Below are 71168 nucleotides of genomic sequence, written 5' to 3'. Positions count from 1 at the left end.
AGCTATCTCTCTCAAATAACCTTTTGTAGTGTGAGCTATGATGTATAAACCTGATAATTAAAGGTTGTGCATATTGACAATGTGTTTTCTGTAACTGTAACAGGGTTGAATTCTTCCATTTTGTTTCAATTGTCTGAGTTTACATTTGTGCTGGAATCCAAATGCATGCAAAAACAAAAAAGAAGAGTCATCTGTATGCCAACAAAAAGGTGGTGAATTATGTTTCTAAGAAAAAAAAAATCTAAATGTGATATGAAGTTAACACACATTTGATATAGCTTAATATATGTGAAACAGTGCTATTGTGACAAGTGAAAATAGAGAGATGCTAAAATGTAGCAGTGTTGGTGTAACATCTTGCTGTGAGGTGTCCCCTGATCTGACTTGACATTTATCACCTGAATCTTTTCCATAACCAAAAATCAAAATGAAAACATAATCATATCATGTATTTTCTCAAGATGTACTGTATTTTATGGCATAGTTTATTTTTTTACTCATCAAATATGATGCTGATGCAAAAAATGGAATATTGCTGAAAATAAAACACAACATTCACAAATCATTTACTTGTCTTGTTGTGAAACGTATATGTTTTATTTGTTTTTATTCAGTATTCTTTCCATCACAGAAAAAAAAGTGCTACAATGCTGTTAAAAGCTTTTTTTTGTCCCATATAGATTTCCTCTGTTTTTGCTTTCTCATCTCTATATATGTTTCAGTTTATAATATTGGCATGTGCTCCAATCAAAACCCACATTTATATATAAAACATTACCTTTAGTGAATTTTTGAAAACATACAAACATAAAAACCATTAAAACATGCAATTAATGCAATCTATTCATTTAAGATTGAATGTTTACAAATAAGTCAGCCTGGGATGTATGCATGGTTTTTTATTTTTAGATTTTAAAAAAAAAATAATATATTTTTATTTTAAAGCTGTTTCTTTACACCTATAACAGCAATGAATCTCGACAAGTTGAGGGCTCGGGACACATTGAAAAACCTCAATGAATATTTTCTTTATCATGTTACCGGCATTTTGTTTCCATTATCGCTGTGCTATGCTGATTAATGCCCTTGAGGATTTTATGAGCACAAAAAATCTGTTTTAAAGACAAACTACTCAATTAATGTAATTAGTATTTTTTAAATAATAGATCAGTAATTGCTTTTAATAACTCATGATAAAATACATTTACAACATCCTACTCAACCACGGATTCTAAATTTTGATTATCTAACATTTGTGTTGAAAAAGCAAAAGTCATATTGATCATAAAAATGTATTCTTACACGTCAAGAATATTGATATTTTCGGCATGTCGCTTCAGAAATACGTCACTGTGCTATTTTTACTCTCAGAGTTACATAAATCGGGCAGAATTGTGCTTAAACCGAGTGGGAGCCGCAGAAACTGCACGTTAATTATTTATTCATACCTCCGTGTTTGCTGTCACGGGCGAGGGAACACGATTCCCTTCAGTCAACGCACGTCTGTGCGTGCCGTGCCGACCGAGAGTGACGTCAACACGCGTTTTGCCGTATCCTGTCGCGTCCTTTGACCATATTTGGATGACTGCAGTTGTTTTGTTTCCATGGCGACGGGTGTCATATTTCAGCACTGGCTCTGTAGAAAAGATCCAAACAACAGCCGTACTTTTCTCATCAATTATACAAGTCTCCCTCAACGTGAATTACGGTAATTGGTCCAACTGGCAAATTGACAGTTTCTCGGAACCGCAAACTGGAAACATTACTGGCAATAATTAATCCTGCTTAACTCCCTTTTTCTGCACAAACAGCTATTTAAACGGCGTTTGCTGATGATTGTAATTCAACGAGCTAGTAAAATTTTATTACTGCATTAGCCTAATATCACAGTGAATCTGGTACATTTTAATTTAATGTACATACACTGCAGATCATTAAAAATTTGGGACACCGACTGAGGCGCAGTTTTATCATCCGTCAGCAGGGGTCACTAAAAGCAAACAGCCACTGATGCTCTCTTTTCCTTATTCCTTCATGGCTAGACCTTCACGTTATAATAGTCTTTATCATATAAAACTAAAATTCACTGATATTTAAACATTACATTCAAAAAATGAATGTGGAGAGGGTTTGTTAGTGTGAGCATGGTTTCGGCAGTGTGTTGAAATTCATAGATTGCAGCTCTTTTTTTTCTCACTCAATCCACACTGGTGTCTCTCCGGCAGTCATTGGGCAAGAGGCAGGGTACAACCTGGACAGGTTGCAACATAGACAAATAACTATACACACACACACACACACACCTCTACAGGAAATTAACCTTACATGGGTTTACTCTGGCTTTCACCGAGAGAACATTCTTCAGAACATGTCAAATAAATTTTTTTTGTTTGCTTTGACTGAGAGATTTATATCGTAGTACCTTGTTAATAATTAATGGCAAAAATACACCTTCTGAAATATCTATTAGCTATATTTTATCAACCTACAATTATTGTCATAACATTGTTCTCAGAATGGCCATTTCTAGGCTATTTTTTAGTTAGTGTCATGCTGAGAAATTATTGATAACCAGTGGCGTTATCAATACGCCACTGGTATTGATAACGCCAGTGACGTATTCAATACCAGGAGTTTTAGGGGTTTTAGCACCCCTAAAACCTCTACAATTTTAGAAACTGTATCTCAGCACCCCTGAATCAGGTTGCCACTCTTCCCGTAAAATACGGAATCATCCCATATTTGGCGTCCAACACAAAAAATGTGCGTCCCGTATTGAACCGATACATAACTGTATGTATCGGTTCGCCTATCTTACACACATCAACACTACGTTTAACAATAATGACCAAAATAAAACACAGGAAATATTAAGGTCAGCTAAATTGTCGTGGCGGGAACTAAAGAACCCCGCTACGGACCGACAGAAATCAGCGTCTCTTCATCCTCAATCATCTCCTGAGGCTGACATGGTACAGAACATTTAGTTATGATTGATTAAGTTTCTTATTGTGATTTTAGCTGACTATTGTGGTTTGATTTTTTTTGCTTAGGATGTTGAGTCTGGATGATATTTAATAAGTAATAGCAATAGCCAAAATAAGTGGCCATTTAAAGAACAAATCATACGAATAGATTAACAGTAAATACATAAATATTTCCTACATTACATTACTTTCTGTGTGTTTTATTCAAAAATGTTGATATATTTTATGAATAATTGTCCAGTGGTCATTTAATGTATTATTTCACTAATATTTTATTAATGTGATTTACCAGTTTGGATAATCTGACTTCCTGTCAATGAAGAAAAAACATGCTAAACCAAAGTGCACCAGACCCAGACCTGCAGGCCAGGGCCGGTTCTAGACAGGGGCTAAGAGGGGTTCTAAAGAAATTATACTAAATAAATGTCTTTTTTAAATATTCAGTGGTAGATATTTTTTCTTCACAATTTTCTTTTTAAGGTATTATTAAAAATACATTAAAATTATTTTTAATAAAAATTAATTTAATGAATTAAAAATTATGGTACTGCTCTTTTAACTGCTGTATGGTATGGAAGAGGATTAGGGCCACTGAAAAAAAAAAAAAAAGAATTCTGACTTTACAGTCAGAATTCTGACTTTACAGTCAGAATTCTGAGATTAAAGTCAGAATTCTGAGTTTAAAGTCAGAATTCTTTTTTTTTTTTTTTCGGTGGCCCTAATCCTCTTCCGTAGTATGGAGATAGGATCACACTTTCCATCTACTAGATCAGAGATCTGCAACCTGAATCTCTGGAGACACAAGTGGCTCTTTGGCTCACATTATTAAATGATGAAATATTGCTCTGTTTTGTTTAATTCTTTTTTTTAAGTGTCTCCATAAAAACACTGTCTGCACGGGCCCCTGTGGTAAATTTGGTCTAGAACCAGCCTCTAAAGAAAACAGTAAAGACCATTTTATATTTTTTTTAACCAGCTATAAGGGGGCAAACTTGTATCATCAGCACCTTAATTCAGATGACAATTTGCAATGCAAAATATTATGCTTAGTGATTTTTTGCAATGGGCAATGCAGTACTTAATTCATTTAGAATTATTTTTATATTTATGAATGAAATTGTATACAGCATTGGCTTTATTTATTTGAAGAGTATTTTATAGTTCTGTACAAAATGTTGTATGTGTGCAAAATATTTGGATAAATAATGGGTTAGTCTGATCCTGGTCCTTAGCCTTGTTAATTACTCTTATTGGTCTTTTTTGAAGTTTGATTAGTGACTGTTGTGTTGTTTTGAAATTAATTTCCCAAATCTCTCTGGAGTCACTTAAATAAGGTAAAACTAAAGAACAGCACAGACTGTTAGGCTGTTTCTTTGTGAATTGAAAGGTGTTTGGTACTTAAACTGTGACAGGCCCACTTCATGAACTGTGAACTGAAATAGTAAAAGCCTGACTCATCATGTTTACTTTTCCATAGATGAACATTCATTCTTGTTTAAAGAAAAAAGGCCAACAGCCGCATAACGTTCAGATAAAAACAAATATTTCCTGTTATTTTTGAGGGGATTTATATGTGCTGCAATGAAGTGAAAAGTAAAGTTTTGACATGCTGACCTTAATTAATAAGATCTAAATTATGGAAACACTTAACGGCTTTTGCAATTAATTTACTTCTTATCCTCACTGTGTGAGATAGTTAACGTTGCCTGCTTGAATACAGACCGTTAGCTTTCTATTTTTTCCTCCGTTGTTCACGGTTTCCTGGTGTGTTGTCTCACACACCTCCTGACCACTCTGTCTCCCGCTTGCTGTAATATTCCAGAGGAAGTGCTATATTTACAGGGATAAATCAATTCGGAAAGGTTGGGCTTCTTAACATGAGTAATTCTGGGAGTGAGCAACCTTGCACTGCTGTCTAACAGAGAGATACGTGCATGAACTCACTGCCTTTTCAGGAGAGTTTTGCAGTCACATTTTCACATTTTGCCACATTAGAATCGCAAACTTCCTTATGTTTCATTCAGATTTTATGCATGAGTTTTTATGTGAGAGACACTCAAGATGGCCACGATATCTCTGGAGGAGCGGCAGATTTCCACAGCAGCTGTGGGTTGATTACAGCTTTGTTGTCTCCCACATGTTGATGTGAATCTGAGCAAAGCATATAAAGCCGGGTTGCCTACCAATGTTTGCACACTTTCACACAATGATCTGCGTCGGTGTGTGAGAACAGCTGGGTGAATGTGGCACCATTTAGAGTCTGCAAAGAGACTGGGACAGAGACTCACAGTCCAGACTTAAATCCAATTGAGAACTTGTGACAAAACATGAAAATGAATGTGCATAGTCAGTGACTGAGCACTAGAAACTTGCAGCTGTAGTAATAGATTCTAAAACCTATTGACTCAGGGGAGATTTAGATGTTTTTATTGCCATTTGTCTTCCCTTTCACCATAATGCACTCCTTGGTGTTGATCTATACAATATGCTGAAGGTTGGGATTGGATGTTTCAAAACGAGGTAAAATTGAAGATGTATGCATAGTTATGCAAGGGACTGCATTTTGTAAAACAGTAACGCATTATTTAGGTCTGTTTTTAAGATAGTCTGCCTAATTCTCTCACAATGTAACCATAAAATGATAAATATTTTAGTTAAAAGTGAAACATTAAATGCTGAATTGATATCTTGAGGAAGAAAACACTACAAAGTTTAACTCAACTGAAAATAGGATCACTCAGCTCTTTAAACTAGCTGTTTTTAGAGAGAGGAATATATAAAATAGATGACATATCAAATATTCTGTATATATAGGATGGAAAATAAGTATTTAGTTGTAAAATATTTGTTTCACTTGACTGATTCTGACAGAATGATCCCAGAATATCCAAAAATACATAAAACTTAAGTCAGTTTTTCTCAGCGTCACAGAAATCAGAAACTGTCACTCTGCAAAAACACATTAGTCCCAAATTTGACATTGATTTTCAATGCGGGGCTTTCCACCTTAACAGATATTTTCTGTTGCAGTTTACAACTGTCTGAAAATATTGGGAAAGAAGAACAAAAGGAAGGAAGGAAGTTAAATAGAGCAGCGATGAAAATAAACTTTGTGTATTATGTCTGCAGTGATATGGATGGTGAGTCAAGTTTGTGTCTGGAAGCGTCTGGTTCTTTGGGTATTTCCCAAAAACTTGATGTTGGTTAATAATACAAGACAAAACAGTTCCCTTTGAGCTATTCTTATCAATTTAATCAGAACATAAGAAAACTGATTTGTTTGCACATTGGTTATCTATTTTGGCTTAAATCAAGTCAAAACAAAGAGTCACCTGCAGGCCTTTTACACTGAGTTTGCGTGCAAGCATTTGGTGACAGTGGTGAGAAAAAAACCTCCAGCAGATCCAGGTTGATGAGGGGAGCCATCTGCCTCTCCTAGTGAAAATTACAGAGAAAACCAAAACAAGCTCTAAACGTCTGTCACAAAGAGCACAAAGTTAATATGCAACATTTCAGGACAAAAGGTAGCTGAGTCAAATTATTTATTTATTTATTTATTTATTTTAAGGATTTTATAGCTTTTATAACAAATATTGACTATTCTCAACCACAAATTCATGTTATTTGTAAATGTTTAAACTTCCCTTTATTATATGACATTAATATGGAAGAGGATTAGGGCCACCAAAAAGAAAAAAAAAGAATTAGAAAAATTGAAAAAGAATAAAAGAACTTTCTTACTTTCAACTCAGAATTCTGACTTTGATCTCAGAATTCTGACTTTCAACTCAGAATTCTGACTTTAATCTCAGAATTCTGACTTTAATCTCACAATTCTGACTTTCAGCTCAGAATTCTGAGTTGAAAGTCAGAATTCTTTTTTCTTTTTTTTCGGTGGCCCTAATCCTCTTCCGTACCTTAATATAGGTTATTAAAGTTGTTATTTTAGTTTTTATTAACATTCAAAGCATTGCATCTTTACTGATTTGTCATGGTTTCATCAGATCAGAAACAAAGGCTTTTGACAAAAAAGGCTCAGCACCAGTTTGTTGTGCTATGGGCGATGCTTGCAAAAGTGGAAAGAGAAAGAACTGGTGCTATGCAAGCACCAGCAGCAATTTAGTACTGGGAGAGTTCTGTGTATGAAAAGACTACGAGAACTGCTATTTCCTTGTTTCCACAACTGGGGTTTATCTGTCAAAATGTTTCAGAGACAACTTTGCTCCAGCAGCATCTTTTTCTTAGCTTCATTTTTCTTTGACACATTGTGCCCTGACCACTTCCAGGTCACATTTTGTTAAGATCAGACTTTAGATCACTGTTATTTAAAAATGCTTGCACCAAGTTGGATTTCCGCTGCAAAGAGCACAAAAATCTAACTTTACCTTGAAATTTAATTTAAGCTTTACATGCAACATTTAACCAGATGTGATGTATTTATTAAGGGTTATTCTTAGGATTCTGTCACTCGTGATGTTTTCTTTAATTTTCTTAATTACATTACTGTATTTTACCATTTGGTATACCTCCTGCGAATGCCAGCATATAAAACTATTAGTTTTATCAAAACAGTTTAAAATAACAAACGCTTGCTTACATTCAAAATGCAGTTCGTTTGCTTTTCACCTTGGAGTCCACAAAGCCAGACCTGTGCTGGAGTAAGGCAAAGCTGCAAAACCACAAACTGAATTCTGTCTCCATTCATCATTCTGGCAGGTGTTGGAAAGTTCGCCGCAGATCATGTTTTTATGCAAAGCCCTCTGGAGGATCATACCAGATGAAAATCCTGACTGTACAGTATGTTGACACTTGGTTTAAAATGTTAAATCAGTAAAGTGCATTCTTTAAAGACGCCCCACTATGGATTTCTCTCAGTTTGTGCTTAATGATAGTGTTTATGATCTTGTCTGTGCATTGGCTCATGGTTACAGCACTCCATTAGATAAAATGCACCACATGCTCCCTCTGTGTAACAAACAGCTTATTGTTTTTGGCAGGGACCGCTTTCTCTGAAAGGATCTAAGTGCCAAATGAGTCCAAGCCATGTGTTTTCATGTGCTGAGTGACATCTGTGGCTGCCTTCCCGCCTGCAGCAAATACTTCAGCTGGAAGTTCAGACCTGCAGTGGAGGGACAACCTCTGCACTGTCTGAGCCACTCACATCCAGGACCCTCCAGCCTTATGAAATCCGTCTGTTTGCCGGCTCAGTTCTGCTTTATTAACTCCAAATGTCTCCCCTAAAATTTGTCATCTATGTTAGGAGCGACTGTGACGCACAGTCCGCCCCGACCTCCGCTCAGATGCGCGGCATAAATCACCGTGGAACCAAATTAGAATCTAAAATAAGGAACAGAGGGGGATATTTCGGTGAGCCTCTAATAACTCAGCTGCTTGTTCTAGGTGGAACAGTTGAGCTGGCATCCTGTTAAACCCAACAGAGCCCCAGATAATGGTGTGGATAAAATCTGACATGTATTAAAAGGAACAATGAAAAATGGCTCCCCTGATCACTTGTTCCGCTGTGATATATTAAAATTTTATCGCAATATTAAAAGTAGAGAGCAGCAAAGAGTTGAAGAATATTTCGGGTTTCACAAAGCAGCTTCTGCTCTCTTCTCCTCACTAAAATTAAGATGCATTAAGGAAGCTTGATTAACATTATGTATTTTCTACAATATCTTAATGCAGTAAAGACTTTCACTGAAGATAAAATGAGGTCTAATCTGTGGGTTAAGCAGACTTTACATCTAGCGGAGGCCTTCTTCAATCTTGTGGACCCTGAGAAAACTTAAATTCACCCAGAAAAGGTTTATAAATGCACCATTACTATTATGGGAAGAGTTAGAACCTAAAACCAGTATCTTTATCATCTGTATGCATATTTACAAATCATATTTTATTATAATAAAAATAAATAACATGCTGCTGATTGAGTTTTAAATTCTGCCAATTGTTTTAGGTGATTAATGCAATCTTACTTCTGGGTATTTGTTTTATTTGCCAAAGCTCAAGTCTATCACCAGTTTGAAGCTGCTGTAATACCAGTTACATTGTCCACATAAAGCCAGTTAAACGTGGCTGAGAAGATGGCAAACAGGATTATAGAAGCACCTGCTACAAATTCCACTGCTACAAGCTCTGCTGAAATCTCCAGATGTCTGCAAAGACAAAAATAATTTCTGAAAAATATCAACCTGTTGTGTCACAATAACCATAGTTACAGTTGGAGGAAGCACACTAAGGATTTCAAACATTGCATGGTGGTGGTCACGTCATGCATCATGCTAGGGGTCTGTTTTGCGGGCTTCTGGATTGCCCAGTACCTCAACCCCATTAAAAGTTAATTTGCTAAGCCTATATGTTTGATTTGTGGCAGGTAACCAATCAACCAAATTAGCTCTGCCATATCTGATAAAAATTAAAAAAATAGCAGCCATAATTATGCCATTAACTTGCTGATGGCTGCAAAAAGCATGCAATTTCTCTGTTAAGGATCCAAATATTATTTTAATTTCACTTCTCTGCTCCCTTCTCTTCACCTTAGCAACAGAAATAAGGAGAAAACACTCAACACTGTGTTCACAGAAGATAAATACTACCATACCTCAAAAATTATTTGCATATTCATATCTATTAGAAGCTTCAGAAAATTAATAAGGAGATTAAACATAGAACAAATAAAACTGCTTGAAATGAGCAACTCATTCTTAATGCGTTTTATTTATTAATAAATAATTTCCCTGTTTGACTGTCCATCAGAGCACATTCTGTCATATCAGTTCAATTCATTGTTGGATCAGTAATCGGTTCTTTAGAGTAAAGAAAGCAAAAATGATCAGGCCTGGACCATTTGAAACCTAAATGTAATTCTGCTTAGGAGGCCATAACCTTGGACCACTACTGGATAATATGAAATTAAAAGATTTACTGTTCAAACACAACAAGTTTTAGTTGCCAGTAGTGGTAAAAAAAAAAAAAAAGAAGCAATTGAGTGAGTCATTTTAAAGTTTTTCAGCAATGTTCTGAGAGATAAATAAATAGTAATAATAATAAAAAAATCATGCGTTTCAAGTTTCTCTTACTGATTCAAGCTACAATAAAAGCTGAGGAGAAATGAAATGGACATGAGCTGTATCTGAAACTATGATGGTTTCTTTTGCAGCTAACGCACTTGCAAAATGATCTGAAGCGCCTCTGTTGTATCATTCAATCTGGAAATAAGATCAGTACTTTTTCACATTCTCACCTATGATCCTGATGACTTAACTACAGTATAATACAAAAGAGGTTAACTGTGTAAATATTTTTTAGCGGAAAGCTTTGAAACAGAAAACTCTTTCCAAATAACTGGCACGATCAGTCTGAACAAGCATCTAGAAAAAGTGTGAACTGTCGCCACAAAAGCTGCGAACACAAAGACTACAAAACATCTGACTCACTGCCAAAACCTTTGGCCGTGACTCTACTAGATCCACAAGAGGGCTCTCTTTGAGAGTTGAAAAAAAAAGAAGAAAAAAGCTAAAAAATTGTGTTTTTTTCCCTTTTCTTGCATTAATAACTGAGCTACCAGATTAATTTAACTCAGATAATTTATCAATAGATTATTTATTTTTGTGAGCTGTTAATTGGCATGTTCAGTTTCTTAAACTTAATTATACATAATAAAAGCTTAAAGAAACAAACATTTTGTAATCTGACTTTAAACCACATTCTTCCAACCGTTGGAAATAACGCAATCATGTTAAATACTCCACACCAGAAAATAATTATGTAGTGGTGTCACATGCTACGGAGCACATTGAAGGAAATAATTTGAAATACTTAAATTGATCTATATTTATTTGTTAGGAGAACATATTAAAATATTTCCAGGGCCGACCCAATGTTGTACATGGCCTTGAGCAGAATGTTCCTCTGCGAGCCCCCCACAGATAAGACGTGGGCCTGGCTGAATCAAAATCCAAAGAAAGAAATTAACCACAGTATGCTGCATAATGGTAATTCTCAGAAAACATGTAAATTTTCAATGTCAAATCAATTTTCATAATATGTTGATTGGCTTAAATGAAAAATATAATAATTTTTAGATTTGATGTTTGGAACAATGGAGCAAAGATCAATGCATTGTTTAATCAAAACTACATTTATAAAAATGTCAGCATAATCAAATAAATAATGCTTAATGGTAAAAACTGAAAAAGAAAAAAAATATATAGAACAAATAGCAATAATAATAAAAAACTGATTATAAATTATTCAATTCAGCTAGAAACAGTTTCTTCTAAACAACAAAACAATTTCTGTGTGAATAATTAAGGCTCCTGAGGATTCCTTAATGGCATGGGGGCATTAAGCAGCAGCTTGGTTCGCTTATTTTTTGGGCCGGTTCTAGATAATCACAATAAGAGAAATGACACAATGATCTCAAAACAAACTTTTACTCTTTTGGCATGTAATTGAGTCCAAGTACTTTGACTGTGTTTTTAATCAACTGGTTTAGAAGTTAACATGCTTTAATAGTTTGATTATTCTTCTGGTCCCAGCTGTTGATGCTGCATAAATGTATTATATTCTTGATTAATTAATTTAATTAGCTGATGTTTATCTCATTGATTACCAATTACGTCTTAATAGCTCTTATATTAAGTCAGCTTTTTAACATAAAGTCTACTTTTAATTCATTTAGAAATTACATACAATACTACTTTCGCGTCGTTTTTCTGTTTGTTTGTATTAATTTTTGTGCTAATGAAGAGCCGGGTGAGACTTGTTTCAGATTTGGCCTCCAGCTCCTGTCAAATGATAAACACTGCGTTGGATCGTTTCTACATTCCGTCTCTTTATTTATAGACCCGTTTGCAGCGGCGGCCATGTGTTGATGGGTTTATGCACCAGTCTGAACTCGGCTGCAGGTCTCTGTTTCTGTTTCAGTCCGTCCTACTGTCTGTTTCTGTGTGTTTTCTGGTTGCTATGGGTGGAGCCAGCACAGCACCGCGCCTCTGGGGCCTCCTCTCGCATTATTTTCATCCATGCTTACGTCTGGGAGCCGTGTGTTCCGCATTCCTGAGCCTCTCACTCGGTACTTAAACGGGCTGATGCAACGACCTCCGCTCAGTCCTTAAAGCTGCCTGACTCCTGACTGCCTCAGCGTGACGTTTATTCTCACATTGCGGGATTTTTTTTTTTTTTTTACTGATTTGGACGCAAAACAGGCAAGTGTGTGTTTTACAGTCTGCTTTTAAGCTAGCGCGCAGCCACCTTTTTTCCTCTTCTTTGGTTCAATATTTGCATATTGTTTTTCGCACTTTTTTTCCACCGCGTCGTAAGGGATTTATAACGCTATTAGTTCAGCTTGACATGAGGGCTTGTGCGACATTATTGATGAGTTATTTGCACATATTTAGGTGCGGTTTCTTACTCATTTTTAGTGCTCGGCGTTTGAACGGCTGTAAAGTTTTCCGTCCGCCGCTGCCACAAACGGAGCCGTTAGGGACGTTGTTGTTCCGACTGTTGTGGCAACTGTCGTTTTTCCAGCTCGATATCTGGCCTCTGTCTGGAGATATTTTCATCTTCCATCATCCGTAATGCCCGTCAGCCTGTTGAAGATGGTTATGTAACGCTACTACACACACACACACTCTCTCTCTCACACACACACACAGAGCAGGTTGTACAGAAGTTGCCCGCTAGCTTAGCCGAGCGCTGCAGCAGTTAGACGCCCAGTAGCAGAGACGGTTTTGAGGCACTGTGGGGCCCCGGGCACTGCTTTCTAATAAGGGCCCCTACAAAAACAGCCCCCTGCTGAAATTGACAGAATAGCACCATAAATAATAAAGGATTGTTTAGGTTTTTTTTTAGTCTTTAATGCATCCATTTGTGTTAATTTTTCTTTTGTTTTATACATTTTATTGTGGCCTACTGAGCAACAGACCAAATTTTAACACGATAAGATTTAGACTTTTGGCAATTATAAGTGGACCTGGTTTCGACATATATTCATCTTGTTCTGAGATCTGGAACCTGTGATTCTAGAGTGGCTCCTACTAACTTTGACCAATAATCATTTTGAATTTAGTCATATTTTGATATATAAATGGAATAGAAAAAGTTTTGTGAAGTATCTGCAAATGGATTTTCCACAGCCTTCCATATTTATAGGAAACAGTGATGCTTTTCTTTCTTTTGAAACTCCAAATAGATAATACAATTGTGGCTCTTTAATATCACCACTAAGCAAGCAATTTATATATAGTAGTTATTGTTAAAACATTAAAATCTCTGCTCATTTTTTCCCCAAAAGGTTAGGTAGGTTTTGCAAGTGTACTTGATATTAATTTAGGAAAATGTAGATTTAAAATGGTTCTTTGGATTGTAAAGGTTTCTGACCCCTGATCTGGCTTTACAGCAAGCAAATAGTGCCTGGTGTAAAATTGGTCTCAGATTAGATTTAAAATTAAAAAATCATATGGGCCTCAAAGAAGGATGTAAAACATACAAAAATGCTGTCAAATGACAGATTAATTTGATGCAGTATGAATTAGAAATGCAGAATGTGTTTAATGACAATCATTAAACACATTCTTACACTCTTGTACTATAGAGTTAGTCATAACTGTCATCTAGAAAAACAATTGTAATTTCTACAACTTGTTTCTACTGTATGTTTAGTCTGATAATGTTAACTGAAATAGTGATCTCTCTCAGTTAACATTAACAGAGCCACTTTACCTTCAACATTCATCCAACAAACTGAATATCTTATTGAGATTCAGAATGTGATTCATCACAATTTGAAATAATAACCCAACAAATATTACATTCGAAACAATCTTATGAATGCACACGCTCAGATGATGATACGTTGCGCAGCTCTTACTTAGAAAAGGTGTATTAATACAAATCAAAATTGTTGTCGCAATCTTCAGCAAAGATATTGCAATCACTTATTTTCATGAACTTGTGCAGCCTTAGTGGGCACACAGAAAGAGCTAGTCAAAGAGAGAAATAATGGTAGCTGCCATAAAAATAAAGTGAGCTTTTCTACTAATGCGTTTAATTTCTTCCCTTCTAGCTTCAGTTATGCGCCCATAAACAATCCATTTCCTCCTCATGCACTTAAACTATTCCATATTACTATGCGTTTTCATAAATCATGAATGACCAGTAGTCCTCTCGTATATTTCATTCTAATAATTTACTGTTTTCGGAAAACTGTATTTCACCTGTTTCCACTGACTGCAGTTGCAGTTGAGTGAGCGGTTATACAAGATGACTACGAATTCAAAGAATGCTTAAAAATAAACAGGTTGTCAAGGCAGATCCAACATGTTCCTGCGACAGAGTTGATGTATGAGACGTTCTGTTGCGTGCGCCTCGGTTTTGTACCTGACTTTCTTGGGAGCAGTACGACAGGAAATGATTGTGGTCCCCAACTGATTTCTCAGTGCATTTCTGGCTGATGCCGTTATATATTTTTTTTACGTGGGATTTAATTTATTGCTCATTTGTTTCGTTTTTGTTTGTTTCTTTTTTTTTTTTTTTTTAAATATACATTTGATTTGTTAGCATGCAAATTCCGAATTGTGACAAATGTCTTCTTTACTCCTGCAGGGCGTCCAAACACGGTTCATCATTGACAGAAGACGACTGACTAGTTCCCTCTGAGTAAGTATGAAGCATATCAAATCTATTCAGTTTGCTTTGTCTCTAATTGAGATGCTCCCTTGAGTTCCAACTTCTGCTCCACTGCACACAGACACAAAGACAAATCATGTCTTGGCTCATTCAACTTGAAACATGAGTGATGTAAATGAAGTGTGAAGTTTCAGCTGAGTGCTGTGAGCTCACACCGCCTTGCTCTTCTTTGCTTTGGCTTGTCACGTGAACAAGTTTGAATCGGCCGAACGCTAAATGAGGAAGGAGACACGTTTTGTGTCTTGGCCAGCATCTCTGCACTCAGTGACCTGAAGGTTAAAGGTCATGTGTGTAACATTAAAGAGGATTTGTTGTGGTGGCTTGTGTTTGTGGCTTTGTGTTGGTTTCATCCCTTACAAGTTCAAAGGTTCACCCTGCAGGCAAGCCCCATCACCTGGTGCAGTTGCATGCTTGTACAAATATACACGCCTCACTGGGGAAACTATTTGCACACTTTATAAATATATATGCGTATATATATATATATATATATATATATATATATATATATATATATATATATATTTCCTTTGTGTCTGAGTGTGTGTGTTGTGGAGGGTTTAAATGCCCCAGCTCCTGCCCGGACACATCCATGAGATGGTTTCCGCATAAGTGGAACACTGCGGTGGATTAATGGGAAAGGGCTGGCGAGCCGACGAGCAGCGCGGGCACCGACGGTTGTGGTGGTGGGGGGGCCTCGGAGGCTGGACGCGGGCGCACAGAGTTTATTTTAAGTAGAAATGCCTTCCAGCGCGTCTCCGGAGAGGTAGGATTGCCGGGCTGCGCTCCAGCTCGCTGAATAGACAGCAGACGCATTGCAGGCGAGCGAGCCAACTATTCAACAGCTCAGTGGTACTAATACTACTGCTGGGAGAGCAGCTATTCACTGCTCTGGGTATCACATTATCAGTATTACCCGCTCATAAGCCTTTCCACATGGTTTATGAAAACAGTGCTCGACATGAACGCCCAAAAAGGTGTAACCCTGAAAGAAAAATGTATTTTTTTTTCATAGATATGACTTCCAGAGTTCTTGAATGCCATTTTGGGACAGCAGCCAGTTTTTCTTTTTTCTTTTTTCTATTTAGACAAAAAGCACCCCTGTCAGAAAATATTGACCCAAAACCCTGATCTTTTGCTCCTGGTTTCGAAGACACTGAACCTTGTTTGATCACTCCAGCAGCGCCTGCACTGTGCAAGTGTGTGCTTGACACGCTGCAGATGAGGAAACATCCGAGGACAAAGTATGAAAAGAGCGCCGAAGTGACAAGCGGCCGTTGTGCAACGTCTGGTGATTGCTTCAGCAGGCTGGATTAAATCAAATTGTCTGAATGTGCTTGTCAGGGATTGCTCACAGCTTGCCTTAGATTTGTCACAGAAGCCATCTCTACATGGTGTAAAGAGCTTTTGTCTGCATTTTGTATATTTTGATTAATTTAATTCCCGTCTGAGCCAAGCTCAAACTCGCTGCCGTGCGGTCTACTCTTGACTTACAACATGGGGGGAACAAAAGAAGAAAAAATAACAAATGCTAACATTATAATAAGTCAACCAGGACCACCCAGATGCACGGTGAAGATGTGTGTTTGAACGGGATGAAGCAAGCCAAGGACTCCTCCAGACAATGATCATACAGTGGGGGGGGGAAAATAAAACGAAAACAAAAATTTTTAGGCTCAGTTCTGCAGAAGTGCTTCATGCATGTATTTCAGCATCATCAACAAAGACAACAGATTAAATGTAAACAGAATAGCTCTTCACAATAGTCCCATCTATCTGTGGAAAGAATATCTAAAGAAATAAAAGCTGAAATGAAATGTGCTTTGATCACAACTTCCACTTTCGATCCCAGCCGAGTTTTAGTTCACGGTCTGCATCTGGCCTCCACGCTCCAGTGAAAATGGAACAAAGGGCTGCAGACGCATTGATACCATATATTTGGAGTTTTAAGTGTCCTGTCCTCGAGGAGAGTCTCTGCCAAACTCCCCGGTTTTCCCCCCCGGAGGATTGCAAAATGCTGTAACTTAGCACAAGCCCGAAGGCCCGGCTGAGTGCAGACGATAATTATGATCGCCAAGGCCTTGGCCTGGAGATTGAGAGAGTGCGCCTTGGCTGCAGATTCTCTTTTCTCTGCTCTTATTCCTGTAAATTCTGTGCTTTTGTGGGGTAGAAACTCTTAAAGTTATAAAGCTTTCTTTTTATTAAGTAAAAGCTTGTAAGAGTTGAGCAGCCTTGGGAAACCTGCGCCCTTTCTCAGGCTTTTCACACAGTTTGGAAAAGTATGTAAGGGAATATAGTTTGACACTTTATTCCCTAATTCTATTATCTAAATTTCCATCCATCCCCTGGTTTTTTTGTGTGATGTAAGAGCTGCCCCAAATTTGTAACTTTTGCATTTATACTTTGACCACTGGATAAAGTACAAACTTTTAACTTAATTTAAAAATGTACCAGAACCCTACAGCACCGCTCCCCGCCCCTCCTGTGCTGAACCTTTAAATTGAATAAGGATATCGGGCCCCTGGCCGTGCCTCTGCCTGCAGGTAGGAGCCCGAATTCCTCGGCCCCGCTAATTGCGTTCAGGAAACGGACATGTTTAGTAAAGCTGAAGATGGATAAATTATGCGAGCAGACAAAACCGGTGAACTGCACCACCTGCCCGGTCAAACCCCCCCCCCCCCCCGCCCCCCCCCGCCCCCGCTCTCTTCACACATCCCTGCCTCCTGCTAACTCAGATCACACAGATATTTCTCTTGGGATGAATGCCAGAGAATGAAGAGAGTCGGCTTCCATTTCTCCGTGCGTAGTAGTTGGCATTTCCACTCCCGGCTCCTGCACCCACGCTCACTGGTTTAGTTTTGTAGGTGATGGCCCGGAACGATGCGGCAGTAGCTCGTTCTGCTCCACTGCTGAAACGCAGTTGCATCGTCCAGACACTGACCGCTAATCGTTGGCTGCAAGCTGCTGCTCGAAGGGTAGGAAAAAACACACACACAGAAATACCCTCCTTTTCAAAAATATAGAATTCACTTTGACTCATCCTTTAGTGTTGTAATTATGCCCTGCAAGGCACGCATCAGCAAACTGCCCCCCCCCCGTGTCGCACAGACGGGGCTTCTGAAGAGTTTCATGTCTTGAGCTCGGATGGCTGTCGAGTTTGCGAGGGGGATTTTCACACTGAGACGAAGGTTAAAAGCAGCGTCGTCTTTGCTCAGACTTTCCAAGAATAGAACAATACGAACTTTTCTGGAAAAGCTTGCAGCTTGAAACTCTTCTTTGTTTTTTGGCTGCTGGCAAATCTGGCTCTAGTTCGCTTTGTTTTATCTGATTTGACTCCACGCAGACAAGTAGTGCTGCTTATGTTTACATGCTGAACAAATGTGGTGGCTTTTAACTGCAAGTTTGGACAAGCTAGACTACAAAGTAATAAGGTCTTTCCATTCAGAATATTTCTCAAGGACACGTTGTTGCATTAAATCATGCCTAAGTAATTTTAAAACTGATTACTCTGAAATAGTTATTTTATTTTACAGATAATGAATTTTTCATTTGGCGACCATTTAAAATGCTGCTTCTGTTTGTCTCTGATCAGTCCTGTCTGTGTTTGAGTTAGTTTAGATTGCCTCTTATTTTAATTGCGTCACACTTAATTAAACAAATGTACACCAGAGCTGCAAGAGGACTCAAATTGAGCTATTTTTAAGTATCGGTGGAGACGTTTAAAAATGGAATAAAAACATTTCTATAACTTCTCACCAGGATGTCTGAGGTTTGTTCTGGCTGAGAGCTGGATTTGCATTGTCATTGCTGTAAACTCAGTTTTATAGTGACTGTGCTCTCACACATCTTGTGACATCATCTTTGTTTAAGATAAATAATATCCTCTCAGGGCAAGTAAGTTAATTACAAATATCTTCTATTACACTTCTTTATGTGAAATTGATATCAGCAAATGAAAAGTATTACAAAAACCTCTTATCGGAAGTTTTCCACAACAAATTCAGAGAATGTGTACATCTGTACCTATCAGTAAGAAATGAGCACAAACACACCTAAACCCTCAGTGATCTCTTGAGATCTTGGTTTTGCCTGCATCTGATGTAGTGGATCTCTCCCGATCAGTTCCCCTTGTTCTTTGACATCCTGTCTGCAAAATGAGAAATCCTTGAACACGCCGCCTAGTCTCTCCTGGGACTGTCACAGGGTGGGGAGCAAGACATTTTTTTTCTCTCTTTATGTCTTATTCCTCTTCTCTGCAGTAAAAGTAAACGCTGGCTGCCAAGTAGTGTAACTTTGAACAATGTACAGTGGAAGAGACAGAGTAGGGAAAGGCTGCGAGGACTAAGGTAGTAAAAGTGAATCATGAGCTGCTGGCTCCATTTTCTAGAGTAACAGAAATGTCATGAAGGACAATTAAGAGATATTTAATATATAATATTATATATAAAGATGAAGCCAATCACAGGGAATTTCAAAGTTCTCCAAGGTTTGTTTACGATGTATTTACTTTTTGTGCAACGCTCAATGACATCTACACTAGAGCCTGAAATCCTTCCAGTATTGATTCACTTGTTTGGTCTCCATCATGCATTACAGTCTCAACTGTGAAACCAGACTTAGTGCATAAGCAGGGTGGAGCTCATCAGAGCCGAGTTACATAACCCCGCGTTTTATGACCTCCTTTACTGCCTTTGTAATAGACTTGAGTTTTTAAACTATACTGGGGGGGATAAAAAGAGGACCAAAGAGAAATAGTCTAACTTTCAATCCAGCCATTGAGGCTGTCGGATAGTAAACCCACCAGCAGAGTCAGCTGTTTTCGCAGCTCCTCACAATACGCGTCTTTGTTGGTTCCATATGAGAGGGGCTTTGTTCGGTCGGAGGCGAACCTGTGGAGGTTCAGCTGCAGCTGAAAGCTCAGGAAGCGAATGTGAATAAAGCTATTAATCTCAAACTTCCAGTGCTATCATGTGCCTCCTTTGACGCTCGGCGTAGCCCCGGGGTTTTCTTGCTGATCTCCGTCTATTGTCAACTCGAGCCTCGGGTTGATCAGGCTTCAGGTGTGAAGGTGTTTTTGTGGAAAAATTATTTGCTTCTGCCGGTTTCTTTAGCCTCTCTTCTTTCTCCTCTCAGATCGCAGGGCTGGGCAGGGTAGAGTCTGTTCTCATCTGGTTTTTATTTGACCATCAGAGGTTTTCCAACTCAACTCAACCTCAAAGCAATTAGAGCAACGTCTTAATTCCCCAGCCTCTTCCTTTTTATTCCTGCCCCACCGTGTCCCTAATTCCTCCCTGATTGCGTTAAAGATGGCTGTGGTCAGACTCTGTAGAACTGCCCTAAATTATTGGAAGAAGGGCGGTGATTGAATGCACCAGCTTGGCTTTGATCTGCTGTGATTCCCTCCTAAAAAAAAAAAAAAAAGAAAAAAGAAATGGACACAGACGTCCAAAAGCAATAAAGTGATTGGAGCCATTGCCGCTTTGTTTACGCGATCAGAGCGAAGGCTGCCCAGGCTTCCCTTTGCATGCGAAACTACAACAATGCGTGTGTAACTGCTGACGGTGATGAGTTTTTTTCTTTTTTACCAGCAGCTGACTAAAAAGATAACACGACTTTCAAAGCTGTCGACTTTCGATTGCATTCTTAGAACTGGTAACCTATATTTAAAGACTTCTGATGACACAGACAGATTTTTTTTTCTTTTTCAGAAGATGTGCATTTGATCATTTTCAACAGGATGGGCGTTCCTCTTTCTTTTTCTGTACATTTAGTCAGTCGCACCTCTTAGCCGGCAGTTTACAACCGTTTAAATACTGGATTGCTGCAGCTTGACTGTGAACGTCCCCCGCTAATCTTTCCCTGTTCCCTTTTTCTTTTCTCTCGCAAACCACAGCGACGGCTTTGGCCGGGTTGGACATGATGCCGGGACAGATACCTGACCCTTCGCTGGCGGCAGGCTCCCTGCCCAGCCTCGGCCCGCTGGCGGGCATCTCGGCCACCACCCTCACCGACCAGCTGAAGCTGGCAGACTTTCACCAGCTGGGCACCATGCTGTCGCCGCTGCATTTCCTGGGGAGGCTGGGGAAGAGGCCACTGGCCATCAAGACGGAGGTGAGGAAATATGCGACGCAAACAAGATGGATGGGAGAAACGGAGCTCAGGTCAGCATATACGGAACACACAGGGAGTGACTGTCCCTACATGATTATTTGCAGATGGACGAAGATGAAGAAAGAAGGAAACGAAGACGAGAGAAAAACAAAGTAGCGGCAGCGAGGTGCCGAAACAAAAAGAAGGAACGCACCGACTTCCTCCAAAGGGTGGGTTCATGACTCAGCCATATGTACCAAGTAGCAGCAGAGAAGTTGGGGTCAAGACTAAACTGACTTTGTTTCACTAAGTTTCAGAAATAGCTTAATGCAGCACTACACCATTAACCCTCCTGTTGTCCTCAGGCCAAAATGACCCGCCACTGTGTTAAAACCCCCCCAAAAATCCACTAAATGTTATTTTTTTAACTTGAGATTTTAAGACTTTTCCTAGATTGGCCAAAACAATAGAAAAAGTTAAATGTTGCTTTTATTCACATTTCCATGTAAGCTGTACAAAAGGAAGGTACAAAGATGGTCTTCGGGTCAAAATGACCCATGAGGCAAATAGAGTTGAAATCAAGGTCACAGAGTTATTTACAAACCACAGAATGTTACAAAGTTTTAGATGTGTCTCAGATCAATCAGTAGCAGAAGTAAACAAGGCAAATCAGGTGGTGTTCTCGCAGACTTCAGAAGACCACCTGTTATTTCCAGAGGTTATAAAGGTCCTGCATAACAGGACCCTGAATTGTGTCTGTGCTGAAGCCATGAGTGTGCGTTACAACGCTGAAGAGGCTTTAGAGGTGATTTTCTCACATGTCCAGCAAGACAACTCTGATTCAGAAGAGGAAGTAGAGGATGTATCTGAAGAAGAAGATGGAGAGGAATACAACCCAGAGCATGATGAATCATCTTCAGAAGAAGAAGAAAACCCTGAAGCTGAAAGTGAGACTTTCCTTTCAAAAAATGGCAAAATAACATGGTCCTCAGCGGCATATGACCAACACGGCAGGCATGCAGAACACAACATTATAAAGATGACATTATAAAGGTCTTCTCCTCAAAGTTTGCCTTCACGCCCACCACCACTCTAGTTTCCTACCTCCCAAAGAAAAACAAGAATGTAGTTCTTCTGAGCACACTGCGCAAAAACGGCGACATTAGTGATCGTGAGGACAGGAAGCCAATCATCATCCTGGAATACAACCACAACAAAGGAGATGTGGACAACCTAGATAAGGTGATTGGAACATATAGCTCCAGAAGAATGACTGCCCGCTGGCCCCTGGTCATCTTCCACAACATCATTGATGTGTCCTCCTACAATGCCTTTGTGATTTGGAGAGAGATCAACCCAACCTGGATGCCTCATAAGCATAACAAAAGGAGAGTGTTCCTGGAGCACTTAGGAAAGGCAATCGGAACTCCACTCATTGAAAGAAGGAAGCACATTCCCCGCACAGAAGCCTCAGCAGCAGTTGTGAAAACTATTCAGAGTGCAGCAGCTCCTGATCAACCTGAGGATCCATCTACCACAGCCACTTCCCCAGCTAGGGCAAGTAAGAGGAAGAGATGTCAGTTCTGCCCTCAAAAGAAGGACTGTAAAACACGTACTGTGTGCTGCAGGTGTAAGAAATATATCTGCAAAGGCTGTGCGCTTGCATACTGCCCTACATGTGCTAATTAGTTGAATGGGTTATTTTTCAAATTTTTGTATTGTACATTCTCTTAAATTGTTCACTGGAGAAAAGTAAAAGAAAATGAGTCATTGAGATGAATAAAAATGCATTCGAAACTCCTTTTTGCACATTTTTTTCTTTTCTTAAGCTATAGAAATTCAAGTGGAAAGGGAAAACTCAAGTATTCACACATTTTGTGGTGAATTACAATATACAAGATGAAATTTGGTGTTTAAAATTCAATTAAGCTGCTTATATTGGGGGTTTAGCGAAGACGGGTCATTTTGACCCAGAGGACACAGGGTGTATACAGAAAATGAGGTCAACACGAGGGTTAAAATGACCACTACGGCGTCTGGTTAAGTTTCATTTAACTACTTTGATTTCAAGATTCACATACAAACGTTCGTCCCATAAATACAAATTCAGGAACAATTAGGTAACAGAACTCCATGAGTAAAGCGAGAGTAGGAAGAGAAAAGATATCTTATATAGTCTTGTTTCTACTCGTATTACAAAAACAGGCGACCATCTTTTTTGGGGTTAAAAAAAAAACTGCCTACAGCATCTTTTTCATAAACAGTACTATAAAATAAATTTGTAATATTATTTTTTCTTCATAGGGTCTGTCAGATTGCATAACACAACCTCCCCTTCATCACAGATTTTGAAATATTTGTATAAATTTTAAGAACCTAGGGCGCAACACGAAACCTTATGGCACTCCTCATCTCTGAACACAGTGATTTTCTCATTATCTCATCAAACCACATTTGTGTTCAAACCTTTTTCAAGCACTTTAGCAACAACATTTGTCTATATTTATCAAAGTAATACTTATCACCATTTTTAAAGATGGAATTGGCAGTTAAGTTTTTTTCTGGATATGCACTACATTCAGAAGAATAGATTACTTGCAAAATTGAATGGTTTTTGATTAGGAAGTCATTAAAAACATAAAAAACCCACATTTTTTACCAAAGTCAGTACTGTTTCACTCTGCAAGAAACATCAGTGTGTTAAGTTTACTACTTTCGCCGCCTCTATGTGTCTAATAGTTCCACGTCTTTCTTCAGGAATCAGAGCGCCTGGAAACGGTGAACTCGGAGCTGAAGGCCCAGATCGAGGAGCTTCGTCTGGAGAGGCAGCAGCTGATGGTGATGCTCAACCTCCACAGGCCCACCTGCATAGTGCGGACCGACAGCGTGAAAACACCCGAGAGCGAGGCCAACCCGCTGCTGGAGCAGCTGTCCGCCGAAACCAAGTGAGACCCCGGGAGAAGAGGGGACTCAAAAGTCCTGCAAGCTGAACTTTGACTGCCGAGGCAGACATCTGAACAACAACAACAAAAAAACATACCTGGCAAAATTATTCTGAATGAGCACTTGAGCTCCAGGCTGGAGACTTTTGCCCAAAGATCTGAGGTTGTGGGGCTTCCTCAGTACTGCTACGTGGAGCTGGCTCTGTCCATTGGGAGACTGGAAACACCCACTGTGCCTGTCATGTTGTTACTTCATCCATCTTTTCCTTAAAGGGACCAATGGAAGTAGACGATCCAGCTGGAGAACGCCCAGAGGATTGACACTAACAGCAACATGGTGCTCTGTTACCAAAGCCCTGCGTAGATTGACTTAGGAGTTCTGCAGTCTTCCTACGTATTCTAGTCATATTACACAGGTGTCGAGCTTTTAGGTTACAGCACACAGTACAAAAATACACCATTGGGAGAACACTTGTTTTTTTTATTTAGTATTTTATACCCTGCCTCGACGATGGCAGGTACCGGTTGATCCGAGTAGTGGTGGCGCTGGCGTCATGAGAAGCACATATTCACAAATTGTTTACACACTTATTTTTTAGACTTGAGTTTTCATCTATGTACTTGTTTTATACGGCTTTGTATACATGAAACATACAAAAAATGCTTTAATCACTTGACGTGATTTTTGTCCTTTTTTTCCGTCTTTCCTAATCTGTCAGACAGCTGCAAAAAGAAGCTGAGTGTATGCATCTGTATCTGTGTACGAACCTGCATATCCTGAATAGATTAAAGTTTATTTTCTAACGAAGAGGGAGTACATGCCATTGTTGTTTTTTTTATGCTTCTGATAAGCAGCGACTGTTTAACGTTTTCTGCAGAGATCTGCTGTCACCATCGCGATCAAATATCAAACGTCAGGTAATCACGTTTTCTTCCATGAAGACGCATTGCCAGAATCAGGTCTGTACTTTGATTTGCACAACTCTGAGAGGGACAGTCACACTTTCATTTCCTTCTCTCTTGATTGTTTCGTTTTTATTCCTGGATCAGCAGAGAAAATGTGAAATGTGCAGACATGGCAGATATTTAACTGACTAAGATCACCTATCACTCTACTACTTACTGCCAATCACTGATTGCCTCTTCCAGATACTTTGAGTAATTCTCCGAGCTGAAAGCTTGTACAGAATGGCTGATATCCAGAATTTCCGACTGCACTTTATGGAAAACAGATACAATTCAGCTGCAGAAATCATTACATGAGCTCAAGAAACACTATGAAGGTCTGTCAGTTTGCTGCTTTATCCACAAATCCAAATGAAAGCCACAGCATGAAAAGGAAAGTTATCATAGCTGACTTGCACCAATCTAATAGTTTAATCTGCAATATTATGATCATATGTTTTGCAGTGAATCCATACTGCAACCAGACAATGCAGCCTCTGTTGTATCTTTCATTCCTGCCTAAACATGTGGTGTTATGGCATGCTGCCCAGCCAGCATGCATGAGTCGCTGCCCTGGAGTAAGGAGACACATTTCAGATGTTGCTTGCAGAGTAAAACACACAAACAGATGAGGGATCGGGCCACTGAAAAGCAGAAACGCTACACTGGACGGGAAAGGTTAAGCAGTCTACTTTCAAAACAATTTGCATCTCAGTTCCCAAAACAAGGTCCCAACACAAAAACTCCCTAAAGCTCAGATCACACCAAAGCAAATTATTTACATTTAACGAATCAAACACAGACTGAATAACAGATCAAACTATTGCACATATTTAATATGTCTCAACTGCAGTCAGTTATCAGCAGTTCAGCATTTAAACAGCTGGAGGCAGAAGGCTGTGTAGCCATCTGGTGGTTCTGCTTTTAATGTGGTACCATTAGTCTGATGGTTTTAAAAAAAAAACTGTATGAAGAAAAGTGTGACGGGCTTTTGTTAGTTTTTGGATCCATGTTGCTGTAGCAGATGTGAAACAGGTCCTGGATATAGACAACAGAAAGAGACAGTACAATGACCTTTCGCAGCTCCAACATCTGACAAATCACACTGACTCTTCAGATTTCAATTTTTAATCTAATTTATGGCATTTGAGTCAGGTTGTTTTATCTGTATGATGTGCAGACACTCCTGAAGTCTAGTTAAAAGGATCTTTCATAACTATTTTTCATGGCTCCATTTTGAAATAGAACCATTACCAATGGTATTGGAATCCCATCACATATCCTGCTACAGGATATGATGGGGTTCTTTAAAGCACAATTTATTGTATGTTTTTTTTTTTTTTTATCTGGATGTAGAGATTTTAAAAAGTGTCTCTCTCCAGTGATCATTTCACAATACGCAGGCCGGTAAAGCTAACAGTCATATTTCTGGACTGTGGGAGGAAGCGAGTATCCGGAGAGAACCCACGCATGCGCGGTAGAACATGCTCATTCTCTCATTCACTCATTTTGTGTGTTTCTGTGCGAAAGTAATGTAACAAAAAAGGGGGAAAAAAAGGCTTGCCGGTCAAGATGAGCATTATGACTGCGACTGATGGTCAACATCGCCCTCTAGTGGACACTGTAGGAAACTTCACAAAGGAAACAACTGTACAAAAGATTGATTTTGAAACATATGACTTTTAAATACCTTTTTTTTATTTGACTTTTGAATCATTTCATAAGGAAAAGTTGTTTTTCTGAAATTTGTATTTTTTTTAAACATTAAAATGAAAAAAAAGGTTGGGCAGGCATTGTTATGTTCTCCAAAACCAGTTTTGGAGGAATTTTATTTGGTCACTAAGGATTTTGTAAATAGGGACATTGCCTCCAGCACGTTTCGGGGTTTGCCTCTCCCGGTATTCTCTTCCAGGGGGATTCCCCCTGACACAAAATCCCTGCTTGTGTCAGGAATCTTAGAGGAACCGAAGTTCCTTGAACACCTTATCTTGAGGTAGAGGCTTACTCTTGCAGTCCTCAAGGGGAAATTCTGTTTTCTAGTTGAGAACCATTTCATTTTTTGCACAACAAACAGTTTGGTAATATGAACCATTTTTTTATGTTGCCTTGATCTGGGCATTTTGCACTAATTCCAACTAATTGTAATAGGCATTTTAAGTTTGTTTTGCACCCCCATATAATTATGTTTTAGAGCTATTTTGACTTCCTTATCCTTGCATTCTTAGTTATTGTTCCCTTTTATTGTGGTTTTTATCTCTTTTTCCTTTCAGATGTGACAAATCAGATAAATAGCTAACTCTGTGTAGAGTATTCCCTGTAGGCCAGTCAACAGTTAGGAGCAGTCATGGTTTCCTCCTCCCTGTGCAAATTGGATTAAATCCCTGTCAACTTTAACCTCCAGTTGAAGCTCTGGGGGGCACGCAATCCCTTCAGTGAGACCAAATTTCCTTCAGGGGTGCCCTAAAATTTCCTACCTTAAAAAATATATTAATGTGGATATTCGCTTCTTAGTGTTGAACAGTGGGAATGAAGACTACAAACTAGCTTAAATCATGTTCACCTTCTTTTGTTTGAAAGAACAGCAGGTAGAAGTTCATTGCAAGCACTAAAGGTGCAGAATACTGAGTACACGTAGAGTGCCTTGCTAATTTTGTCACAGTTCAACCACAAGTTTCTGTCTATTTCAGTGACATAGTGCATGAGATAGGCTAAATTGTTGAAGGCATATTTCTGCTCCAGCTTCAAGTCTGTTGCAGACTTCAACAGGTTTCCCTCCAGGACTGTTACAGACTCGTAAACCTCATCATCAGCGCCGTGGGTCCTGGGTCCACCGCTTCATTCTCCGAATCCAAAACAATCTTCAGGTATGACAACTGAACAGGAGCGCGAAGAAAAACGGGGTCCACATCAAAAGAGGCGAGCGAGACGAAGAATAGGGCCAGATGCTGCTGAATGAAGCAGTTTGTAAAGGAAAGAGCAGGCTCATGAATAGGGATGCTCGGCATTACTGATGCAGGCGCTGCAGAGCCGCGATAGGAGGATGTGCTGGTGAATTGTCTCAAGGTGTGATATCTAATTGGTTTCTGCCAGGTGGCTCTAGTGGCAACAAGGAAACAATGACAAATGTACCTGTTCTGTGTGTCACGTGTAAAGAATGTGTGCCATGTGTAAATGGTTTTATTTGCTAAAATTGTTCAACAAACAAACTTTACACTCACTGCGGCCATAAATGTACTAATTTGGATTCTCCAAATGATTTTTTAAAACTTTTTTTTCCCCTCCTAGGATGGAGAGATTTTAATAATATTTAAAAGCTAATGACTCTGAATTTATGTTAGATTTCATGATCCATCATGTAATTCACAGAGTACAAAATTTTTACAGACAATTACCAAAACCTGCCCATGCAGTTCAGGTACGAAGACATTTTTCTTCATCCTTTTCCCTAAGATCATTTAACATATTTTATTTGTGCCATTTAATTTTTGTTTTCAATCCATGTGTTAATTTGATTATGTTTTAATTTTTATGCTCAGACTCTGAAGTACTTTCTGGGTCCAACTTGACAACAAATTCAATTTAAAACTGGATTTGGATGAAGAAAAAAAAAAAAAGAGACTAAGATTGGAATAGTCTTTCCAAATCCTGGACCTCAACTCTACTGAATTCATCGATGATTTTGGCTGGATAGTTGACCAGATTGCTTAGAATTAAAGGAATTTATTTAGCGACCTAGCTTTTTAAAAATACTTTGCAACTTTTTAAAAAGACATTTCTGAAACCTAAAGGTACCAGTTGTGATTTGCGTTTTAGGTTGCTGTTCTGTTGGATCACCCAGTTTGTATATTTTTGTTGTTATGGTCCTCATAGGTCTCAGTACATCTACACACAGGTTAGCAGGTCGTTTTCCATTTTATTGTTGTCAGCTTCCTAGAAGATGTAGAGTATTTTCTCCCTCGTTGATTCAAAAATGATATTATAGTAGTATGCAATGCAAAACATAAAACAAAGTGTTTAAAACTAAAAAAAAAACAGTTTCTTAGACCTTCGGGAACAGCCATTTAGTTATAAAAAAAACAGTTTAAATTACACTGATCATACAGAGTTCTTATAAAATGGAATTGAAATAATTAGCCTGTTTAGAAGAGAAGCAAAACAGAATAATTTAGGTAAATTATCTCTCTGATGTGGCTTAATGAAAACAAACACCTAGCTGCCAATTTCTGATGTGCCATCTTTCATCTGAATGGACACAAAGACTTGAAACCCACGTCTTATTGAGCAGTCTGATTGTAAATTCACAGATTTGGCCAAATTTCCAAGACAAACATAAAAAACCTGCCAACAAACCCTCTCGGATATCTATGCACCCCCGGCACACGCTGCCAATTAGCATGATCTCAAAAGCGCTAATGGAATCTTGAGCCGTCATAAAAGTAAATAATTAAATTAAAGGGGCTCTTGTGTCATTGTTTGCTGTATTTGGACCCATTAGAACCTCCAGTATTCTCATGGTAATTGAATGTTTCTGGAGGGGGCGGAGGGGGTGTTTTTGTCTCGTAATGAATTCTGTGTTTTCCCTCCAAACGGAGTTGTTCAGACATTTGTGTAGGTTCTGGCAGAGAAACAAAGACGTACATTAGGAGCTATTGTCACCCCCTTCACGCGATTATTAAAGTAAACATGAAACCCTGAAGAGGCATCATACCCAGCTGCACACACTTGAGCTTGTGTTTGTGAAGTGGGAGAAAAGGCCAAGCAACCCTCAAGACTTTGTCAGAGATGATCCCATTATTCCAAGCATCTCAAGAGTCGGGGGAGGTGAGGTGGTGGTGGTGGGGGGGTGGGCGCCGTGCGGCCCGATGGGGCTTTGAAGATCCACCGTTTGGCACACAGCTCATCCGCCTGATCAGAACTGGAGGAGCGGGACGGATTTGGCACGAGATAAAATGTTTCAGCAAAGATTGACAAATGAGGTGCTTGCTACCTGAGGCGCGTGCTTTCATTTTTGCCGGCATAATACTTCCAAGTCTTTATGGAAAAAAAAAAAAAAAAAAAAAGACTGTTACCAGAATATAAATTTGCAGCTAAGTATGCAAATTTATATTTGATTTGGCATGGTTTGCAAATGTACATTTTTATGATTTATTTTTTTTGTAATGAAAATAACGTTTTTATTTATTCATTACAAAATCTAAAAATTGAGACCACAGAATCTCATTTTGATGCAGAAAACAACCTTTAAACTCAATAACGGAGCCCTACAGTATGACTGGCACTCCTAGTAAAGATTTCTCCAAATCCATTAAAATAAATGGTTGCTACGGAGACACAAGTTTCACCCTTTGCAGCAGTTTTTGTACTGTGAGCTCTGGACATTTTTATCCATTACTATTATCTCCCTTACCGTCCCCCAGCTTGTGTGTGATGGCAGGATAACTGTGAGACATTCTCCAGCCTCATTTGTCAAAATTGTAGGAGTTTTAATATTTCTAATCACTGCTCTGACTGCAGATATGGGCAAATTTAGCCGAGTAGCTGATTTTCTTTGTACTTCACCCTGCAATATTAAGATCAACACAAATCTGCCTGGTTTTATTTGAATGTTTTCCTCTCTTTTCCACTGTGCAGAGTGGTTAAACGAGCCTCCGTGTTACACAGTATTTATTCCCTAGGTAACAGAGTTGCGGATTACTAAATAAATACTCCTAGACAATATGATGAACTTAATAAATAAAAAAAATAAAAATGCAACAATTGTAGTTACTTTAAAGGAATTGTAAGGGCTGCCAATGCTCGAGGCACCAGTGGTTTTGCTGAAATAATTATTTATTAATGTAAGATTTTAGGTTTTTGCACTCAAATTAAATGTTGGATTAAAAAAAAAAAGCACTAGAACACTATGCTGTTCTGATAAAACACCAACCTAATCGAAAGCCTTTTAGCTTGGTATTGGTAGTATTAGGTGCTACAAATGTGCTATAAATATAGCACATTTATATAAATCAATGTGGGATTCTTCAAAACAAAACCTATGATGAAAACATTAAAAAGAAAATCACTGATAAAAGACAGGAAGTGTTGTACTGATTAAACCGAAGCCAAAAGTTAAACAACATTTGAGTTTAGGAATGTTGCAACAGCATTTCAATTCTTCGCCCAGTTCGCCTGAGTTTCTGACAACAGCAGCAGCTGTGCGGGCTAATGTGGGCGGATCTTGGCTTTGATGGGTTCGTCTAGCGCAGTCGAGTATTTCTAAAGAGTAATAAGGCATTTGCAACATCACATGTCCAGCAGCAGCAGCCGTGGATCTTCTACCACTGCTTTGATCTTGCGCAAGAAAGTGACCGCTTCTCTGCCGTCGATGAGCCGATGGTCGTACGACAGCGCCACGTACATCATGGGTCGGACCTCAACCTGCCAGAACAGACCACATTTTTACTGTCTTCATACAATTACTTCACAAATCAATCGTGATCGACAAAACGCAACTTTTTTCCCCCCACGAAAATATCAAAGTGCAGACAAAGGTGCATCGACTTGAAGGCGGTGGTGAATATTCATGCAATTACTTATTTCATATTACATATTTTTATTTAACTGTCATTATTTTCTAGAAATCACTTTTGACTTTGACATTAAAGGTTTTTTTCTTTTTTTGTAAAATTTCTTTGTTTAAAAAGTGTTTAAAGTTACAAAAAGCTACAAAAAGGGTAAAACATCCAAGGGGTGAATATTTTTATAAGCACTGAGAAACCTGAAGTCCAGCAGATATTATTTGTTATGTATTACGACTTTTTCCCCCTGAATGTAGAGTCCTTTCCTCTCAGCAGACCTCACCTGTCCATTGATGGCCACAGGTCTGTCGAAGACGCCGTGCATGCCGAGAATGGCCGACTGCGGGGGGTTGACGATGGGTGTGCCAAACAAGGAGCCAAACACGCCACCGTTGCTGATGGTGAACGTTCCTCCATCCATATCTTCAACCGAAAGCTCATTTTTACGAGCCTGAGGAGCAAAAAGACAAAAGCTTCTCAGAACTCTGCAATAGGAAAAAAACAAAGCAATGTTTACAGTTTAAGATGTTCACCTTTTCTCCCAGAGCATTTATGGTTCTCTCAATCTCAGCATAGTTCATGGACTCCACATTTCGCAGCACCGGTACTACAAGTCCCTGCGAGGTAAAAAAAAAAAAGCACGAAGCAGTAAAAACTACAACAGACTTAGATGACGTGAAAGTTATCCAGAATTTAGCAGCGATGGGAATCACGATAAACTTTTAAATACTAGAAGTCAAACCTTCGGAGTTGCCACAGCGATGCTGATGTCCACATAATCTCTGTATACAATCTCTTTGGTTGCTTCATCAATAACTGCAGGCAAGCAAACAACATATTTGGCATACAAATTAATGACATAACAAGTTTGACCAGATCACTAATACTTGTGTTACAGTACACTGGAAAAGATTCAAATCCCTTGAACTATTCCACATTTTATGTTACAACCACAAACTTCAGTGTAAGTTATGGGAATTGCATAGATCAACACAAAGTAGAGCACAATTGTGAAGTGTATTTTTCCAGTGTGATGTACATTTGCATTTAGTTCAACTTACTCTAATGGTCTTCAAAAGCAAAATCCAGTGCAAGCGACTAAATTTAGAGAACACTAAACAAACCATGCCTGCAGCGAAACATGGTGGTGGAAACATGATGCTACAGCCATGCTTAAAAAGCAATTAAGTTTGAGATTGTAATACAAAAAACATGGAAAAGGGAATGAATACCTCTTTAAGACAATGTTTGGGTCTCTTCAGATCCAGTCGCTTGCATTAGCTTACCAGCGTTGACGGCGGGTTGATCCATCAGCGCATGTGAAGCCGCCTTAGCGAAAGCAGACATAAAACCCAGCTTGGCGTTGTGCTTCGTTAGAAACGCCTCCTTGTAGAGTTCCCTCATTTCCTTGACGTTACTAGAAGAAATGGTGGGCGTCACCGCAGATCAGGTTCGATAGTACCGAGGCCGGAAACTGGACTTGTCTCAAGCAGTTTCTTTGACTCACGTCATGTCTATTTCGTTGAAGGTGGTCAGCATGGCGCAGGTGTTCTGAGCTTCCTTCAGTCTCTCAGCAATCCTCAGCCTCATTCGGCTCATCCTCACCTGGAGACATGAAGCAAACCAGCAAGCGGTGAGCTGCAGTCCTCTAAATATTACGATAAGTTTGGCTTTCATGGAAAAAAAGTACTCTGATGTCGCCTCTGCGTGTGTGTTACCCTGTTTTCTCCTCTGACTCCTGCTGCTGGAGGAGCGGGTGGTGCAGGACTGCGTTTGACAACAGAAACTGCGTGAAGAAGGGGAAAAATAGGAGAAAACAACAATTTAATGACTATGAAAAAGAGAAACATGTCCATATAATTAATAACTGATGGTATGAATAGTGCGGTACTCACCAGGTGGGGGTGGAGCAGAAATGGACGGCTGAGGTGGAGGTGGTGGAGGAGGAAGGACATCCTCTGTAGCTGCAGAGGGAGCAGCTTTGGCAGATGGAGGAGCTAAGAAGTGAGATGCAAGCTTTATGAAATTTTGTTTTTGTATATGGATACAAATACAACCCTCCTCCCCCACCCACGGCATTATTAAAGATGTTAAAATGACAAAAAAAGCTTAATTTACATTTATTTTATAGGAATCTTGGCACAAGAGATTTTAAATAAACAAATATTAACGTTAGAATTTTTTTCACATTTAATTAAGGCACTCAAAATAAAATATCAATTTATTAAAAACCTTTCACGCATACTTACCAAGTAACACATTGTGTAAAAGACGCAGTAAGCAGGTATTATTAGAACATTACAAACCGGTTAGCATATTTGAAAGCAAAACAAGTAATACAAATGTTAAAAATAGTCAAATATAAAATGGGATGATCATTTATTTTTAATGTCCATTAAGAATAGGTTTTATTTACTAAACCCTAACATAACTTAAAAACCATAACTTTTCCATATGGAGCTACAGTATTTCGCATAAGCTGTAGCTATATGATTGAGTTTTTGTAGAGACCAGTATAGACACCATTGCAATAATTTAACCTACTAAAAATAAGATCATGCTTCATTTTTCATCCTTAGGACCCAAAACAATGATGACTGTTTTATCTGAAAAGAGCTTACAGGAAAGAAATATCTGATCCAATCAGTTATATTATCTAGGGACTCTTTAAGTGACTGTTTTTATGTGCCAACATAAAAATATTAACTTGCATGTCATGAGCATAAAGTAAGACATGCTGTAATACTTCATCATTTGAGCTAAGTGGAGCATATAGACATTGATCAAAACTGAGAACGGAGCCTGGAGGAACCCCAGCCGGGATTTTTCAGATTTCTAATTACCGGTACCAACCGACACAAAACAGACACAATATGTCAAGAACCAGAAAGGAGAAAATCAGACAATCCCAACCACTTTACCAGTTAGTATGTTATATATAAAAAAAATATTAGTTGCTTGGTTCATGTTGTAAAACCTACAAACATCATTATTAAAATAATCAAACCTCCTTTCTGTAGTTTGAACAGGGGAGTGCCTGATTCCACCCTCCCTCCATCAGGGACCAGCAGCTCCTCGATCACACCAGCTGCAGGAGTTGGGACTTGAATTGACGTCTGGAAGAGCAGAGCAAAGATGTTTTACCTGCATTAACAATAATGTTAATGTAGGTTTGAGTTTAATTTTTTCCATATCAAACCTTGTCAGTCTCGACTTCGCACACCACTTCGTCTTCTGTTACCGAATCACCCACCGCTTTAAATAAAACCCAAAAGAAACCGAGTGACACTACATATGCAGAAAAAAATTGAGTATTTTATTTAAGCTGATCAATACTAACCTTTTTCCCACCTTACATCACCCTCTGTGACTGACTCAGCAAATGGAGGAGTGTTGACTGTGACCAATTCATTGTCTGTACAAGAAAGACCATAAAAGTAGAAATTCAGAGTCATCATGAGTAACAAAAAAAAGCAAGTAGAGTCAGTTTTAAAAATGATACCAAGACTGATACATACTGTAAACGGCAGATGTCCTAAAATATCTGCAGAGGAATGAATCTGATGAGGCCAGACATCTACGCCTTAATGTGAAAAAGAAGATTGTGGTTCAAAATCAGTAAAAACTTTTTAAAACCAAATATAAAACATTTTAACAATGCAACTACTGTAACTATTAACTGACTCGCTAACAAAATTTGTTAATGCGCCACAAATGTCTAAAATAGCTATTTTGCTTTTTTAGGTAAGAAAAATGCTGAAAATCAAAAAAGGAAATGGTCAGAGAACTTACAGCTGAGATTTCCTGTAAACGAATTGGGTGCAGATTGAGTGACCTTAAAGTAATTAAAGGAAAGACAAAATCAATGAGACACAAAATCTTTCAACCATGAAAAGAAGCAGCATTACTGACTTTCTCACAGTTTAGAGAGAAATAATCTTACCCGATAAACTTTGTTGAATACCCAAATTATAAACCTTAAAAAGGAGAACGAGAGTATTAGATTCATTTTGTTTCAATGAAACGCTCCATAGTTATTAGCTTTCTCCATAATTATTTCTAGGATTTTATTTTGTTACATCAGGTGTGTATATTTGTTCCGATTGTCATGTGAACAGATTGCTGTTGTCTATCTTTTTATCTTTCATGTCATGTCAAGCTGTTAATTTGGAATTGATCTGTTTAATGTTTATTTAACCTGCAGACTATTTTAGGTCGCTCAGATTTCTTAATTGTTCCCAAACCGATTAACAAACCACTAACACAACTTGAAAAATATATTTTTAATAAAAATGGTAAAGAATCATTTACTTCTCGTCTCACACACTTTTAGAGCTAACAACCAGTTAAACCACTTCATTTTCCAGTGGACTGCTGTAAGCTCCACCACTGCTGAACGCCATACAATGGACATGACTCATACATGTGTGTGTTTTCAGGGCTTGTAAAAAGCAATTGATGTGGGATGCCTGACGAGGGTGGAGTCAGTCAAAGTGGAACCAAGCACACTTTTCCAGTTCCTGCGCAGACATGCAGCTAATTTTGCAAAAAGCTGAGATGTTATTGAGTTACCTTTATGTTTTAATTATGCCAGCAACATGTTTTTTAGTCAAAAATGTATTCTACCATGGCTTGTTATGCTCCCTAAACGCAATCATGTGGCTACATCAACAAAAAGGGAATCTGGGTCTTGTTATAAACTTTTTTCTACATGTTCACTGTTAAGACTCAAATGTCTCAGTGACGATGTTTTGCTGCTCTGTGCCTGCAGTGTTTTCTGTAGCAATGAACAACCTTTTGGTATAACTTAATATATGTTCACTCTCCTTTACATTCTGTGTTTCTTTGTCAAGTGGTTGGTTTAACTGGTGACTGCGTGATGTTTTTATGATGTAAAACATAGAATTGTTGCTGAAAATGTGTTATACATATAAGCCTGATTTGACTGGTTGGATTTCTGACACAGAAGCAGTTTCAACCATATAGCTGCTGAATTGAGGTGCAGTTTAAGAATGTGAAGGTTGTCCTCTTTTCTTATTAACCCGTCTACTTTATGCAAAGCACATGCAGCAAAACAAACCCACAAAATGATGCTCCTACCACCATGCTTGACACCGGATAGTGTGCTGAGATTTGAAATCTGCATCTTAGCTTATTAAACATGCTTCTATTTATCTGCTTTACTTTGTAAGCAAGCTGGATTCCCCAGTTCTTCTGAAAACGTTTTTCTGTTGTTACTTGAGTGCACCGATCGATCTGCCTCGATTTCCTATATTTTGTTGATGGGCCGAAGCTTACATGTGAAACCGATCTCATCACAGCATTTAAAAAGTTACAAAGTGGATGCGCATTTGGGCGCATCCACTTTAATTCGCATCCACATTAATTTTTGCACTACAAGAAACCTAAAATTCAGGACACTTCATTGTAAAAGCAGAAATACTGCTTTGCACTTTATTTTTGGCAAGTGGCTCAAATCAAATCTGCAGCCTGGAGATTGAATCTCAGTAATTTAATTATTTTTTTAATCTATATTTACCCTTATTTTATGTTTATAAAATTTTAAAGATTTAACTCTAATGCATTTTTAAAAATAATTTTATAATTTCTATTCACTTCTCTGAGTGTTAACTTTATGCGGTTTATATTTTTTGTTGGTGTTATTAATACAACTACATTTTTTGTATTTTTGGACCATTTTACTGTAGACATCTCATATTTAAATTTCCTTATATTTTTGGTGGTGATATTTTGCATGTTCTTTTGTTTGTTTTTTGTCATGTGTAAGGTACTTAGTGCTAATTTTGACTCCCCGCCCCCCACCCCGTATTTCTAGGATCTTCACTGACTTAACTTGGACTCTCCATATTACTCAGTAAAAAAAAGTCCTTACATTGCTGGCAAAGAAAAACTATCAGTCAAACATGATCACTATGAAGTTATCCCTTCTTTTTGTAAAGTTTACTGTTTTCAAGCTTCTAGACAGACTTGAGTCTGTTGATCGTCAGCCTGCAGTTTGCCCGGTTTAGCTCGTCTGGTTGCTTCCTGTCTGCTTACCTGGCTCGCCGCTGACAGGGACCGACGCAGCGTGCGGTAAACACAAGGGGACCGTGACAGCATCTCGGTTGCAGGAGCCCAACTTTATTGCCCTGTTTGTGGAAGCTGGAGCAAACAGGGAGAAGGAAGCGAGCTGTACCTCACGCCCACGCAGCACAGCGGCGCTCCCACTGGGAGGAACCACCGCAGCTCGCCCGGGAGTGGTGGGACCGTTGCACAGAGCGGGCGGTGCGGGAGTAGATATCAATCACACCCCACCTCAGATGGAACCATCTTTTTATACCAAGATCGGGGTTCCTGCTCCTGTGTTTTTTGTTTTTTTTTAATCCCAGTTATGATTTTAACATAACAGTTGATATGGCGCATTTTAGGTTTGGTTTATGAATCAGCAAATCTGTTAGAAAATATATTGGATAATAGAAATAACAGCAGCCCAAACACTGGGCCTTGTGGAGCACAATTATATTTATATTAAAATGATTTTAGTTGTTTGCTTCTGTCAGAATAAAATATATTCTTGTACTTGATGGTTGGGTTAAGACCTATATGTAGTTATACGGTTCACAGATCCGAACATTAACCTTCACCAATTACTATTTAGCTCCAATCATCTTCGCATCAACAATAAGCAGCTTCTCTCTCCCTTATAGAATGAAGCCTCCCCACAGAATGATACTGCCATCCCTATGTCTCACCATTGTGATTGTGCATTTAGGGTTATGCACAAAGTTGCTTTTCCAGTATATGTAGATAGAAATCTGGTCTCATCTGGCTGGAGAAATTTTTTCCACATACTTGTGTCCCGTCTTTTTGTCACTCGTCCATGAAAGCCACATTTCCTCCTGGGTTTCACGGGCATCTTTCTTGCTTTCTTCGATGATTACAAACGTCATTGTTTACAGAAAAACTTTTTCAAAACTGATTTAATGTTATACACAGATGGACTTTTTTATTTACTAATCTTGTGACTTCTGAAGGCTTTTTTTTAAAAAAAAAAAGGATTTCATTTATGAGTACCAGAGCAAAAGGGGCTGAATACAAATGTACACCATAACAAAATAAGATAACCATGCATCATTTTCTCTGATAATGCACCAGCTTTTTAGTGTATTTTACAGACACCAAAAAAATAAAGTATATATTGCTATTTGTGGTTTTAATATAAGATAAACAAAATGCAAATAAAGTATAAAAATGTAATAATTGAATCTAAGGATAGTTTTTTTGAGGTGGGTCTATGTGTGTCAGGCGAGGGTGTGTATTAGACCACACCTCCAGCTCTTTGAGGGGCTTTTAGCAGATTCACTACAGATAAATAATTGTCCCATCCTCCTGTGCGCTTCAAAACCCTCTGTGATCTCTTAGTGCACCTCTCAGGTACGCCATCAGTTCTTTATTACAACTCTGGCTCGGTGAGTATGACGAATAAAAATGCTTATATTCATAATGAAGCATCACATTGTTAATGATCATATTTGTCACTCTTTTCAGGCTGTGAAGCATGAGTTTCTGGAGCAAAGGTATGTATTCTTCCAGCGACGTCTGCCTGGCCGGCTGCACTGCAGAGCGTCTGCCCCCCAGTCACCCCGACCCACCGCCATCAAATTTAGGTGGTTTTTACACCTCACACAAGGACAGCAAGAACATTAAGGGACTGATTCACAGGATTGAAAACACTGCTTCGGGTTTATCGTGTTCCATCCCAGTGGAGTATAATCTGTCCACAGGGAGCACAAGAACACCTTTGTCTCCTGATTCTTACAGTCATTACGACTGGAGCCTCAACAGCGGCCATCAAGCCAAGCGTGCCAGAGTTGAGAACATCATCAAAGGTATAACCTGCACAGATGTGATGCCAAATCAGCACGAGGAGACCGGCTGCGTGCGAGAGGAAGAAGAAAGGGTTGAAGTGTCGGCTTTACATCAGAAACACATGGAAACGAGTGGAACTGAAAGCCGGAGCGAAAGCCATCAGCACCTCAGAGAGGTTAGGACGAAGTTCGATCCCATCTGCAAAGATGAGAAGTTTCCCAGATGGAGCGTTTCATCTGAAGCACCTACAGATGAGGCGCTTTCTAAATCCTGCAGCGAATCTGAAAGCAGTCCAGGTAAAACTCATCAAGAATGGAAGAAGGTGGCGCTAGGCCACTTCAGCTCCAAACCGGATCGGGTAAAGCTGATGGCAGATATTTTAAAGTACGAGCTGAGCCGAGCTGTGAGCAGGAGTGTGGACTCCATTTTCAAAAGCATGCCGCTTACACAGACCCCAACTGAGATGGAGAATTCAGAAACTACTCTCCCTCCTCAGTTCTCAGAGAGCATGGAGAATAAATTAAGATGTGGGACAGCAGAGGTTCTGCTCCCAGATGTCCAAACAGAAGCTCTGTCTCTGGTGGTCCAAAAGCCAGAACTGGAACGGCCGCAAAACTTCATCCTCCATTCTACGTCAGCGGTTCCTCTTACCCCCAAATCTCCCCTCTTCTTCAGCAGTGAGCCCGAACAAGCATCAGAGCAAAACAACATCACACACCATCAACGGCACGGTTTTAAATGTTTAACAGATGGATGCTCTGAAGGTGGTGAGCCAAGATTGGACACGTATTGGAATTTGGTCAAAGTGAAATCAAAGGTCACCTCCAGATCTGTGAGAAGCCCTCACACACACACCGCGCCGGTGGATCAGGTGATTCTTGAAAACCTGCAGCTCCCACATGTGAAGTTAGAACCAGATTGCTTCGAGAAAAATAATCTCTACATGTTGAACGTATCCTTTAGACGCTCATTAATCACTTAGATCTGTTATGGTTACCTTATATTTTTAAATGCTCCTTATTTTGGTCTAAAGAAAACCACACATGACAACTTAAGAGAATTTTGATTTAGATCTGCGGATTTCTTCCTTAACAATGATGTATTTCAGGAGTGTCTGACAACAAACCACCTGAAGAAAGCAAAGCTCATGTTCTTCTACACTCGCTATCCGAGCTCAGTGGTGCTGAGGATGTGCTTCCATGACGTGCAGGTGAGTAAAACCTCATAATCTCCAAAAAGAAAGTTGTAGAAGACTTGTAAACCCTAAAAAAACTTGACATTTTGCTTCAAGTGTCATGTTTTCACACATGTTTCAATCACATTATGAACCTTGAGATTTATAACTTGCAAAATATCCTGAATAACATAAAACAAAAACAGCAGACAACAACATGGTAAAATAGTTGCATCATTTTATTTAATTAAACATTTTTTTTTTACATCTAAAATATTCACAATCAAGTTTCCAGTTACACATGGTCATGTTTCATTATTTTACTTACCTGGTGCGTGTGTCGTCCACAGTTCACACGCTGCATCACCTCCCAGCTCATCAAATGGTTCAGCAACTTCCGGGAGTTTTACTACATCCAGATGGAGAAGTTTGCCCGGAGCGCTCTCCTGGAGGGGGCGGCCGATGTGAGGAATCTGACTGTAAGCAGAGAATCAGAACTTTTCAGAGCTCTAAACATGCACTACAACAAAGCCAACGACTTCCAGGTGAGGATGATCCTATGACCCTCAGAGACAAGAGAAATTAGTAATAGTAAGCTAAAAATGTTTTGGCTTTTTTAAATCTAATTAAGGAGCAGAGATTTATGTTTTAACATTACCCCCCTCATTTGTTAGAATTTAAATACATTTTTGCTTAATATTCAGCTGGATTTCTTAGAAGTCTTATTTTATTTATAGAGGCACACATTTTTTCACATTGAGTTTATAAATTCTATGTTGGTTTGTATTTTTCTCTGTTCGGATTCATCACAGTCCTAACTATACAGATTTAAAAACTACAATAACAACTGCAACAATTAGTAATTGTATAATAATAAATTATAGTGTAGCTTACATTTTTGCGACATTTAGGCAATAGAACCCCATTACAAGAGAAAAGAAAGAACACTAGCAATAATCTGACTTTTGAATTAGTAAAAAAAGTTGCAACTATAATGTCAGATTTGATCAGAGATCTGATATTGTATTGGTATTCAAGAAGAAGTTTGTTTGTTGCTTGTGACATGCCCAAGTCTGCATGCCATCTGTAAAGGAAAGCGATCATTTAAGAGGCTATGACCTGTAAATGGTGATAATTCAATCAGGCACTGTGACTTAGGCAAGCACCTCCTCTACACAATACAACAGACCTGATGCCCTGATGAATTATATCTTGCAAAATAAGAATTTAACTGTCAACTATCAAATTAACTACTAAATTTACCTCATTTTTATTTGCTTAAACAAGTATTAAAACATGTTTTAAAAAATCTGCACAGTGAAGGATGTTCCATGTGATAAACATGTTTAATTCTAGGTGATGAAACATGGATAAAAAAACAAAAACAGTAAAATTGGTTTTTTTACTTTAGAGGAAATTCTGTAAACCAGCATCACATAATTACAACCATATTTTCTTATACAAGATGGCATATAGTTACCAAATTCTTCATGAAGAGAGATGAAAATAAACAATAGGTCATTAGTTTGGGGCACAACTTGTTTTCCTGATTTGAGAAGTTAGCTCTTTGTCATCTAAATTTATCCAGGAACATCCGGGCGTCAATGAAACGGCGCAAAAGATAATGTTTCTGTAAAGGGAGGCTCAGGTAGATTATAGCTTAATGGGGCATATATAGACATAAAGAAGAAAATGCTATGTCTATATCGTGGAGCTAAAAAAATATAAAGTTACATCATGGTGCCATCATACATTTTATATCATCAAAAGGAGCGCAATCTGATCATTGTGCCAGTCGCCTTTATTACTGCCACTAAAGTTTGTCCAAATGGGTCGTTTGCTCAGTTTATATGAGAACTCACTGAATCGGCTAATATAGGTTAGTTGCTTGAACCGAAAGATACCCGAGCCCAGTGGTTTTTGCTCAGAGGTTTTACAACCTTTAAAAGCCATTGTGGTTATATACTGAAGCAGGGAGAGGACCAAATATGCGGTTTCTTAATCCCAGTTCACGACTGGAGAGAAATTGTCTGATTAGAGTTGGTTGAAAACAGGCAAATGTCCACTTTGTTTGTCTTGGCACTTCTCTATCCTGCAGCTGAAAAGCAATTTCAATCTGCTATGAATTGATTATTCTAGGACAAACTTATTTTAATGAATCTTAACTATCCTTTTAAGGTCATTTGTTTTTAGATGCGAGAATAGTTTGTTTTTCTTTAGTCAAAGATGTGTCTAATTTTGAGTTTTGTGGTGAAAACAAATGTAATAAATTTCTGTATCCCATGATTCAGGTCTGAGTGTTAAAACTGTAAATGTAAATATTTTAGATTACTTTCTGCAATGTCAGAGTTTCTTGTTTCATGTAATTGGCCTCTAGATATTTCAGTTGGCCAGGAGTCTGTTTTATACGGAAATATTCAGATAGCTGGAACAGCTATGAAGGCGGTTTACATGTTTACCATTACCTCCAGAACTTGCTCATGCAGACAGAGAAAACAGCTAAGATCCAAATTAGAAAAAGACAGAAAAAATATTTGTTTTGTCCTTTTTGGTGCCTGGGTTTGATGAGAATACCTTTCAGTTTTCTTTACATCAGTAATACACTACAGCCTTGAAAACATTTCTGAAGCTTCAGAGATAAGGCTAAGGAATAAACAATTGTAGAATAATGTGCATCCAACTAAGATGGATGCACATCTTAGTTGTGCATCCATCTAAGATGATGAATTTACATTGAAAACCAATTTTGCAGTTGAAAACGCATTTTTTTAAAAAACAATAACTCAGAATATTTCTGCTAAAAACCTAGGAAGCATTTGTAAACACACTATAAAAATGTAGAGCAGTGAGCACAGTGAGTATATTAACCATACTACCTTTAAAATTTTAAAGATGGCCTTAGTACGCTTATGTAAAAATATTAAAGCGGCGGTGTCCAAACATTTTGCCATGAGTCAAAATCCTCAACTGCTCAAAGTCCAAAAAAATTAAGATGCTTTAATATTAAAGGTGATTTACAAATATGTAAACTGTGGATCCTGGATTCATCAGGGTTTTATGTTGAGTTTTACAGCATATTTTTAAAAAATGAATGCAGTCTAAATGTTGGTTCACTGGTTTTTATTTTATTCATTACAGAGACAGTAATATTTTGGTTATTTAGCCAAATGTTGCTCCTAACATTTTTCATCTTAAGATTTCAATATGTCACTGCAAATGTAGGTCTAGTAAATAGAAGCAAGTCTGCTGGAGTAGAAAATATGTACTGGTCTTGAATTGTGGTCAGGGACTACACAAAATCAGCTTGTGGGGCAAAAAAGTCCCTCAGGCCGCACTTTGGGCACCACTGCATTACAGCATAGATCTCATACATCGGCAGACACTGTACAGATTTAACAAAATCAAAATTTAGGTTGCCTTTCATTATAAAAAGCATTTGGTTAAGTGCAAACCTGGCAGGTACAAAAGAAAGGAATGATTCAAACAGCATTATTACTAAATACATCGCTGTAACAGAGATCCTGTACTGTTAAGAAGCCGTTCGTCCACAACTTTGATGCACAAATAACTTTTGAGTTTAGAGAGGAAGAAAACTCCAGAAAATATTTGACATACAAGTAAAACATGTAATGCTTTCATAGTTATAAAACGAGGGATAAACTCTTCCACAGCTCAACAATGTTCAGCTGTGGGAATTGGATGAGGTTTCATGTTTACATGATCAGTTAGGACGTCAAAGAATAAACTACAGCACAGAATCATATTTCAGCAAGTCTAGTCATTTTTTGGAATTCACTTTGAAACTTGAAGTACCAAATAATCTAAAACAACAAATGCAATCAAATATTTTGGACACGGGACCAGCCAAGCAGATACACTGCGCTCATTGTGGAAAACCACACTTTGCATCAAATTAGAAATTGATTTGTGGTTTATTAGAAATGCATTATAAATGTGCCATTAATAAAACAAATGAACATTTAAACATTTTCTTTTAACTAGTCACATTTAGTAAAAAATGTCTTACATTTTTGTCATTTATTTTTTTTCAACTGAGTTGGAAAAAAATAAGTTATTTCAAAGGTAGGTTTACGGTAAGGTTGCCTTCCTCTGGTAGAGTTTATGATAAAACTATCTGATCTCACGTTGAAGAATCTTATAATGGAGCATAGAAAATAACTAATGCTTTTATAATGCTGGTAGACCTGAAGTATACAAATTTTAAACTAGCTGCAATTTGCATGCAAGAGGTACAGAAATTATGGAAATTATTTCTTTACTTCTAGAATTATTTCAGGAAATTATTTCCGGGGCTAAGAAAAAGTGCAGAAAAAGTGGACTGTTGTCCAGTGGAATGAATTAAAATGTGCTGCTGTGTTCAGTAGAAACTGGGTTTGAACTCCAGCTGGTTTGTTTTATATCACTTCACTAAGTCTTTACTTACCTTGATATACAAGACCAGAATATGCCTAAGAGCATCATGTTTATTTACGCAAGCTTTTTTTTTTTTAGAGTCAACAACTGAGAAAATTGTTTGACTCCAATGTTTCTCGCATGCATTGTTAGGTACCTGACCGATTCCTTGAAGTGGCTGAGATTACACTGAGAGAGTTTTACATCGCAATTTCAATGGGCAAGGATCGTGACCCGTCCTGGAAGAAGACAATCTACAAGGTGATCTGCAAGCTGGACAGTGACGTTCCACCTGAATTTAAATATCACTTTGGATGAACGCCAGCCAAAAAGGCATCTTGTGCCACAGCGTGGACTTACTGAGTAATTTTGTTTTAAATGGGAAAAGAAAGGTAAATATATGGATGGTTAATAATATGGATGTCGGAACAAGGAAGAGTAATGGTTGATTTTGTAGCTTCAACTTTTTACCACTCTACAAAAAAAGCTACTAACGTTAACTCAGTGAGTGATCTTAAATGTTTTCTGTATTAAAAGGAAATCTTTAACATGTTAGTTTTAAATGTCTTTAGGTTGCATAAAAAATGCAAAAAATGAAGAAATTCCAGATTTGTGAAGAACTTTTTCCAAAATGCACACAAAACAAGGTCCACACCGGAGAGAAAAAATATTTAATATTTAACATATAAAGTACATTTTATTTAGATAAATACAATTTCAAAACTTACTCGATCTGTACATTTTTCCACATAATTACATCTAGCACAATTACTTCCCATACTTACCATAAGTTCATCATGCTTGATTTGTTCTGTCGGTACTCAGGCAAAATGTCTCCAGGAGGTAAATCCTCTTTGCTCTTCTAGCTTCAGGGAATCCAGGCAGACGAATCCAGATTAAAATCCAGAGTGGGAAAATTCAAACCCTGGGTTTCCTTCAGTCTTCGAAGAGTTTAAACATGGAAAAGAAAAATGTTGATAACACCAGTGTCTTTTTTTTTCCCATTACATGTTAATAAATTTCATACAATAAATGTAGCTACCCATGCTGAAAGAAAGTGGGGCCTCCTTCTTACATCCTTTCTAAGAAGCACTAAACGACCTGACCTCTGTTTTCTGGCAACCAACCCAGTAGATGTAACAAATGGTAAAGTCGTATCTCAAATTCCAGTATTACCAAAAAGGGTTTCTACTTTCAAGATTTCAGCAAGAGAAATGTTATGACCTCTTTAAGTCTGCAGACTTGACAAGTCGTCAAGCATACAGTCAGTGTTGGTCAAAAGGTCAATGCCACAGAAGTTGATTGTTCACAAAGCCGTTTCAAGGCATATTAATGGAAAGGTGAGCTGAATGAAAGTGTGGTAGGAAAAAAAAAGCGCAGAAGTAACAGGGGTAACTTTAGTTTTTAGAGAACTGTGAAGCAAAGGATATTTCAGGAGTTTGGGGGAGATTCACAAGATATAGAGAGAGTCCAGAGTTGGTTCTTCAAGAGCCGCCAAATATATATATTCAAAATAATGATCTACGACTATTCCAGTCTTTGTGCTAAACCACTCCTGAAACACAGACATCAGAAGAATCTTACCTGGGCTAAGAAGAAAAAGTGCAGGACTGTTGTCCAGTGGACTGAATGAAAATGTGCTAATTTAGAAATCAAGGTCCCAGAGTCTGGAGAAGTGAAGAGCAATATAATTGAAGTTGCTTCAGATCCAGTGTTCCGTTTCCAGTCTGTGATAACTTTGGGTGTCATGTCATCTGCTGGTGTTGGTCCAAAATCAGAGCGACCATCTAACAGGACATTTTAGGGCACTTCAAGCCCGCTTCTTTCGAAAAGCCTTATGAAGATGGTGATTTCACCTCCCAAAAGGAATTCACATGTGTTCACACTAAATTGAATTTCAGTTTTCCACATTTGTATGCTAAGAATATGGAAATTGGCAAACGACACTGAAACAAACACTGCCTGGCCAAAAAAAAGTCCGATATTTTGTTGGAAACCTTTAGCTTTGATTACGAAACACATTTGCTCCAGCATTGTTTTGATAAGCTGCTGCTGTATCACAATTTATTTCCATTCATTTTTGTATTATCTTTTCACCAAGATCTTGTTTTGATGATGGGAGAGTACGACCACCTCTCAAAGCCAGCATATCCCCAGGATTCTCAATGGGATTAAGGTCTTAAATGCATGGTGGCCAATCCATTTGTGAAAATGATGTCTGAATGACTTTCACAGTTAGTCTAATGAATCGTTGGCAAAAGTATATTTCAAGATGACATCAGGGAGGAAAAGCTTCATTGACTAAATTACCTATTCAGCATCTTCAGGTAGTCAGCTGACCTCATAATGTTGTGAACCTAAATCTGACCAACTTAGGAGCACAGGGCTGTCCCCAGAGGTTTGTACAGTAGACACTAGGCATGTTGAGTGCATCACTTCATCTGCGTCTCTTCTTACCCCGATATGCCCATCACTCTGGAATAGGGTAAATCTGGGCCCTTCAGACTACATGATCTTCTTCCATTGGTCCAGAGTAATTTTTTTTTGCTCCTTGCAAATTTAAGCCTTTTATCTCCAGTTGGCTTCAATGATTAATGGTTTTCTTATGGCTAGACAGCTGTTGAGTCCCAATCGAATGGATTCCCTTGGCATTGTGCGCATAGAAATGTTTTTACTTGCATTCAACAGTGTTTAACCCATTTTTAGTAGTTTCTCCAATCTCACTAGATGTTTTCTCTGCTTGGTGTCGGTGATTTCCCCTTTCTTAAACAGACCAACATCTTTTCCACAACCACGGGATGCGTCTTTCGACATGGTTGTTTAAGAAATGAGAAGCTACTGATTGCATCGTTAGGAGTTAAATAACATGTTACCATAAGAGATAAGTGACCATGCACTAATTATCCAACAGGAGGCTCAACTGTAATTACTTAGTTTGGCAACTTTTGTTTTGGCCAGGCAGTGTAGAATTCTCTTAAATAATAAAAGTATAAATTTGATTAATAAATTGAATTACTACAAGTAAATACATTTTTCAATATGGAGATTATAAGATAATGTATTAAACCATTCTGTTTGCAGTATTGTTTGGATATCTGTTATTTGGGTGTTAGCATTCATGACCTATTAAGACTATAACAAGACAGAAAAAAAAGGAAAACACCAATCTGTGTAGATCACGGTTCACCACAACATGATCACAAACGTGCAAAAATACAATATGTTAGGGTTCAAACAGTACCTCTGAAATGTTAATGACATTGCTATTTCTTGTGACTCTTTTGCTGTAAAAAAGGTAAACCAGTTCAGTTGAAACAACTACCTTAGGACATAATGAATAGTAGAAGTTCAAGAAGGTGGTATACAATGCTAAAAGTCATCTACAGAAGGACAGAGCCTTAGGCACAATTGTGGAAACTATTGTTCAGCAGTGGCACTAAATGTACAAAGAATTTTCCAGAGGCTGAAGGCAAATGTGTGTTCAAAAGCACATGTCTACATAGTGCATATTTGTCCATCTTTCTGTTGTCAGTAAATATCTAAGTTTAACTGGAATAAAATTCTTGGTGACTACAATTATCACAATAAGCCGGTAATAAAACTTTTCATATAAAAATTTAAGATACGTAAAAAGTTACATTTGCATATAAATTCACAAAAATCATGCAAAAAAATTATGCCTTTTTTTCTTCCCAAAAATAGAATGTTAAAGTCAGAAAACAAAACAGTAATAAAACATAATGCAATAATCTGAGTTACTATTGCTCTTGAGTTTTTTAAAAAGGTCAATTTTAAACACCACCAAAGATAATTCCAAAGACAATTTACCCCCTTATTTGTTGTTCTTCCCTTCTTGACACCTATATTTTGAAGCTTTAATATTGGATTAACATAACCCAACAATATTTTTCCCTCAGTAAATGAAATTTTAATCATCTTTTTCAATTACAATTTCATTTATTATGGGAAAAAATATATTTTCAAACGACCTGGGCCTCTGTGCGACAGTTATTGGCCCCTTGTTCAATCATCAACAATCCATTATAAGAGTCAATTTCCTTTGTCCCAAACACACACCTAATAATTAAGAATAAACAAATTATTTAAATTGCAAGCATTTTAAAGTGGCCAAAAAGGTCTGATAAGGAAATGTAACATGTCCTGATTTAAATAAAAATTCAAGAACACATAGCCAAAGTTATTGGCATCCATTAGTCACGAACAGGCTGCTGATCCTTTTCTGACTATAGGAGTTAAGTCGATCACCAACAAATATAGAAAACATGAAATAGTGGTGAGAATGTTTTTCATACGTTTATGACCTTAAACTCAAGCACACTCTGATAATGCAGCAGAATGATGATCCAAAGAACACCAGTTTAAATATCTTAAATAACAAAACTAATATTTTGGAGTGGTTTACTCAAAGTCAGACTTATAACTGATTCGAAATGGTGGAAGTTCAGGTCAATTCATACTCAAAAACACTATTTACTCAAGTTATTGTCTAATTAAACTTTGGGTGATCTGAAACATTCAAGTGCGACAAAAAAACAAAAATAGAAGTAATACGTAATGGGGAGGGTTACTTTTTCACACCACTGGATGAGAAATAAGAAGTCAATGGTTTATTGAAAGAAATTGGCTCCTTTTTACTTTAATATTTTCATCACTACCTTGTAACATGCACCGCCAATGAACTCTACAGGTGACAGTTACAGGAGATGGGCCTTAAACATCTTTATTAATACACCTACTTCCATGTTGGATCAGTTTATATAAAAATATATACAAGTTCAATTTACAAAAATATTAATTCGTGTAACAGGAAACCTAGACGAACAAGAAATGAGTACAGTTGATAGTAGTCTTAGTCTGGGGATTGTGACTTCATAAATGAACAGAGACAAGACTATCATTGTAGATTAGCAATAAACTGAACAAAAAGTCTTGCCAAACATAAAGCAACACAGTTAATTCTCCAAGCATCATTATGAAACCCCACTGACAAATCTTATTAGTGTATAATGTTGTGAATCTTTTATTTTTCCTCTACAACACATTGACTAAGAAACAGTGTTACAGGTATACAGTACATGAAGTATAAAACAGAGAAAAAGGTAAAATATGTCTGCACACTTAAACAAACTAAGCACAGATTAACTACAACTCATACCAGAGGGAAAAATGTGTTCTTTATAATTATTAGTGAAGTGACAAAAACTACTGATAATTGTTGGGAATATTGTACTGATGAATGTTTCACTGCCAAGGAGTTGGAGCTTCTTCACATTCTGGGCACCTGTGGAAAGCAAATGTTTTTTAATGATAAACTTGTTTACAATAAAAAAGTAAAAGTTAAAAACTTACACAACAACAAGATCTGTCATACCAATAAATTTAAAGATGTTTGATTCAATGCATAACACCTTCACATCTAGCATCTAACATTACAATTGCTCCCCATCAACCAAACAACTATCAGTTGAAAGGAAAGGTAATTTGTAAGTGAACGCTTATACAAAATAGAACAAGGTAAAATATTTCATTCTTGTGTGTTAACAGCCTTCAAATATGTGAGAATTTTTTAAAAGAAGTGACAAACATTGTAAACAAGTGTTTCTACTTAGCCATAATGCACCAAAAGCTTAACGTTTTATTGAAAACTGTGGCTAGTTTGTATTTGAATACACCATTAAAGGCCACAGATATTACACTTTTTCAGTAAAACTAAGCTGATTGTGCCATTTCATCCAAAGCAAGCTTTCAAGACAACTCAACTGTCTTTACATTGAAGATTTGCTGCAACCCACAGCATAAAATACACTAACTATACCATAAGTACAAATAAAGTCCATAAAAAAAACATTCTTATGATAAAAGATAATAGTCTTTACGTTTTTTTTTGTTATTTTTAGGATTTATAAATCATCATCTAACATCCTTTAAATAAAACCTGAAATGCCTAATGTAGTAATTAAAATAAGAAAGAATAAACCATACGTACCTTACTGTAAACCAAAATAAGGAATCAGACTATCCTAGAAATATTTTGTACGATTGAGAGCTCTTTGTGCGAACTGGCCGCTCTCATCTGTTATTTTTTCCCAGTCCGTTTGTCCAACTACAAAACCGATAGCACGCTTTCGATCTGCATCCTTCTGCTCTTCAAGGTCAGCCCATCGGACCTTTACAGAGAAGACAACCAACCAAACCCATTATGAGCATGAAATGGATATTGGTCAATTCAAATTACATTGTCCTAAAAGACAGCTTCATATGACAACAAAAATTTTTACCCTTTTCTTTCCTGGTGCAGACGTGCGTGTGGCATAGTCGTCTGGCAACTGAAGATAGTCCTCTATGCCTGACAAGTGTTCACTGTCACGCTTCCTCTTTCCACCGCTCACCAGGCCGTCCAACTTGTCTTTATTAAGAGGAAAATTATCGCTAAGGTCACTCTTGTCCACCCAGTAAAAAAAAACAAACCTAATTCTACTTCTGAAATTATTTTTAGGTAAAGTGTTCAATACAGAGCTTGGATCTACTAAAGGCATCCTTGCAATTCTGTTTGCTTACTTGCATTAATTAAAACAGAAAAGTAATGGTCAGGGATTTGCAATATAGTCACAACAATAACTGATTGTTGAACCACCTTTTGCAATAATATGTGGCAGAACATACTTTCTGCATCAGTTTCTCATGTAATTGTGGTCTTTTCTGCAGCATTGCTTGCATTCATTGAGGTTTATGTATTTATTTATGCACAACTCTCTTCAGATTCCAACGAAGCAGAACCAAAGTCTAGTCAGAAGAAAGTTCCTTTAACCACATTGATTACTTTCCATTTCAGCCTTGCAATTGTACATCTGATTTTATATTTGGGTTATCTGTCTACATTTATCAGCTGGGTTGAGTCAAATTTGACTCTAGAATACTTTGGCATACAAAGGAGTTCTTGGTGTACTCAAATACTGCACCAGGCCCAACTAATCATCCCTCTATCACCTTGCTTAAGATTTACTGTAGGGATCTAGAATGTGATCTAATTTCGCAATAGTGCACCTAAAGAAATGAGGCTGCACCGGTGGATCAGGTCATCAAGACAAAAAAGGGTCTAAACACATGGAAAGTCTCCCTGTCATTCAACAACAAACATTAGGCCCACATCATAGTCCAAACCAGTAGTTCTTATCCCTGACCTTCAAGCCCCCCGGTCTTGTTTGTTTTAGGTGTCTCATTACTGCCACACACTTGAATTAAATACCTGGGTGATTAACAGGCCTCAGCAGCTCTAGATGACTGCAGAGGAGGTCATGCAATCATTTGAATCAGGTGTGATGGAACATATGTAAGATAGAGAGTCTGGAGGACCAGGATTGGAAACCACTGGGCTAAACCAATCACAAGATGGTGAATGGCAGGATCCCCTTCTGATTGGTCATGTCCACATATTATTGTATGTCTCAATAGAAAGTTCAAGCCTGAGCCATGCAGAAATTGTTACCAATGCTCTGACAATGAGTCATCCACCTTCCAGGTTATCTGAACCATGGGTGGCTAGTGGATGGGTGGATAGTTAAACATCCTTACTTTTGCTGCTGATTTGCTCATAAATTGCACTTTGATGCTACATTTATGTCCCCAACCTGATGATGCAATGAGACTGTAAGCGAACATACAATATGAAGAAACGTGTTTTTAAATCTCTGACACGGTCGCTCAATACATGTTCAGGGACACTGAATCAGATGAAGCTCTTGGGTTTTTTGCAATTTGTCTCAATATTACACAGTCTGACCTGGGGTCAATTTTATATTTTCAATCCTGGCATGAACAGTAATGATCTTAAATACTTGTAAACTAAAATCTGTAGGATGATGGACATGTTCATAATGGCCTAAAACACTTTGATGGCTTGCAGCAATTTCTTAAGGAGACAATACTGTTTTTTTATGCTAAAAACAATAAACCCAATTCTACTGGCCCAGTCCAAGTAACAAAATACACATACAAATTACTTATGAGATGGAAATGGAAATCTCTATACTACAGGGGACAATGCTTTCATGATACAACAGAGATCTCAAATGTTGAATACCTACCAAGTTTGGCCTCTGATGTGTCCATCTCCCATTTGCTTTTTGGAAGATATCCCTAGATTAAAGAAACACTGCAATCGTTAAATGTGATGTAGGGGTGGAAGGAGAGAGTAGGACAGGGGACTGGCTGAAAAGAGAGGAAAGTGGTTCATAAAAGGTTAAAGGACAAACAAGCAAAACCTGCATAACACTGCATTGGAAGATAAAACAATACAATGAATGCTATATACATGCTGCTGGCATGCAGACAAATATATTGTAACTCCTAAGTGACAAATTGATCATCATCAGCTAAATGTTGATGAATTTGAAAAATTAAAGTTCTCTAAAAAGAACAAAAACAGTTTAAGTAAAAGTTTGGTTTAGTCTACTAAGATGGACTATCTTTACAAATAATCCCATCTTTGTGTCTTATGCTCAGGATGCAGTCCTACTGCTGTAAAAAAAAAAGTCCTACAAAGATTTGCACTCAAGCTACATGCTCATCAATAAATATCTAACTGCACAAGTACCCAATCAATCAAGCCACAATGAGCCAAATAATACAATTTTGGCATCTAGCTATAACTGATGTATCAGTGTTTTATGATTTGAACATGTGTTTGTCTAAAGTTTTATATCTAAGGGATTTCATTAAAATATACATATTACAGAATGACAAGTCAGAAGATGAATTATGGCTATGAATATTCAAATGTTTCATAAAATATGTGGCATAAAAAATCAATACATTTGACAAACTGTTGCAACTAAAAGTTGAACTAATTCCTAAACTGTTGCTTATTTTTGCCAAATTATGTTGGAGTATTATACGTTTTTCGTCTCTAGCTGTTTTAAACGTCTGAAAACAAAGGAACTATTCTGAACAGTGAATAAATAAGAGTTTTCCTCTTAGATCAACATGGGCTCAACCAACATATGCCATCTTTAAGCAGGAAGGAAATATGCATAAAAACTAATCTTTCTCATTTATCACATGTAGAAACAAAAACAGTTTTTTTGATAGATCTTTCTTGCTTTTTTAAAACAAATAAAACATATATAAAACAGGATAAGGTCATGTAGCGAGTACCAACCTTTGGAATTTCACCTTTCATTTCCAAAGAGTTGTTGCTCTCTTACACATTTAAAGTAACCAGCTGGATTTTATGGCTTAATCAAGGTTAAGTCTGAGTTCAGCAAAAATAACTTCCTTAAAAAGAAAAAGACTCAAAAATGTAATTTATGACTACGTTGAACCCACTTACAACTACTTTGTATTCTTAAGTTGACCATGTTATTTCATTCTAATTAAAGTAACCTCTTATTAATCATTTTAAGATTCAATATTGAATGACTATTAGGACATAATTTGGACTATTAAAGAAATTATTCAGTTGAGTGGTTATGCATGAAATGTCACAGATAATGCTTAGCGGACATTTTTAGTTCAGTCAAAAAGTCAGCAGGATTCACATCTGTGAAACTGTCCAAAATCAGGAAGGAAGACCTCTTGGTTGTTGGAAAATACTAGGTTTTCTTTAACCCTGTTCCTTTTTATATTCTCTTTCCTCCAAGTTGCCCAAAAGTCCACTTCTGATGCTTTGGTTGATGTGTTCCAGGCGAAAAGGCAAGGTCCAGTGGAGGACAGGTCCTCCGAACCAAATAAGTAGAAATGTTTTAGGAGTGTTCTAGTGTTAAATATTTGCACATGCAAATAAATATATGCCCAAGTTATTTATTTTTTAATTAAGGTCTGTGAAACACTTTTTAAAATATTTTCCACCAATTTATTAAGTAACTTTTCAGGTGTGCCATTTGTGCATTAATAATTATTAAGATCGTAAAGTGACAAACCTCCAGAGATTTAAACCCAGAGCAGAGGAGACCACCAGCACTATCTCATTTTGAAGTGAACCAATGCTGTCTCCTGTGTCTATAAGTCAAAGAGATTGTCATAAAGTAACTTCATATATGTAGAGACCAAACTGGCTCTGTGTGCAACTTATGTCTGATTTCCACTGAGCGGTACTTCCCGGGTCGGTGTGGTACGCCATTTCATCTTGTCCATTGTAAATCCAACCAATACAACCGACTCGTAGTGCACCATTTCTCATCACCCTTTGGTTGTAGAGCCATACAACAATGGTACTGTACGGTTAGGGTGGAGCCATTGGCGAAACACCACAAAGTCTATTGAATGGAGAACAGAAAAACATCACTACTAGCAGAAGACATACTAGAGTTACATTTGTCGTTAACACGTTAGGCGTTTGTGTTTAACTCCACCTCCCCAGTAGGAGTCTAACTGGCAGTGGAAATGCTTTCCTAAATACGCCGACGCATAAAATAGTGTACTGAATCACACCGACCCGAGCCGTACTGATTAGTGGAAACAAGGCATAAGGTGGCTCAGCAGTCACTTCCTCCTTGACTTCAGCAGGTTTTCAAATGAATGTTTGCAGACTCTGATACACTGAGCCCACTTATTCTCTAATGGTTTTTAATCACTCAAACTTTTCTTACCCCATGTCCCATTCTTAAAATCCATTTTAAATCAAGAATTGTTTATAAAGCTAAATATTAATCAGAATAATCTCTCTTGACATTTGAGAGTTAAACACATGTTTGTCTTTAGATTAATTATTATTTAGTAGTGTGTAGATGAGAAATAGAACAATCGTCAAGTAACAGTGGTAAGTAAATTCTTACAAAAATTCAGATTTCCTCCTTGCAATCTTAGCAAATTTGGGGAATTTCCACACTTAAGGAGTTTTGTATGTGTAAAACCAACACTAGTTTGTTTCAACCCCTGAAATGTACTTTTTATGCAAATGTGATGTGATATGATACTGCAGCAAGATCGAGCCAAACGTCTTATTGTAGCCAGGTACGCATTGCTTAGAAAGCTGATTCAGAATAAACAAAGTGATAAATGCTGTATGTCTGTTTCAAAAACCTCATCCAGACAGCTTCTCAAAATAATTTGGTAAACCTTTTGTAAATTTGCGTAAAATAGAACCAAAATAATAATAATAATAATAATATGAGGATTACATGGTATTGACTAATTTGAAACGCAACCCCTTCATCCCGTATAATATTTGGTACTCCCATTCCAAGAAACTGAATCTTCTAGAGAAGTTTATAGTGGCCAGTTTTGGTTTGCTTTCAGTTTTTTGTGTGAAAAGAAGCCAAACCACCAGGAAGAGTTACAATTTTAACATTGATTCAGATCACAGAAATCAAATTATGGGTGTAAAACACCCTAAGATGAAGAATTTACATTTTCATGTAGAGATTCCTTCATTACATATGTATCCACAAGACTAAGAAACTTCTTATTCTTTGAGTACATAAACTAAAATGTGTAAACTAATAACGATTAGATTAATTTAAAAAAGGTATGAGACGATAGTTGCTACAGTCAACCCCATTGGAAACAAAAAGTGTTCAAAGGTAAAGGGACGTATGAATTACATAATTGCATTGAGGGATTTATACCACCTGTGGAGGAAAAGGTAAGTAAAAGTGTAAAAAAAGAAAAAGAAAAGAAAAAAAAGTATATGTCTCTGGTTCTTTTGGTTAAAAGTCATATTAACTAAAGACTAAAATAAGCTGCACAGAATGCACAAGAATAGGTTAAGAGGCCAAAAGACTTACTGGCAAATAAAATGAAAAGGCTCCATCTTAACAGATATAGTTCCCCAAATTTCACCGCAAAAATAGTGCCATTAACTATTTGTAAGAAATTTGCCAACACAAACTGAGGCTACAATGGCAAACAATTCAGTCTGCAGAGATGATCATCAGAGCTGACATTCTCTCCAACCAGAACTTCTTCAGATCTATTGTCAGGAAAAGGACAATTAAAATTTCTGCAGATCCCACATATCCTGGACACAACTGTTTAGACTTTACCTTCAAGTTGCCGCTATGGAGCACTTTTCGCAAAAACAAACTGGAACAGAAACTTTTTCACCTTAGGTCATCTCTCTGATGACCACGATGAACACATTACAGAATAATCTGTCAGCTACTCTGCTGTGCAACAAATTAAGCATGTTTACACTATCGCAATCTGCCTTTCTTTATTCTTAAAAAAGAAATGGCTATATTGGCTACATAATCCTGTATTTTATCTAATCAAAATTGTATATATTCATACTTTATGTCTACGCAGTGAGCGCTTAAAAACCACATTTTTTGTCTGTGCACACAATCTTAATCAATAAAGCAGATTCTGTCATTGGTTCAAAACACAGAAAGACATGACCACTGGGAACTAAATGCTTATGTGCATCACAATTCTGGTCAAGTGCCTCTGACACCACGCAAAGCGTCACATTTCCAAGTTCATCAGTGAACACACAATGTATTGTGTTTTAATTTCACAGTTCTAGCCCATCACAGTTCTATTTTTTTAATTTACTACGACCATTTTTAAGATTTGAGAGCAAAAGGAACCCCGACAAAAATCAGTGGGTGTTTCCTTATAACACAGAGCCTTAAACATTCTTAGAAAGCTTCACGTACTGAACTTTAATCTCCTTAATGAATAATATTATATATAAAAAAGAAAATATGACCATGTAATATTTTATATTCTTCAATCAGTGGTAGAAAGGCAGGAATGAGTTGTGTGGAAGCATAGTGCCTGAACAACCAATGATCTGTAAGGGTTGAAAATAGGAGTGCAACAAGCTATAGAGGCTGAGCAATACAACATTGTATTCTGCCAAGTTAATCTACCCCTCAGAAGAGCACACCAAAATGTTTCTATTGTCCAAAAGCTACAGATCTAGCATAATGTTCAGAAGTTCTTATATATCTTTGTTTCCAACAACTGTACTGTGTTCTAAAAAAGATCACAATAAGGGGCTTTTAGGGACAAAGAAAAGTCATAAAAGTCATTGAATGTTACATGTAAAGATTTAGGGAAAAAAAGAGTCAAACATTTCAACCAGTGCACATTAAATTCTTAAATGTGGCACAACTGAAGGCAAAACAGGTATTAATATTTCAATGTTTTAATAAACAATTCTTAAAATGTATAGTTAGTATTGTATAAAACTAAGAAAAGGGAAAATATATTACACATTTTCTTACAAGATATAGGGACTCCAAGAAATATTTAAAGAATTTTTTGTTGATGTGTGGAAAACAGACTCAGATTAGTCAATCAGTATTTGTATAACACAGGGACCTACGTGTCCCTTAAGGTTAAGGACAGTTTTAAATGAGTTTTAATCATAACTGTGTTCAAAATCCACAGGAAGTCTTTCTGTTTCCCAAAAATTATCAGGAAAGCCAATTTCTGACTTTGTTTATTTAACCCCAAAGAAATCTGACCATGCAGGTCTGTATTTGCAGTGAAATAGCTAAAATGTGAGAGTATTTTTGCACTGAAGAAGACATCTCTATGTAGAAAAATAAGAAATATAACTAAAAAAGACAAGCCTTTTTCCTTCAAGCCTAATTTGCAGTTTGTTTTGAGTACTGGTTGTGAAATTTCTGTATTCAGGCTGCCCAGGTGAAGTTATAACATTATGCTAGGAATTTAAAAATTCCCAATATTACAGAGCTCTTTGAACCTTCCAGAATAGTTCTAAATAACTTTGGCTAAAAATTATTAAAAAATAAACTTTACAAAATTGTATATTTTCAAATCCAGGTTAAAGCAGTTTCTAAGATGTTTTAATTGAATAATTGCTATGAATTTCCACAACGGAATGACAAGTATTAGGAAAATTGTTTTAGATTTTTTTATCCACCCTATTTTTTGCAAAGTTCATTTTTTTCTTTATTTTAAAACCTAATAGAAATAAAATAGTGGTTCTTCAGAAATGAAATTTCCTTTACTATAAACTTGTGAAAATATCTAAACACCTACTAAATATCTACAATGTCATATTTTACAACTAATGTCATAGTTGCAGCTCTTTATTTAGATGGACTGAGGCCAAAATTATTCTTGCATATAAAGATTGCTCACCCCGATCTATATTATTTAAAATTAAATGTGTTTTAAGCGTCTCAGTCAACAAAACCTTCAAAATCTAAAGTTACTTCACTTAGAGATCTCTGCAGAGAAACGAAGCAATTAAACAATGAAGCATTTAAGCTGCAACAGTGCAAAGCTGGTCACCCCATTTCATAAATGGTTTAAATGATCGCGATGTTTTATACACATACAAAAACAGTATTTATGAGTAGATTGTACCATATCTTATATTGTAGAGATAATACTAAGACATTTTAGTAGTGTGTTTTTCAAATCTTGTGTTATACCATAAATTTTCATTGGTTTGGTTTTATGTTTTACTGTGACGTACTGGAATGTTACATTAAGGAGAAAATCTATTTGATGCAAATTGTGTTTAAATATCATTATAGAGTTAGAAACATTAAAATAATAATAAAAAGACTACAAAACTAAAACTACAGTGCTTTCTTAGTCTTAGGGATTTCATCTGTTTTTGTTTGGTCATAAAAAAAAGTTTACTCAGTGAATGATTTTTTTTCTTTTTGATTTAGGACTAACACTACAGATCAATCTGGAAAACAATTAATCCTGCATATGTTTTGTTCAATAGAAGCAGACATGAAAATATGTGGCTAAGAGGTGGAGCTTTTTTGTCCTACCAGATCGCTCTCTTCTTCCTCCTCCCTCTTGGTTTCTTGGGGAACGTCTTCAGGGTTGAAGTCCTCCATTTCAACCTAAAAATTCAAGCAAATCAAAGTTTAGCTCAGACAGTCACTGACAAAAAGGGTTTCAACTTCCAGCAGTAAAAATCTACTAAAAATAAATTACCTCCTCAATGGCGGCATCTTGAAGCAAGGATCGCACATCTAGGCGCACCATATGACGAGGAGATGACTCCCAGTTGTTGGACATCTGCATATAAAAAAATCCATTAAAAATAATTGTTTCAGTCAAAGATACGAGAAAGTTACCTTAATTGTCTTAGTATTTGAGATCAAAAAAGCGATCCTTTTAACCTTTGTTATATCCTTAAGCTTGCGCCCATGGACATTCCTCTTTGCACATGTTTGAGTGTCAGCCGTGATTTCAGCTACATACACCTAGAAATGGAAGAGAGGATTTTCTTTTTCAGCAGGAACCAAACTGAACACCTTTTGGTTAAATTTTTTTATCTAATTTATTAGGTTTATTTGATAGGTAGAGACACACAATAACATAAACAAACTGAATAAAACAGCAGTCCCATGTTTGTATCGTCTTGCTTATAGAGTAAGCTAATTTGTAGCATGTGTCTCTATTTAGAAAATGTACTAATTTAAACAACTCACCTCGAAGCCTTTTGTTTTGGCTGCGCTCCAGAATTGCTCAAAATGTTTCACTCGGTCATTAATGGTGTCCAGAATAATAAAAGGGAAGAAACCGTCATCAAGAGTTTTCTTAAATGTTTTCAGCATGCTGCTCCTGTAGGTATCCTCCATCTCAGGTTCATATTCATATTCAAGAACCTGAAAGACAGTTGTTGAGCATCTCATCATTTACACTAAACTAAAACAATTCTGATTAAACTCATCACAGTCCATCAGATTAGACAGTTTGATTGATCTCATGTGCACCAGACTGACCTTATTTTTGACTCTCTTCCCGGTGTCTGGGTCTTTCTCAACTTTCTCCACCTCTGTCATGAAGTAATCATCCAGAACAAGAACTCTTGGAGGTGCGCCACCACATTCAACTTCCTTGTCCTAAATAAATTTAGAATAATTTTCTAAATTTGTTTGTAACCAAAATAAAACCATTTATGTAATCTTTTGTTTCCTCTAAATACAAGTCAATGTTAAAGGCTTATCTCAATTAATGAAAATATTGATGATCAAAAATAACAGAAATAAACACTTGAAATACTGTATGTGTATTTAACCTTTAAAACATGCAACTTTCACTTTAGAACTGATTTACTGAAAAAAACAGATATTTCTAATTTACTGAGATAAACATTTTTAATACATTTAGGAGAAAAAAAAAAAACAGAATTACATACCCGTATAAGCTTTGCAACGTGGCTTTTTCCACTTCCTGGGAGGCCCCTCATTATAATAACAATCTGTTAAGATACAGTTTTCTTAAGTCCTTGCTCATCTATGTTAATGTTACGTAAATGAATATTGCAGGAATTAATTAATACCCTCTCAGGTCGAGATAATCTGCCAGGTGCTTTGAGGATGTCATCAATATTTTTTATTTCAGGCTTCTTCTCGACTCGTGGAGGTGGAGGTGTTGGTGGAGGAGGCAGTGGAGCAGCAGGGTGTGGTCCTCGGTCCTCTGGATAACCTCTTCTTTCCACTGAATGGCAATATATCCATTTCAACAAATTCAAAAATTTCATTAATACCTGAAAATTTACTTGGCTGTATTAGGCCCAAGTATTTGTAGCATTTTAAAGAAATCCTTTAACCTTCAGTTACATTTATTACGCCCCAAAAATTGTTCAAACTAAAATTGTAAATAAATACATGTTTTAATAATGCATGAAAACTCTGAATAAGGAATGCTAATTAACATATAGTGTGTCCAACGTACAGTAAGGCGAGCTGTAACGCTCGGGCCCAATGCGGTCAGGTCCGATGCGGTCTGGCCCGATGCGGTCAGGTCCGGAGCGCTCATACAGAGGTCTGTCAAAGACAGGCCTTCCATAAAAGTCGTCTGGGTCACGACTGCCACTTCGCTCCTTATCTCTATCCCTGTATGCCGCTCGAGGAGGTAGTGGAGACCTGCACATAAAATTACCATTTTTAATTTCTTTATTATAACCTTCTTATTTCAAACCATCAGAGTCAAGACAAATCAAGACGTCTGACACAATTTGATAGTACCTTTCTTCAACCAAGGTATGTGTGCTTGAATAAAAAACAGAAAAATAATGCCACTTAAGTAGAGAAGCTAGAATAAAAAATAAAAAAATAAGGTTGAATATTCAACAACAAAGGCCATACCTTTCATCTCTTTCCCGTGAGTGATAACGCTCCCTCTCATATCTGTCTCTATCATATTCAGGAGGCATATCTCGGTACATCTCCCTCTCTCTGCTGTACTCCCGGCGATCCAAATAGGGGTCTGGTCGCCGGTCATAATACGGATCTCGGCTGTAGGAATCTCTGAGACCAAGTGGTTCTAGGAATTTAGTTTAAAGAAAACGGAAATTAAAAAATTAAAAATCAACACTTAACAAAAATGAAAAAAAAATTATTGCAGCATGAACCCTACCTTTATCATAGAGGCGATCTGATGGGACTGGGTCAGGTCTTAATACTATTCTCTCACCATATGCAATCCGCTCTACAGTTGCCCCGAGCTCTGAAAAAGGACAATCAGCACATTTCATTACACCAGGATCGCCGATTTAACACCTAATATGTCTCTAAATGTTAACCATGGTATTTGTTTTTCTGGACATACCATGCCCATGTCCATAATCGACAGTTTTAGGAATTACTGTCGGTTTGGCTGAAGCAGACAGTGATGACTGGTAATCTACAGCAGGTTTGCTTTCCCAAGACGCTGATTCAGGAGCAGCTGACTGAACAGCAGCACTCATACCCTGGTGAGAAAAGATACCATTATTTTCAAAGCTCTTACATCATATGGTACAGTAGAAAAACTAAAGGGAATCAAGTTTCTTTCCTTTATTGAATTTCTCATACAACCAGAAGTGTTTTCGAATAATAAGGTAGCTCTCAGTTACCTTTAAAACATTCCTAACATCTGCTGGGATTTCCAAGCCAAGGAGACCTGCAGGTAGCTCTGGCAGAAGGTCACTGGATGCAGGTTGTAGTTTTTCAGTACTAGGGGTCTTTCCCTCTTGCAACTCCCTTTAAAAAAAACAAGCTAAGTTAATAGTTGCCACCTCCGCATGAGGGATTGCAGTGCGTTTCTGTAATGCTGTCATCCTCAGGTCAATTCATGACCAAAATTGCAACATTTGTTATATTATCAGTCTGCTTTCACTCTGCTCTGTGTCAAATGAACCAAACTCTTTGAAAAACCTCACTCCCCCTGTCCTGTGATGATGCTTCACCAATAACCACTGAGGGAAACAACACAAAAATGTCTGAAGCGCTACAGTCCACTTCCTGCTTTTTGGAGAAGTCTCTGGGCCACTTGGCATTCAAATATGTATTTGGTTCACTTCAACCAAACTGAGAGCTAGGATTTTAGCCAGACCAGAGTTAGCTATTATGGTCGACATCAGAGATCACAGTTCCTAAAGCAAATTACATTTTTTAGGTTGGATTTTCATTCTGGGCCAGTCAGCCACTCATCATTACAACATGCTCCCACAAACAAAATTAAATAGAAGACAATAAATTACCTTATTTGCTTAAGTTCTTGAGCAGCTTTCAGAATAATCTCATGCTGCCTTTGAGAAAGGGCAAGCACATTTGCCCCACTTGTTCCTTGGGTTGCTGCTTCAACTGAGCTTCCAGGCAAGTCTGTTGCAGATCCACCAGGTGGTGGCTCTTCTTTACGCTCCTCATACTGAGGTCTAAGGTCACCATAATCGGGATATGTCCTCACTGGTAATGGAGAACGCCTAGAAGGTCTATCCCAGTCAGAAGTCCGTAGGTGTGGCGGTTCATCCAGTCTGTATGGGGGCTCATCTCTATAGTCAAGAATTCGTAGCTCTCCCCTTGCCCTATCGTTTTCATCATAAGAATACGAGCGACGTCTCTCTGTTTCTGGATCCCAGCGTTCCTCTCTGAGGTGCGGTGGGGGTGGCATGCGGGGAGGATACTCTCTTTCAGGAAGAGGACGATCTCTGTCCCACTCCCCCTCACGGAACTTGGCTTCTTGGCGATAGTCCTCAGGTGGAAACTCTGGAGCTGGAGGCTGGCGATACTCATCCTCACCTCGATCATAATCCAAAGCTTGGTCCTCCTTATATACCTCTTCATATCCTTCACGATGTGGACCTGGGCGCCACATTCCCCTCGCAATTCCTCGACCCATAGGTCGTCTTCTCATTCCTCCTCTGTCAATTATTTCATGTGGAGTCATTGGAGGCCCTCGTGGAGGATACCATTCAGAATCTTCTTCCGTTCCTTCATACAAAGGCTCCTCTAAGTGATCCATAATTTCATGGGGAGGAGGCGGAATGCGTCGCCTGCCTCTTCCTACATCAGGATGCCCTGGATGGCCATATGGGTCGTGCTCGAGGTACATTGGGTGCATTGATTGATCCACGTTGGCGTCATCCAACTCCATTTCATGACCTACAGCCTCATGACCCATTTCACCGTGAATAGGGTGAAGTGGACCTCCTCGGCCTCGAGGCATGAAACCAGGGTGCCCACGTGGAGGACGACCCCGACCAGGTGGAAATGGGGGCCTCATGCCTCTCATTTGAGGCCGCCATTCTTCCCAGTAGGGTTCTCCTTCCTCAGAACACTCTGCTGACTCAGCCTCTGCCCAGTGCATATCATCTAGGTCCCCTCTAGCAACTGCTGGACCCCCTATTCCCATGTGTGCCCCTCCTCTACCTACTGGTGGGCCTCCTCTACTAAAGGGTGGTCCACCTCTCACCATTGGTGGGCCTCCTCTACCCATTGGTGGACCTCCTCTACCCATAGGCGGACCTCCTCTACCCATAGGCGGACCTCCTCTTCCCATGGGCGGACCTCCTCTCCCTATGGGTGGACCTCCTCTCCCCATGGGTGGACCTCCTCTACCCATGGGCGGACCCCCTCTGCCCATTGGTGGTACTCCTCTGCCCATGGGAGGAAATCCTCTGCCCATGGGTGGTACACCTCTCCCCATGGGAGGAAATCCTCTGCCCATGGGTGGTCTTCCTCGTCCCATTGGGGGCCCTCCTCTCATTGGGGGTCTACCTCGCCCCATATATGGTCCCACTGGCTCCTCATAATACTCTTCCTCTTCAAAGTAATGTTCTTCTGGAATCCATGTGTCTTCAGGACGCATCTCTGATTCATCCTCGCCAAACCCCTGATATGAAGGATCTTGCCAGTAGTCTTGTTGCTCTTCAGGTATTCCTGTATCTCCCTCCGATGGTACATAGTCATAAGGCATTTCGCCCACCCCCTCCTCAGTTTGTGCAGTATTATGTTCTCTGTACTGGCCAGGGCCCAATTGTCCACGCCCAAGTCCACGCAGTGGAGGCTGGCCACGTCCCCTGCCAGGAGGTAGATTTGGAGGTTCTGGTTTTGGTGCTAACTGGTCTGAACTTTGTAGTTCTGGTTGGATTTCAGCAGTCACTTTAATTGATTTTTTGTTGTCTGTCATTGGTCCATCGTCCTTTTGGGAATTTTGTGGAGGTGGTGGAGGATTTGATACCGAAGCAGAGTCTTTCGCCGATGTAGTAGGTTTGTCTTTATTCCTATCATCAGTGACACTTTTGTTTTTTGCTTCCTCAGACTCTTTCTTACTTCTTAATGTCTGGGGAATAGGGTCATCTTGAATAAAAAAGCCATCTGCTCCAAGCAAATTATCATCTGTCAAGTCATCAGCTGTTGACTTATTTGGTATAGTTTCATCTTTGTTAGACAGTGGTTGAGCAGGTGTTTTTGGCAAGGTTGTTGAATCTGAACTGGCAGGATTTTGAATGTCAGTCTCCAATTTAGGTTCAGGACCTTGTTGCTGTTTTAACTGAGGGGCTGAAGGAGATTCAAAACGTGGTGGAGGGCAAAGGGGTCTTAAGGAATCCAATCTAGATTGCTGTCCAAAATTAGGCTGGTCATGTCTGGGTGGATTATCAAAGCGGTGCCGTGGCTGGTCAAACCTCGGAGGACCATCAAAGCGCTGCCGTGGTTGGTCAAACCTTTGGGGACCATCAAAGCGTTGCCGTGGTTGGTCAAACCTTTGGGGACCATCAAAGCGTTGCCGTGGTTGGTCAAACCCTTGAGGACCATCAAAGCGCGGGCGTTGCTGGTCGAACCTTGGGGGGCCATCAAAACGGTGCCGTGGTTGTTCGAACCTTGATGGGCCGTCAAAGCGCTGAAGTGGTTGATCAAACCTTGTCGGACCATCAAAATGCTGCCGTGGTTGATCAAATGTTGGGCCTTCAAATCGTTGACGTGGTGGGTTGAACCTTGGAGGACCATCAAAACGCTGCTGTGATTGGTCGAACATAGGGGGCCCATCAAAACCTTGTGGTGGTTGGTCAAATCTGCTGGGCCTGGCGTCATTAAGAAAATAAAATTAAATTAATGTTGCTTAACAACAAATATTCATATTTATAAACGACTAATAAAAATAGAAAAAAATATTTGCAAATTGTTGTTAAATGTCAGTCCCACGTCAATATATAAATACCAGTAAAAAACAAATACAACTGACCGTGGTTCTCTTATGCTGTTGAAACTTGATGTTTGCATAGTCAAAGGACCAGGGGGTATGACTCCAACCCCTCCAGGAAGACTTCCTTGTACATGGGGTCCGTCAGATGATTCTGAATGTGCCACAAAGGCAGGAGGTTGTTGGCCTAGAGCTGTAGCACCTGTAGCACTTGCAGCTGTGGCACCTGTAGCAGTGGCAATAGCACCAACCACAGTGGGTTGGACACCAGGGTTCACTACTTGCTGCTGCAATGGCGTATCTTGTCCAGGGTACTGGCCAAGCTGTCCCATCATAGCACCATACTGGCCTGAGGCAAATGGCACCATAGCAGTAATAGTGGTCACCCTCTCTTGAAGATGAGCATTGGTAGCATTCATCTGCTCTTGCCACTGCTTCCATTGGAGCTCATAGTCCTGCAACTGGTCTTTATGAGGATAAGATTGAAACTGTTCATGCCACAAAGCAAAAGAACTATTCCAGTTTTGGAATAAAGGTATGAACTGCTGGTGTTGCATTTCATAGTGCCTCAGCTGCAGTTCCGCAGACATCGTCTGCAATAGAAACAAAAATAATGTTATTGATTTTAAGCACTATTTACTAATAAAGAAACAGCAGAAAACGTAAGCTGATGTTATGTTGGGCTTTTACCAACCTGCAGGTTTGGAGGCTGCTGAACTAGTCGTTGATACTGTTCAAGAATCTGCTGAAGTTTTTCATGTTGCTGCATGAGAGCTTGGTATTGCAAGCTAACTCTCTGCTGTTGCACCTGCTGCCATTGTGCTGCTGCAGCCTGCAATTGCTGAAGACGAGCAGCTTCCTCTGAGTCTTTTGGAGCATCAGGCTTCAAATAAAATCAAGCAAAGATTAGGGGTGATCATAAATTTCATATATAATTATGCAATATATGCATACGCATATTGTTTTTTATCTAACACATGTTTGATATATTTGTAGAATCACAGAGTTCAATTTGAAATGACAATAAATATTTCAAAGTTAAGTCAAGGCACTAACAAAATCATCCACTAAAAGCAGCTAACAAAACAAATCTTAAACATTGCTAAAGCTTGTTAAGAACTAGACTGGAAAATACATCGCTTATGGGTGGAGACCAGCAATATCACAAACATAAGTTGGAAGACAAATAAAAAGATTTTGACTGTGTTAAAAAGTAGGGTTGGGTATGTTTTCAGTGCAGTTGGTTGCATAACCTCAATATGCTCAGTGTCTTGAATTTGACAGTGTGTTTAGGTATTTGACATTAGTGGCAACAAGGTCACCATTGAAGATACTTGGACATGTCATATTTTGGAGCGAGGCAACAGTGCACACTTGAAAAGCTTAGAATATCCTATATAAAGATATTCTAATGCCTAATCATTCCCAACACAAAAATGCTTCCCATCTTTCAAACAGGTCAAAGAAGCATTGGTAAATTTCCACCTCAACAGATGGGTTCAACTTAGAAAAATTGTGTAAAAAACATGTCTCTGGTAATGTCAGTTTAGGTGAAAATTTTGCAACCCAACCCTACTCAGAATATGGCAAGCATCATGAGAACTGAGGCAAAAATATGCATGGGCATAAAAATGATGGGGAGAATGGGCATAAAAATGATGGGGAGAATGGGCATAAAAATGATGGGGAGAATGGGCATAAAAATGATGGGGAGAATGGACAGTAAGACTTACTGTGTCTGTAAAATTAGATGAGTTTCCTACATTTGCACTCTGTAAAATTATGCAAACAACATTTAAATTTAGACTGTGAGGCACTTACATTCTCCTGAAAAACATATCTTAATATGTTCTTAAAGGCAAATGTGGAAAAACTATTTAAAAATTACTCATCAAAACCATATTAGCTGTTTAATAATAAATGCATGAATAAAGGTCCTGTGAATTGGTGCAGAGGTAAAATAAATTAAACAATCTACAATTATTTTATTCAAGTGAAAATCATTTTATGAATCTTTCTTTATTCTTTGAGAACAGATAAATGTTAAGCTCACAGAGCCTAAATAGTACATTGGAGAATTGTATTGCATTTACATGACATTATACTACATCACACTAAAAGAGAAACAAGAAAAACTGTAGAACAAATTAGCAGTATTAACCGCTTCACCAAAAGGGCCTTACACAACTTATTTAATAAGAACTTAACAAAAAATCATTTTGTAAAACCGATAGATCATTTATGAATATCAATGTAAGTGTAGGAAAACTTACCTTTACTTCTACAGGAGGTGGGGGTGGCACAGGTGGTTCTTCTCTTGGTGGCGGTGGCGGGGGTGTGCCTTTTGGTGGTTCTGAGGGAAGGGGAGGAGGCATTGCCTGACTGGGTGGTTGCGGAGTTAGAAAGGCATTGCCTGCTGTCTGATTTTGCTGGGCTTTCTCCTGCCTCAGTTTCTGTAAATTCTGAAGATGTTGTTTGTACCACACATTCTGTTGATCCTGATAGAAACAACAGCATCACAAAATAAAGTAGGTGAGGATTATGCTTTTTCTTCATTCTTATAGATATGTTATTGCTTACAGAGTTTAGATATCTTACTTATTATATGTTTCACATTTTTTGGCAGTTGCTTTTGGACATTTTCAACACAATAAATAATGAAATCAATTATGGGTAGACCCTTGAATTTAACTTGAACAAAAATTATTTTACTTACAAGATACTTCATTGTTAAGCTTATCCACCAGGGAGCATGTGTACAATAACATTAACAGTAGCTACAGGTCAACCATATTTACTTTGCTATGATTGAAACACATGCCCAATTTTCAAAAACAACCAATAAAAGTGAGAAATAAAATGAGGACAACCAATAGACACATTTTTAGCAATTTGTTTAACAAAATTATTTTAAACAAAATTGTAATTTTATTCATTACTTTAGGTTTCAAACATGTAAGCAGATGGAACAGACTGCACCAAAGTTGTAGTTTCTATTTTTTTTCACTTTAACTGGTAATAAACAAACAAAAGATAAGAAGAAGCATTCATTAAACAAACCACTACCAGAACAGGCTTCTGCTTTAGCAATGTAATAAACCATTATGCTATGTCAATTAAGAATATTAAGACCATTGCAATTTAAATTGGTTACGAATTTTAGAAAACTTTATTCAACTCTTACTTGCAATTAAAGTCCTCTTTTTATATACATGGGCTAATTAACTTTCATTAAAGTTAAGTGTCGGTTCTTTGGACCAACACTGAAATATTTACCAAGCTGATTTTTGTGCAATTGCACATGCATTCAATAAAACATTTTTGTTAAAAATATTGAGAAAACAAGCAATTTTAACTTCAGAGGAACAACTATAAACTTGAGGGAATGGTTAAAAAACACCCCACTTGAGCAAAGTTACTAGTTTCTTTGCATATCTCTTTCAGTTCCTCAGATAACATCCCCAGTGTTGGTTGCAGCATTACCCATTACAACTTTTTTTGTTGTCTGAAGCCAACTGGAACCACATGTTTTGAAGCAACTGTAGACTGAAATCTTGTGATCTGATATCCAAGCTTCATTAGCCTCTATAAGGTCTGTTTTGGATCAAAAATGTAAAAAAATAATAAAATAAAATTAAGCTTATTTTCAGGATTTTAACTTATTTGTCCAATTTGAAAATAATGCAGTCAGTCTTGTTTCAGACCAAAAAACAATATCACCAATTTAAGTCATTACCTGTAAAGGTACGGATGTGTTATCATTCGTGCTGCACGGGTTTGTGTTGCTGGCCACTGGAACACCGATGTTTTCCTGCGACTTGGGTGGCTGGGATTCTGGATGTGGAGGAATCGGCTTGGACTCCGCTGGTTGCTGCTGCGGTGGAGGTTGCGGCTGCTGGCCCTGATTGGGTGGTAGCGGTCCCCTGGGTGTCTGAACCGGAGTCTTTTCCTGCACAAGGTACAACTGACCACTTTCAGCGCCCTCTACCTGGCCGGGTCCTTCTGAATGCCACGGCGGGGCCGCGTTAAACCCACCCGAGTGTCCACCTCCAAACCCAGTGCCGCTGTTGCCGTGGTGTAACACGGATTGTAGCTGTTTCTGGTGCAACATCTGGAGCTGCTGCATCTGCTGTCGGTGCTGCTCCTGAAGGCTGGAGAACAACGAGCCGCTAGAGGAGGCCTCGTAGCCGCCGAAACCACCAGGAGCCGGACCTGTTCCGATCGGAGGCTTTCGAGGGCCAGGTCCTCCGAAGCTCTGAGGCGGAGGAGCCCCGTAATTCCCCCAGGAAGGAAACATTTTATAAAACAAAGCCACAGAAGGCCAATGTGATTACATGCACAGAAGGCCCAGGAGTGACTAACAAAGCTAGCAGCTAGCGTCGACCTCCGCTCTTCAGAGGAAAATAGCTACATTGTCAATTGATTTTATGACCAACGATACAGTTAATTAGATTACAAAAACAAAATGAATTGTTATCGCTTGTAAGACTAGTTAAACAATTTAGAAATTTCACACAAAAAATATTTGATAGGATTAGACGCTTTGTGTCGTTGAATGGCCGACTACTACAGGAGCACGCAGCTGAAACCGGAAATACGTCACTCATTACATGATCGTTTCCTATAGTAGGTCTTAATTTTTTTTTAAAAACATACATTTTTAAAATTAACATTCCTTACTTTCGTATAAAAGCTCTTGCTCGTGTAAATTTAATTTTATCTTACTTATACCGTCAAGTAAAATAATGAAAAGTTTTGCATGATTTACTTATTTTTTTTAAGGTGGAACATGGCAGTTTCGTGAAGCATGCATGCATCTCATGAGGTGCGAAAATGAACATCACAAAAAACAAGTATCATGAATTATTATAAAGTATCAATAAAACCTTCTTAAAGAGGCTACTCGGGTACTGACTGATTTGATTTATTTTTGAACAACATTATATAAACGCACCATTCTATGAAAGAATAATACAAAAACCTAAATATGAATATTTTGCACTGATGTTGTTTAGTAACTAATGTTATTTAGAAAGGTACCTTTTCACAACATAAAGGATGGTAACCAATACTTATAGCAGGTATAGAACAGTGTAAATTACGTCCAGTGATAATATGCAATATT

General features: G+C 38.2%; 5 protein-coding genes across 7 annotated transcripts in view; 3 read left to right on the top strand and 2 right to left on the bottom strand.

The window, feature by feature from the left end:
- Positions 1–554, top strand: part of LOC102222672 (proto-oncogene c-Fos-like) — a 4792-nt gene extending 4238 nt beyond the window's left edge. The window contains exon 4 of the mRNA XM_005816971.2: positions 1–554. This exon is cut by the window's left edge and continues 737 nt beyond it. The gene's annotated coding sequence lies outside the window, so the exon portion shown is untranslated.
- Positions 555–14593: 14039 nt separating this feature from the next.
- Positions 14594–24523, top strand: LOC102223800 (jun dimerization protein 2-like). Its single transcript, XM_005800209.2, has 4 exons — positions 14594–14651; positions 20575–20792; positions 20897–21001; positions 23529–24523. The coding sequence occupies exons 2-4, from the start codon at positions 20598–20600 to the stop codon at positions 23718–23720; spliced, it is 492 nt and encodes a 163-aa protein (XP_005800266.1). The 5' UTR covers positions 14594–14651; positions 20575–20597; the 3' UTR covers positions 23721–24523.
- Positions 24524–28704: 4181 nt separating this feature from the next.
- Positions 28705–37602, bottom strand: LOC102219734 (dihydrolipoyllysine-residue succinyltransferase component of 2-oxoglutarate dehydrogenase complex, mitochondrial-like). The gene is made up of 15 exons (XM_014469217.2): positions 37273–37602; positions 35159–35192; positions 35008–35050; positions 34734–34798; positions 34556–34630; positions 34415–34470; positions 34223–34331; positions 33111–33212; positions 32934–33001; positions 32723–32820; positions 32502–32632; positions 31958–32031; positions 31749–31832; positions 31499–31666; positions 28705–31075 (listed from the first exon to the last, which is right to left on the bottom strand). Exons 1-15 carry the CDS (start codon positions 37333–37335, stop codon positions 30941–30943), a joined length of 1305 nt encoding a protein of 434 aa, XP_014324703.1. The 5' UTR covers positions 37336–37602; the 3' UTR covers positions 28705–30940.
- A 1171-nt stretch (positions 37603–38773) lies between these two features.
- On the top strand, positions 38774–45242 carry LOC102219482 (prospero homeobox protein 1-like). The gene is made up of 4 exons (XM_023347852.1): positions 38774–40036; positions 40193–40294; positions 40609–40803; positions 44825–45242. Exons 1-4 carry the CDS (start codon positions 38774–38776, stop codon positions 44987–44989), a joined length of 1725 nt encoding a protein of 574 aa, XP_023203620.1. The 3' UTR covers positions 44990–45242.
- Positions 45243–49491: 4249 nt separating this feature from the next.
- Positions 49492–70718, bottom strand: ylpm1 (YLP motif containing 1). Of its 3 annotated transcripts, XM_023347850.1 has the most exons (23): positions 69780–70718; positions 68317–68541; positions 67777–67815; positions 66738–66926; positions 66086–66636; positions 63105–65924; positions 62478–62604; positions 62192–62333; positions 62000–62089; positions 61729–61906; positions 61609–61632; positions 61316–61506; positions 60921–61078; positions 60777–60839; positions 60361–60480; positions 60067–60243; positions 59755–59838; positions 59567–59650; positions 59398–59472; positions 52777–52828; positions 50971–51098; positions 50679–50859; positions 49492–49973 (listed from the first exon to the last, which is right to left on the bottom strand). In XM_023347850.1, exons 1-22 carry the CDS (start codon positions 70338–70340, stop codon positions 50713–50715), a joined length of 6225 nt encoding a protein of 2074 aa, XP_023203618.1. In that variant the 5' UTR covers positions 70341–70718; the 3' UTR covers positions 49492–49973; positions 50679–50712. The 3 variants fall into 3 exon arrangements, with proteins under 3 accessions (XP_023203618.1, XP_014324676.1, XP_023203619.1); XM_014469190.2 differs by lacking the exon at positions 67777–67815 and having other exon boundaries at positions 69780–70717; XM_023347851.1 differs by lacking the exon at positions 61609–61632 and having other exon boundaries at positions 69780–70716.
- Between the last annotated feature and the right edge of the window lie 450 nt (positions 70719–71168).

This window comes from Xiphophorus maculatus, chromosome 15 (assembly GCF_002775205.1).
Source record: "Xiphophorus maculatus strain JP 163 A chromosome 15, X_maculatus-5.0-male, whole genome shotgun sequence".
NCBI classification, from domain to species: Eukaryota; Metazoa; Chordata; class Actinopteri; order Cyprinodontiformes; family Poeciliidae; genus Xiphophorus; species Xiphophorus maculatus.
This window is presented reverse-complemented; position numbering and strand designations above follow the sequence as displayed.

Bases quoted from the DNA above. Each gene is read 5' to 3' on its own strand.
- LOC102219734 (XM_014469217.2), bottom strand. From the start codon at position 37,335: ATGCTGTCACGGTCCCCTTGTGTTTACCGCACGCTGCGTCGGTCCCTG. The intron at 33,213-34,222 runs GTTTGATTATTT...CTCACTTCTTAG, and splicing joins GTTCAAACTACAGAAAGGAG to CTCCTCCATCTGCCAAAGCT. The intron at 31,667-31,748 runs GTGAACATCTTA...TTTGCTCCTCAG, and splicing joins TAAATGCTCTGGGAGAAAAG to GCTCGTAAAAATGAGCTTTC.
- LOC102219482 (XM_023347852.1), top strand. From the start codon at position 38,774: ATGAGTTTCTGGAGCAAAGGTATGTATTCTTCCAGCGACGTCTGCCTG. The intron at 40,037-40,192 runs GTATCCTTTAGA...GATGTATTTCAG, and splicing joins ATAATCTCTACATGTTGAAC to GAGTGTCTGACAACAAACCA. The intron at 40,804-44,824 runs GTGAGGATGATC...ATGCATTGTTAG, and splicing joins ACAAAGCCAACGACTTCCAG to GTACCTGACCGATTCCTTGA.
- LOC102223800 (XM_005800209.2), top strand. From the start codon at position 20,598: ATGATGCCGGGACAGATACCTGACCCTTCGCTGGCGGCAGGCTCCCTG. The intron at 20,793-20,896 runs GTGAGGAAATAT...GATTATTTGCAG, and splicing joins CACTGGCCATCAAGACGGAG to ATGGACGAAGATGAAGAAAG. The intron at 21,002-23,528 runs GTGGGTTCATGA...GTCTTTCTTCAG, and splicing joins GCACCGACTTCCTCCAAAGG to GAATCAGAGCGCCTGGAAAC.
- ylpm1 (XM_023347850.1), bottom strand. From the start codon at position 70,340: ATGTTTCCTTCCTGGGGGAATTACGGGGCTCCTCCGCCTCAGAGCTTC. The intron at 65,925-66,085 runs GTCAGTTGTATT...TAATGACGCCAG, and splicing joins AACAGCATAAGAGAACCACG to GCCCAGCAGATTTGACCAAC. The intron at 50,860-50,970 runs GTAAAAATTTTT...TTCTCTGTAAAG, and splicing joins CTGCACCAGGAAAGAAAAGG to GTCCGATGGGCTGACCTTGA.